General features: G+C 47.7%; 2 protein-coding genes across 4 annotated transcripts; one reads left to right on the top strand and one right to left on the bottom strand.

The window, feature by feature from the left end:
• Positions 1 to 258: 258 nt before the first annotated feature.
• On the bottom strand, positions 259 to 29,730 carry SCPEP1 (serine carboxypeptidase 1). 2 transcript variants are annotated; one of them, XM_051825481.2, is made up of 14 exons: positions 29,551 to 29,713; positions 26,313 to 26,461; positions 22,286 to 22,375; positions 20,637 to 20,792; positions 19,988 to 20,089; positions 19,476 to 19,550; positions 18,521 to 18,593; positions 11,994 to 12,031; positions 10,996 to 11,124; positions 10,286 to 10,379; positions 8,842 to 8,955; positions 6,680 to 6,817; positions 5,515 to 5,678; positions 259 to 1,025 (listed from the first exon to the last, which is right to left on the bottom strand). In XM_051825481.2, the coding sequence occupies exons 1-14, from the start codon at positions 29,642 to 29,644 to the stop codon at positions 963 to 965; spliced, it is 1,479 nt and encodes a 492-aa protein (XP_051681441.2). In that variant the 5' UTR covers positions 29,645 to 29,713; the 3' UTR covers positions 259 to 962. The 2 variants fall into 2 exon arrangements, with proteins under 2 accessions (XP_051681441.2, XP_008269479.2); XM_008271257.4 differs by lacking the exon at positions 19,988 to 20,089 and having other exon boundaries at positions 29,551 to 29,730.
• Positions 29,731 to 36,276: 6,546 nt separating this feature from the next.
• Positions 36,277 to 55,080, top strand: COIL (coilin). Of its 2 annotated transcripts, XM_002719099.5 has the most exons (7): positions 36,277 to 36,591; positions 46,146 to 47,256; positions 47,376 to 47,462; positions 48,013 to 48,060; positions 50,424 to 50,493; positions 53,159 to 53,247; positions 54,093 to 55,080. In XM_002719099.5, exons 1-7 carry the CDS (start codon positions 36,347 to 36,349, stop codon positions 54,180 to 54,182), a joined length of 1,740 nt encoding a protein of 579 aa, XP_002719145.2. In that variant the 5' UTR covers positions 36,277 to 36,346; the 3' UTR covers positions 54,183 to 55,080. The 2 variants fall into 2 exon arrangements, with proteins under 2 accessions (XP_002719145.2, XP_017204611.2); XM_017349122.3 differs by lacking the exon at positions 48,013 to 48,060.
• Positions 55,081 to 57,776: the final 2,696 nt, after the last annotated feature.

Raw genomic sequence — 57,776 nt, 5'->3', positions numbered from 1 at the left:
CTTGGGAGGTCTGCATCTCACATTAGACCACCTGAGTTTGACTCCCACCTCTGCCTCCAATTCCAGCTCCTGGATAGTGTGCATGCTGGGAGGCGACAGGTGACTGGGTCCCTGCCACCCCTGAGGGAGACCCAGATGGAGTTCTGGACTCTCAGCTCTGGCCTTGAGGAGTGAAGTGGTGGAGGGAAGACCTTTCTCTCCTTCTCTTTGCCTTTCAAATAAAAAATGAAAATACATAAATAAATAATTGTAAAATCCTTTGCCTAAACAATTATACATTTATGAGTTTACTGTCGGGGAATAACAGGAATGTGCAGACACACGTAACCATCAGAATGAATCAGAGCACTGTTTACGGTTGGGATGAACCAGAAATTACTTGTGGGAAACAGCTGGGGCTGCAGTAAACAAACATGCACAACCATGAAACCGAGCACTCAGCAGCCACTCAGCTGTCTCAGAACACTTACTGCCACGAAAGGCGCCTGGGCACAGTGATGTGTGAACAAAGCAGACAGCACAATAGCATACAGGATATGACGATTCAATCTTTGTAAAAAATATATACGTCTACATAGCAAAAAAGGACCTGCCATGGTTTCTACCATATTGGTAACAGTGCTTGTCCCTGCACACGAGTGTTTATTTTGTTCTTTGTTTACCTTAATTTCCCACTGTTTGTACAAATCACATCATTTGCTTTTGTAATAAGGAAAAGTTAATCTGTTATAATCCTTCATTTTGATAAAAACAAGCCCATTTTGCAAGAACTTCAGTTTTCTTAAGCAGAACTGATTTCCAGCTTGTCCTGGGGCAACACTTTATCCTCTGCTGAGGCTGGGGGAAACTTCCCAAGCACAGCCTAGGTCAAGCTGAAGGAACATGGCTGACTCCCACTGCTCCAGGGTCGCGGGCTCAGCTCCTGAACTGAGATCAACCCAGCTCATCTCCAGCCGTCAGTCCTATTCTTGCTGAGTCACCAACTTCATCATCTTCAGAGCCATGTCCCCTTGGTCAGAGGGAACCTGGAAGCAAGCACATCTGTTAGTCTCCTGTGACATCCCTGGGACTGCAGTCAGGAGTGACATCCTGAAACCTTGTTCCTACGGGGCGGTGTTGTGGCGCAGCAAGTTAAATGACTGTGATAACGCGGCATCCCGTATCAGAGTGGCAGGTCGAGCCATGGCTTCCCTGCTTCCAACCCAGATCCCTGCTAATGCACCTGGGAAGGCAGTGGGTGATGGCCCCAGTACTTGGGCCCTTGCTACCCTTTTGGGAGGTCTCTTGAGCCATCATCCACTGTCCCCCAGGATGTACATTAGGCAGGAAGCTGGATTGGAAATAGAGAAGCCAAGACTCAAACCAGGCACTCGCTTACAGGATGTGGACATCTCAAGTTGTGTCTTAACCACTGTACCAAATGCCTGCCCTGAAATAAATTCTTTAGAAACTCTTCCTGAACATCATCAAGAGGGAAAGCCACAGGCCTCAGTTTCTCCTTGACAAAAAGAGGGTAAGGTAGATGGTGTCCCAAGTCTGCAACCTCCCAGTTCCACGTTCTGAGGTGCACTGGGATCCTGGACTCTGAGGCCAAGCCAGAGTCCCCAGGAGGCACAAGTGCAGCAGTGGGCCACTCGAAGATGACATCTAATCAACTAAAGGGGAAGTGGCTATTTTAAGGCTTCCCCCCAACTGATCTGTTGTTCTGTATTTAACAAGAGGCAATGGGCCGGAACTGCGGCGCCTGGGTGAGCAGAGGAGCGTGGGGTTAGTTTGGCCTGTGCTCTCCCATCAGCCTGGTGCTTTGCTTCCAACCAGCTCCTTCCTGGTCAGTACTGAAGGTTCAGATATGCAGAACTATAAAGCACATATCTCTAACCCCATGGCCTGCTGCTTGCTCGTTCTCCTGGCAGACTTTCTTCAAAGGGTGTACGTCTTTCTTCCACACCCTAAAGGAGGCTGTCATCTGCTTCTTTTCACTGCTCATTCATTTTATTTTATATATATATAATATATATATTTACATTAACAGGCTATAATTGTACATTATTTCTGAAATACAGTATAATATTTCAAGACTGTGTTGTGGCGCAGTGGGTTAAGCTGCCACATGCGATGCTAGCATCCCCTGTGGGCACCGGTCTGAGTCCTGGCTGTTCTTCCAATCCAGCCTCGGGCTAATGCACCTGGAAAGGCAGTGGAAAATGGCCCAAGTTGGAGACCCGAATGGAGTTCCAGGCTCCTGGCTTTGGCCTGGACATTGTGGCCATTTAGGAAGTAAACCAGCAGATGGAAGATCTCTATCATGCTGCCTTTCCAATAAACAAATAAATCTTTTTTAAAAATTCAGTGACTTATTTTCATTTTATCTGAAAGGCAGAGAAACAGAGATCTGTCTGCTGGTTCACTGCCCAAAAGTCGATAAATAGACAGGGCTGGACCAGGATGAAGCCAGGGACCAGGAACTCAATACAGGTCTTTTACGTGGGTGGCAGGGACCCAAGAACTTGCACTATTGCCTGCTATCTCCCAGAGTGTGCTTTAGTAGAATGCTGGAATGGAGAACAGAGCTGGACTTTGAACCCAGGTGCTCCGGACTCAGGACACAGATTCCCCAAGGGGCATCTTACTCACTGTGACAAACACCTGCCCCTCACTCATTATCTTTAACCTCTCCATTCCCACCTCCTGAGCCTCCCATTTCACCAAAAACCCTTGGCACTATCACTAAAGATACCATGTAGGGGCTGCTGTCACTTAGGATACCTGCATCCCACATCTGGTCTCCCACGTGGGTGCAGGGGCCCAAGGACTTGGGTCATCTTCTACTGCTTTTCCAGGCCACAGCAGAGAACTGGATTGGAAGTGGAGCAGCCAGGACTCGAACTGGTGCCCATATGGGATACTGGCACTGCAGGCAGCGGCTTTACTCACTACACCACAGTGCTGGCCCCAGCCCATCTTTCTCCATGTCCTCTGCCTCTGGAATGTTATTTCTCAGACAAATGTAATAATTTCACTCCTTTGCTTACAGCTGCTCCATGGCACCTCCTGTCTAAACCCTCAATCCTCCTCCCCCCTCCCATGGCCTCAATGGCTGCAGGCTCCTGTGACCCCTGAACTCACTGCTCCCCTTGCTCCCACACCTGTCCTCTTTACCTAACTCACTCCTGCTCATCACACAGGGCCTTGTCTTCTGTACCTACAAGCTTGGGCTGCCTTACTTCCCTGGGCCAGCTCCCACCTGGGCATTGCTTCCTTCAAGGAACTAAGAGTCAGTCTGTCTAGACCAGGGATGGGGAACCTTTTCTCCACCAATGGCCACTTGGATGTTTATAACTTCATTTGTCAACTACACAGAATTATCAATTTAAAAATTAGTTTGCTATAGAGTTATTGAATTTCAAGTCCTGCCAGTGGTTGCCTGGAGAGGGTCAAGCCAAAGATTCCATGGGTCTTACACTGCCCACAGGCTGATGTTCCCTGCCCCCGCTCCGGACAGTGGGCCTTTGAGGAGAGGGACTGTGCACTGTTCCCCTTCACGCTCCCAGTGCCCAGCACCACACAGCGTGGAGCACTTAGGGACACTCGGACATTTGCTCAAAGGGTAATTAGGCTTGCGGCATCTTCACTTCTGGGGAATCTTAAGAAGAGCTGAAGGATCAGAGAGGTTAATCACGAGTTATCCATGGTCTAGGAAACACTGTGAGGCCAAGCCTCTGCTCTCCTCTCTTATCAGTGTTTCCGAGGCTGACACTGCTGATATTCTGCGCTGCACAGTTCTTCGCCGTGCACTCTAGGATGTTCACCAGGATCCCTGGCCTCTACCCGTACATGCCAGTGGCACCACCTCTCCTTCCTCAAGCTGTGACAAGCAAGTATGCAAGTATCTGCAGACATTCAAGTCCCCTGGGACAAAATCAACTTTGGCTGAGAAGCACTGTGTCCCTAAGAAGTGGCTTGGAGCAGGCCCTGTGGTGCCCCCATAACCTCTATTTGCATCTCCTCTGCCAAACAAGTAAACACAGTTGTGCTCACTGTGCAAACACAGCTGTAAGCCCTGTTCCCCAGCCACATGTCAGAGCCTAGTTTCTGCTCCTCAGTCCCTTCTAGATGGACATTATGTCCTTGGGCATACAGGGCTCGGGAGCGGAGGCCAGAAGGTAGGAACCTCACAGCATACAGGAGACAGAAATCCTGGGACCCTGCTAGATGGGCATCTGATGTAGCAAACACCACTCTCATATTGAAGGGCCTAAGTCCTAGCTCTGCTCCTGCTTCCAGCTTCCTGCTAACGCACATTCTGGTAGGCAACAGCTGATAGCTCAAGTAGCTGAGTCCCATGCACCCATGTGGGAGATCTGAATCGAGTCCCTGGCTCTCAATCTGGGCCCCTGGCCAGGAACCATTACAGGCATTGAGAGAGTAAACCAGAGGACGGGAGCTCTGTCTGTCTCTCTTGCTCTCTGTGTCTCCACCTCCTAAGTAAATACAAATGAACTTTAAAAAAGAAGAGAGAATATGTACACAAGTGGCCAGTCCAGGTGTAACAGTGAAGGGAGCATCTGGGCCTTTCTGCCAGCTCCCATGTTACCTTCTCCTTTGCAGGTGTGAGTGTGGGGTGGGGAAGGGAGCAAGACTGAGGTCCCCTTCATCTCCCTTAGCCCAAGGAAAGCTACTCATCAGCCTGTAACCATGCAGAGGGAGGTGGCCTCCTGGCCCATCTCTGCACCCAAAGAAATCCTGAAGCCCCCAGTGCCTGGAGACACCCCTTGCCTTGTGCCCTGCTCTGTGACTCGGCTTTTCAGAGCATCCAACTTTGATTTCCACTGCCTGAAAATGATCAAGGACAGAAAATTTCTCCCCTTTCCTTGCCCCAAGACAAACTGTTCCTTCAGGACAGATGGTTAAAAGGAAAGTAACTGATTAATTCACATAAGCTAAAGTGTAAAGGATAGATAGCCCAGTTTAACTGTCTCTGGAGGGTTTGCTTTTTAAAATGAGGGTTTTTATTCAATCCCAAAGGAATCAGGCACTATCTAGATGAAGTATTCCTTATCCAAAATGTTCAGGACCAGAAATGTTTCAGATTTTCCCAGATTGGGGGATATCTGCATTACACATAATGAAAGTCTTGGCAACGGGACCCACATCTAACCAAGGTGCTCACCTATGTCATACACATAGCCTAAAAGGAGTTTTCTACAATGCCTTTTGTGTGCCTGCATTCTGACTGAAACCTGTCACATAAGGTCAGGTGTGGAATTCCCACTGTGGCATCACGTCTGTGGTCAAGAAATTTCAGGCTTTAGAGCATCTGGCATTTTGAATTTTCAGATTCCGGATTCTCACCCTGTAAGCAGAATTTTGTTAAAGAACTCAGAACACTCCCACGCCTGAAGGATTTTTAATGAGACCATGCCGGACAGTGGGCACACACATAATAAACTGCCCACTGCTTGCCTCTTGGGATGATTTTAAGCTTGGGACAAAACCTGACACTTTCTTTCTCACCATGTGGCCAGCTCTTAGAATCCAGTAGAAAGCCAGGTTCTTGTAGGACTTGACAAAAGCAGATGTTTCAGAGGATTTGGGGTCGCTGTACAGGGCCTTCCACCTCAGCTGATTGAATTTGGGCAGTTCTGGCCACTCCAGCTTCCGCACCCAGGCCTCCTGACCTGTTTGTCAAGAGACAAAGAAAAGGACCCCATATTAACAGCTGGTGAATTACGAAGGGAAAAAAATCTAGGTCCTATAGTTTGGTGTTTGCCAGACAATGAGGTGCATACAATGCACAGGGAACTGGATAAAATGCAGAGTCTGACTCAGTGGTTGTGGTGGGGCCTGCGCAGCTGCATTTCCAACAGGTCCCTGGTGAGGCTGAGGCTGGCGTTCAGAAATCTAACAGCTGTGGAGCTATTTTTGCCTGACCTTCCTACCACTATCTGCTCATGAGGAAGGGACCCAGGGACCTCTGGAGCTGACAGGGCTGGCAGGAAGAGCAAGACATCTCAGCAATGAGCCAGGACATGAATGACACCTGGGCAGGCTGTGGAAAAAATGCAGATGCTTTCGACCATCCTTAGTGCCCTGGATCACAAGTCCCAAGAACAGCCAATACTGCCAGCATCAAGACCACGCGCCTTGATGTGCCTGACGGCTCTGAGAACCTGTGCCCAAGCCTCTGCCGGCCCCACTGGAATCAAAAGCAAGCACGTGGCAGGCCGGCAACAGGCAGCAGGCAGTCAGGAATCCACAGAGACCATTTCCCCTAGGCCCCTGGGGCTAGAGGGGTGAGGTTTAGTTTGCAGTCTGCAGTGTTTTGCCACATTTACTGCAACACTGCACAGCAACACGGTCTCCCTCAATCAAGGTGCACTCGCTCAATAGCCAGGAAAGTGTCTCTGTTTTTTCAGTGGGGCAGGTGTGGTCTTCCCTTTAATCATACCTCTGGACCTCAAAACCTGGAAGAGCCCAGGCTTCTCTGAGGGGTCACAGCTGCATGCAGCTTCCTCCCCGACTTCTTTGAAGAATAAAGGTCAAGGCTGAATGGATGTAACAGGAAATGACCTTCTTCCTGACACATCTCACAGCCTCGAGACTGATATGTCTGAGGCCAGTTCCCTTCCAGCTCACCCCATGAAACTGCCTGCACATGTGCCACCAGGTCACTTCCTACCCATGGTGTCCACGATGAGGTCGAGCTGGCCATTATACACGGTCACATTGACCCCGGCTTCCAGCAGCTCATCCACAATGCTGATGACCGGCTTCATGAAGTCCCCCTCCATGTTCATGAAGACGTTGGAAGATTGGGCTGCACGAGAGGAAGGAGATGAAGCTGCAGCTTGAGATATGCCAGAACATGAAGTATCCCAGGCTCCAACACCTAACAGTAACCCTGGTGCAGGACCTAAGACAGCCTCGATGCACAGGGGCTTCCCCAGCCAGGGCAGAAACCTGTGCCGTGAGCAAGCTGGGTGGAAGGGAGGCACAAATGGTGCACGTGGCCCATTCAATGGTGCACTTGTGAGGACGGCAGATGCCATTTCTAACAAGGACCTGAAACCTGGAGAAGGCTATTGTCCAAGGAAACGGGGAGGCAGAGGCCCAGAAAACACTCTCCAGGCCGGTCTACTCAGGGAATAAAATGTATTTTGGGCCAGCATTAGTTTCTTCTTGGGCTGAGCAACACCAGGGCCAACTTTCAAGTTCTGGTCAAGGAGAATCACCTTATAATAAAACAAATGAGACCCAAACCAATCCAAAGTTGCCCCTTGGGAAAGCCGAAACAGCAGCCAGTCCCAGGCAAAAGAGGAAGCCATCAGCACAGCCATCATGCTGGATTCCTGACCACCACCACCACCATCCTCCTCATCCTCATTAGCATCATCATCCTGAATGACAGTAACAACTGCAGCCACACTCTTGACTTGATTGCCAATCTCTGTGCTAAGTCTGCATTTTATATGCAATGTCCCATTTGCTCTTCATCACGACCCTGGGATATTCCAAGTCTTAATTTGTACAACAGTTAAATAAAGCCTAGAGAGGCTAAGGAACAAACACAGCCAGGGTGCAAACCAAGACTTAGGTGACTCCACACATGTATGCTTTGTTATAAACTCAGGAGCCCAAGGGTACTGGTCAAGGACAGTTTGTTCTTTCTTGATTGTACAAAGATAGATCTGGAGCCAAATGAGTTTCATCAATCAGCAGTTACCTCCAAAAATGTAATCACCATGCCCATCCATCCACACTGGGCAGGGAGGGTCCCTGGACCAAAGAAGGTAGGATTGGAAAAGATCATCCTAACTACCAGGCAGGAGAGAGGTGAGCTGAAAAGGTAGATCTCCCCCTGGCCTCCTGTGCGTCCACACGTGGCTCAGTGCATGGCAGCCCCCAAGCAAACCTGCCCTTTGAAGCTCCTGACACCATATTCCTTTGATTCAATCTAATTAACTTTTCTTCATTTCTAAAAAACTCCAAGAAGTGAGGGGAAATGAGGAGGCCAGGTGTAAGATCAGCCCTCTGGTGACTGCAAGTGCAGACAGGATGGCCCATCTCCCCTAAGAAGGAAAGACCAGAACCAAGTCTTCACTACTCAGCAGCTGCCAAGGGGTCACCCTAGAAAGGGCCCCACCCAACTCCACAGCTCTTGGTTACCTTGGACACAAACAAAACAAAACCCTCCTTTGGAGGTTTTCCCTCCAGAAGCTTGGAATTTCTGCTTGCATAATGTCTCTCTATAGGATGAATTAGGAACTTATCCAGCGTTTCCACCTGGCCTTGGCCTCTAGTAACTCCAGTATTTCCTCACCTTGGCCCTCAGAGCACAATGTAGCAGATGCCCCACCACACCCAGCCTCAGGGTTTCTGGAGAGGCCAGCACGAGAGAACTGCTCAAAACCTGTCCGGGTACACAGGCCAGTCTGGTATCCTGCAAGGGAGTTGGCTGGAAATCTCACCTGCAGCCAGCTGTGGCCTTGGGCATGGCTTTCGTAATGTAACTTTTATTATGGAAAATGTCAAACTGATAGAAAGGTAATGAGAAGAGTATGGGAATCCCTATGTGCCAAAGCGGGCTCCAACAATTACTGACTCATAACCAGTCGTGTGTCATTTCTTTCCCCACTCACTACCCTAGCAACCTTGAACCAATTTGGGCCCATTGCTGTCTCGGTATCTGCTTACTCATCCTTGCAATGTGGCTAGGGATACTATTTTACCCACATACCATCCCCACCATGAAAACCCATCCTACAAATTCAGGCCTCTGAATTTGCATCTCTCTTCTTCCTCCAACTCTGCAAGAGGAACTTATTTGGGTCACACAAATACCTCCCCAGGAGAAATCCTCAGGAATAATTTTGAGTTTCTTTCTGATGGGACCATTCATGAGCTGACTCAAGGAATCTCCATGTAGGTGTCTCACGTGACGCTGACACAGACGAACTGGAAAGAAAACAAAAGAAAAACTGGACGTGGTGAGCTGAAGGACTGAAAGTGGGACTAATGAGGCATCTTAAAAAGATTTATTTTTTCATTTATTTGAAAGACAGAAAGAGAGAGAGAATCTTCCATTTGCTGGCTCACTCCCCAAATGGCTACTAGGACTAGAGCTAGGTGGCAGGGGCCCAAGTACTTGGGCTATCTTCTGCTGCTTTCCCAGGAGTGTTAGCAGGGAGCTGGACTGGAAACAGAACATCCGGGACTCCATCTAGCACTAGAATATGGGATGCCAGTGTCACAGCAGTGGCTTAATCTACTGTGCCACAACACCAGCCCCAGCGGAGCATCTTTTCCACGCAGCTGGGGGTGCTATGGAGTAAACAGAGGATTCTGGTTGAAAAAGCGAAAGCATCACCTTGATTCACCCCAGGTGGAAGAAGAAAGTCAGGCCTGTGTTGGAAATGGAGAGGCTGGTTAGTGGATGGCTGCATTCTATGTACTTGGGGGCCACTAGATGATCTAGAATGTCCAAAGAAAATCAGCTGTGGGGTGGGCAAGGGGCACAGCTGTTAAGAAGCCATGGGACACCTGCATCCCACACTCGAGTGCCTGGGTTCAAGTCCTGGCTCCACTCCTCCTCCAGGAAGCAGCAGGTGATGGCCTAAGTAGTTAGGTTCCTGCCACCCAGAGGGGAGACCTGGATGGAGTTCCAGGCTCAGACCCGGCTACTGTGGGCATTTGAGGAGTGAACCATGGATGGAAGATCTCTGTGTCTCCCTTTCAAATAAAAATCAATCAATCAATCAATCAGCTTTAAAAAGAAAAAGAAAATCAGCTGGAAAGTGGAATGTGGGGCAACCATCACACGCCTTTCCCGGAGGGAGGAGCCAGGCACCGTGCATTCCGAGTAAAGCCGCAACACCACTACAGTCAGCTTTGATGACAAAGACTCTGCAATTCAGTGCGCAAGTGTTGGTTTCTGAACTTCAAAATCATCATGCCGACAGGAACCAAGTACAGAAGACTACTGTAATAGCTTCATTTACATAAAATGTGCAGAAAGGGCAAACCTAGTGACAGAGAAAGCAGTTCGGGTTTGCCAGGGGGAGAGCTGACAGCAAACGTGGGGTCTTTTTTGGAGTGATGGAAAGTCCTAAAAGTTGATTGTGGTGATGATTACACGACTCTGTGGATACACTCAAAACCGCTGAATCAACGCAATGAAAATGGCTGCATTTTGTGACTTATTAATTAGATCCCAATGAAGCTTTGAACAGTGGGTTTCTTCTCACATAGAGGCAGGTACAGGATAACGACGACGAGGCTCACTCACCCAAGTGGCTCCGCATGAATTCCAGGCTGGATTCCATGGAAGACATGGGAGTGTCTTTGGTTAAGATGTTGTAGAAGTTCACCCCGTCCGTGTTCTGAAATACAGGAGTGCACGTTCCTGCTGCTTTATCATTCCATCACCAGTGCTGTGATACTGGCAAGCACCTGGCTGTCTTATCCAAGGACAGCTTCCACTTTGTAAATTTGCTTGGACCACAAGGAAATGCAGCTCTGAAAGCCCAAGAGCCGTCTGCATCAGTCCCTTCTACTCTAAGTGGTGCACGCCCATGGGAGCAGAGCTCACCAAGGGCCAGGTGCTAACTATCATGGGGCACAGAGCTGAGGACGATCCCACACACCCAAGTCCATGGCCAGTGCACCCTTCCCTTCTGGATCACTGAAATAAGAATGTTGTATGGAAAGGATCTTAAGAAGGCAACTGATGTCTCCAAATTTGACACTCGCCTCTGCTAGACACAGCCTTTCTTATGGAATCCAGACATTCAGTCAAGAACAAGCTAGTCTTACGGGCCTGGGCGCCGTTCTGACCCTGTAAAGGGCCACGACATTACTGCTCTCACCCACAAGATTCATCCTGCAAGATGCAGTCATTTCCAGACTCATGGGAAGACTCAGGATAGACCCCAATTCTGACTACACCAGCCACTGGCCCTGAACCCACGGAAAAGGACCCGGTGTGTCCCCGTTTACCTTCTCAATGACCATTTCTGCTTTCTCCCACAGCTGAGTGGCTTCCTTGTAGAGCCCCTTGTTGACGGCATCCAGGACTTGCTCAGCAACATGAGATACCTCCGCCAGACCTTGGTCGTCCAGGAGAGACTAGATGCAAACCAACACAGAAAGGCCCACTTGACTTGGGAAGGTAAGACTGGTAGGAGAAAGAGCAGGAGGAAGGAGAAAGGGGAACTCACCCAGGAGCAGAGATTTAGCTTTGTGATTAAGACTGCCTTGTTCCACGTCAGAGTGCCTGGGTTCAATACCTGGCTGGCTCCTGACTCCAGCTTTGTGAATAAATTCACATGAATGCAGCCCCTGGGAGGCAGCAATGAAGGATCAGGTGGTTGAGTTCCTGCCACCCATGTGGGAGACTGGAACTGCATAGCTGACTTCTGTCCTGGCCCAGCCCCAGCTGCTGTGGGCATTTGGGGAGTAAAACCGTGGATGAGAGTTCTCTCTCTGAGTTTCTGTCTCTCTGTTTCTCTCACACGGACACACAAAATGCATCATTATAAGTCTCACATGAGGGTACTTCATAGAGTTTATGGGAAAAAAATGAGATTAAAAGATGTTTATTTTGGTGCAAAAATTTTTTTAAATCCATGCATGGATTTCATAACATGCATTTTATGACCTCTTTGAAGATTCTTTGTATGTATTGATAAAAGAAATACAGTGAAATGTTAACTGGGTCAAGATGGTGGGTATGTGGGTGCTCACAGCCACCTTTCAACTTTACTGCATATTTGAAAATATTTATAATAATAAGGGAAAAATTAAAAATGGTGTAAGTGCATTGATTTGCTTAAAATTTGTCCCCAAAGCCAGCTGTTTCTTAGGGTCTCCAACGTGACGTGGACTAAGAGCCTCTGCAAACTCAATGAATTTCCTTCTTGCTGGGGACAGAGCCAGAGGAGGCGGGCTGGGTCATTTGTGATGGACAGTGCAGAGGAGAGGACCCATCTACTTACCATGCTGTACAGGTAAGGTCCCCAGGAGAGCACCGAATCTAAAAAAACCACATGTGTACCAATTATGTGTCATGGCTTTAACTTTCCAAAGAAAAACCCAACCGGCTTCCCTCCAAAGCAGAAAGAGAACCAAGCCAGAAACTACGTGGCCGTGGGTTTGAGCCTCCATAACTCACCACTGCCCACACAGGAGGACTAATGGCACATCAACCTGGCCTGATTCTGGCCCAGCAAGTGATGCAATGGTATCCGCCAGGCAGGGGCTGGGTGTGTCTGGGGAGGCCCTGATCTTCAGACTTCTAGGCTTTTTGAAAGCTTTAGGTATGTCCCCACCCTCATGTTTCCACTCCGCATCCTGTTTGCACCTCCAACTTGGCGACATCAGCTTCTGCCAGGAGACCAATGAGTTTGTGAGCCAAGTGTTGGTGGCTGTACTGCCAAATGATTCAGTTCTATTCCACAAACATTGAGAATTTATTAAGGGTTTGAGAAGAGGTAGGCGTTTGGCATAGCCAGTTAAGATGCTGTTGGGATGCCTACATGCCACACGGAAATGCCTAGTTCAAGTCCTAGCTCCGCTTCCAACTTCTTGCTAACGTGCACCCTAAGAGGCAGCACGTGATGGCTCAAGAACTTGGATCTCTGGCACCTATCTGGAAGACCAGCACGGAGTTCCCAGCTCCTGGCTTTGGCCTGGCCCAGCTCTGGATACTGCAGGTGTTTGGGAAGTTTACTATCTTTCAAATAAAAAAGTGAAAATAACACATAAAACAAAAGCTTGAGAAGATGAGATAGAGTAGGATAATGCCTACTGTCAAAGAGGACAGTGGGACTGGTGTGGACATGTTCACAACTACTGCATCACGAGAAGAGAGGCACCAGTGAGAGACGGCCGATAGAAAGCATCAGGGGCTCACTTTCTAGAGCACGTTGCACTGTCATGCCTCTGTGTGAAAGGCCTCAATGGCTTCCCGAGACCTAGTATCTCAAAGTAGGCTTCCAGTAACCACAGTTCTGCAGCATTTTAATTTAGGTTCTCAGACAACAGAAATGATTCCCTGAGAAAACAGCTTTGGAGTTACACAAAACGCAGCACATTCCTTTACTATGGGGCTTCCCGGAGCCTTTACTGTGCCTGGGAATCGGGAAGAGGTGGAGCCAGTGCTGAGCACTTCCAGAACTTGGGAGACCAGGGAGCCCTATGCACAGCACCTCACTGGATTGGTGTTCCTGAGGTGTGCAGGCACGCCAGCCTTCGTGACCTACCTCCTGGTCAGCTCTCCAGCTTACCCTCATGCCTGGGCCTTAGTTTCTTGAACTACTGAACTGTTCATAGTTTGTCAGTGCTTCCCATGCTCTGCTTGCTCTACACCAGGGATTGGCCATCATTTTCTATACAGTAAGTAACTTTGGCTTTGTGGGCCTGCCAGTCTGTTACAACTATTCAGCTCTTAGCTTGCCACCTCCAAACAGCCACAGATAATATGTAAATGATGGGTGTGGCTAGGTTTCAATAAAGAACTTTAATTACCAAAGCAGGTGGCAGGACATTCTTGACCTGTGGGTGGCAACGTGCCAGCCTCTGATGTAGACCAGCACTGTCCAACAGACCTTTCTGGAACAGTGGAAATGCTCCAGTTGGTATGGCCCAAGCAGCTAGCAGCCACTACTGAGTCTCTTGAAGTCTCTACTCAGCACATGCAGCATGGATGGCGCCCTTGAGAAACTGAAATTCTACCGTTTTAAAATTTTAATTACTATAAATTTACCTAGACACATGTGGCTCGGGGCTACCATATTAAAATAGTCACATGTGGCTGGTGACAGTGCAGGTCACAACCTTCTTGAAGATAAGGAGTGTATCTGTACCTACGCCTAAAATCTAGCACAGTGCTTATCATTTAGCAAGCAGTGAACAGCTGCTCATGGACATCAACAGTTCTACGCCCTCATAAGGGAACACCTCTGGGACGAGGCATGATGCTTCCACTAGATCTGGAAGGCTGGGTTGAGATCTGGACAGGCAGACGCACAAAAGGAAATGGGCTGTGACAAGGAAAAAAGCATAGGTTCCGGCCTGGGTGACAGCACTCGCAAAGCCATAGGGATACACTCCTTGATTTGATAGTAGTTAAGTACATGGATTCAAGCACCTGCTGCTTCAGTTTGAATCCCAGCTCTACAACTTCAGCTGTGTGACTCTAGGAAAGTTACTGAACCTCTCTGAGTCTCAGGTTCATCATCTACAGAATCAGAGTAATAGCAGCATCCATCCCATAATTATTGTAAGGAGTAAATGAAATTAGCACATGCAAAGTGCTCAGCGCTATTATGAAATGATGGCGAGACCCTGAGTGCAACTGTTAGGTGCTGACGTTGTCATTCTGGATCATAAACAGCTCTTATCTGTGCCTTAACAAGGATGCTCGGTTGTGAAATGACAAACTTCTGTGTTACAAGACCTGATGATAACCCTGTCTTGCCATCAACAGCGGCAACAGAGTAACATCGGACAAGAATCCTGCAGGACTTCCAGCCCCTGGTCAAGGCTTCTGCAGCTTCGTGACGTCCTATAAGGCCCACCCAGGGAGGAGAAACACACAGCGGCCCTCCTCTCTGTGCTGACTCAGCTTTATGCCGTGTCAGCCCTACGCTGGGGCTGCCACATCCAAGGCAAGAAATAAACACCCCAAGTAGCAACAGAACATCCTCATCCAGGGGCAAGCACCCTGGTGCAGCAGGTTCAGCTGCTGTTGGGATGCCCACATACCAAACTGAAATACTTGGTTCTAACTCCCAGCTACCCTGCTTCTGATCCGGTTTCCTGCTAATGTGCCAGAAGGCAAATGATGGCTTAAGCAGTTGAGTCCCTGCCACTCATGTGGGAGACCAGGACAGAGTTCCTGGCTCCTGGCTTTGGCCTGGCACAGCCCCAACTGTTGCAGGCATTTGCAGAGTGAACCAGAGGATAGAAGTGAGCGCTCTCTTTCTCTCTCTTTCAAATACGTTTTATAAATTTTTTTTTTTTTGACAGGTAGAGTGGACAGTGAAAGAGAGAGACAGAGAGAAAGGTCTTCCTTTGCCCTTGGTTCACCCTCCAATGGCCGCCGCGGCCGGCACACGGCGCTGAACCGATGGCAGGAGCCAGGTACTTCTCCTGGTCTCTCATGGGGTGCAGGGCCCAAGCACTTGGGCCATCCTCCACTGCACTCCCTGGCCACAGCAGAGAGCTGGCCTGGAAGAGGGGCAACCGGGACAGAATCCGGTGCCCCGACTGGGACTAGAACCCGGTGTGCCAGTGCCACAGGCGGAGGATTAGCCTAGTGAGCCGCGGCGCCGGCCATAAAATCTTAAAAAGAGAAAGAGAATATGATGAACCAGTAAGGACACAGCTCTGTAACAAGCCAAATTCCCATCTTTCGGGAGGAAAATATTACATATTATAAACTGTCATTTAAAAACACTGATGGCAGGGTGGGGAGGAAGGGAGTCAACATTGTAGGCAGCAGGTAAAGCTGCCACCTGCAATGCTGGTATCCCATATGGACACAGGTTTGAGTCTTGGCTGCTCCACTTCCAATCCAGCTCCCTGCTAATCTGCCTGGAAAAGCAGTAGGAAAAAGGCTCAAGTGCTTGGACCCCTGCACTCATGTTGCAGGCCCAGACAGATTTCCTGGTTCCTAGCTTTTGTCTGGCCCAGCCCAGGCTGTTGCAGCCATTTGGAGAGTGAACCAGCAGATGGAAAATCTCTCTATCTCTCCCTCTCTCTCTGTAACTCCGCCTTTCAAATAAATAAAATAAATCTTTTTAAAAAGTAAATTTAGGTGCCAGCACTGTGGCATAGCGGGTAAAGCCACTGCCTGCAGTGCTGGCATCCCATATGGATGCCAGTTCGAGTTCCAGCTGCTCCACTTCTGATCCAGCTCTCTACCAAGACCTGGGAAGGCAGTAGAAGATGGCCCAAGTCCTTGGGCCCTTGCACCCATGTGGGAGACCCGGAAGAAGCTCCTGCCTCCTGGCTTCAGATCAGCACAGCTCCCGCCATTGCAGCCAATTGGGGAGTGAACCAGTGGATGGAAGACCTCTCTTTCTCTCTGCTTCTCCTTCTCTCTCTCTGTATAACTCTGACTTTCAAATAAATAAATAAGGCCGGCGCCGCGGCTCACTAGGCTAATCCTCCGCCTAGCGGCGCTGGCACACCGGGTTCTAGTCCCGGTCGGGGCGCCGGATTCTGTCCCGGTTGCCCCTCTTCCAGGCCAGCCCTCTGCTGTGGCTAGGGAGTGCAGTGGAGGATGGCCCAGGTGCTTGGGCCCTGCACCCCATGGGAGACCAGGAAAAGCACCTGGCTCCTGGCTCCTGCCATCGGATCAGCGCGGTGCGCCGGCCGCAGCGCGCCGGCCGCGGCGGCCATTGGAGGGTGAACCAACGGCAAAAGGAAGACCTTTCTCTCTGTCTCTCTCTCTCACTGTCCACTCTGCCTGTCAAAAAAAAAAAAAAAAAAATAATAATAATAATAACAAATAAATAAATAAATATTAAAAAAAAAAAAGGCAAAAAACTGATACAGGGCTGACACAGTGGTACAGTGGGTTAAGCTGCCACCTGCAATGCCACATCTGATATGGGCATTGGTTAGAGTCCCAGCTGCTCTACTTCAGCTCTAGTTCCCTGCTAATACGCCTGGGAAAGCAGAAGATGGCCTGAGTCCCTGGGCCCTTCCACCCAATGAGAGACCTGGAAGAAGCTCCTCACTCCTAGCTTCAACTTGGTCCAGCCTTGTTCACTGCAGCCATTTGAGGAGTGAACCAGCGGATGGAAGCGCGCGCTCTCTCTCTGTCTTCTTCTCTATCTAACTCTTTCAAGTAAGTAAATAAATCTTAAAAAAAAAAAAAAAAAAGACACAGATGGGTAGGCATCGTGGTATGGCAGTTTAGACTGCCACTTGGGATGCCTGCTTCCCATACTGGAGTGCTGGTTCAAGCACCAGCTACTCTGCTTCCAATCCAGCTTCCTGCTATTGTTTCCTGGGAGGTAACAGAAGGTAGCTCAAGTGTTTGAGTCTCTGCCATCCATGTGGGAGACATGGATGAAATTCTGGGTTCCTGGCTTCAGTCTGACCTAGCCCTGGCTGTTGTGAGCATTTAGAGTAAACCAATGGATGAAAGATATTTCTCTATCTCCCCGCACCCCCTCTGCTTTTAAGTAGATGAAAATAAATATATATTTCTAAAAAGTGAGTTATCATCGCAGATCACAAATCATAGTGTATCTTTGTAAGATTTGATGCATGCATAAACTCATGTACCACCACCCCAATAAAGTGAGCCATGTGGCCCTGCTAGCCTGGAGAAGTTCCCTTTTCGGCTTATTCCCCTCCCTCCACAGGCAATCTCTCTTCTGCTTTCTAAATCTGTCATTGGGTTTTGTCTGTGAAAAGTCAGCTTTTGTTGGATTAGAATAGCAGTTCTTGGGGCCAGCATTGTGGCATAGTAGGTAAAGCCACCACCTTCGAGTCCCAGCTGCTCCACTTCCAATTCAGCTCTCTGCTAACGTGCCTTGGAAAGCAGAAGGGGATGGCCCAAGCACGTGGCCCCTGCACCCACATGGAATACCTGGATGAAGCTCCTGGTTCCTGGTTTTGGCCTGGCCCAGCCCTGACTGTTGTAGCCATTTAGGGAGTGAACCAGCAGATGGAAGACCTCTCTCTCTGTCTCTCCCCACCCACCCTGTAACTCTGCTTTTCAAAGAAAAAAAAATTAGTAGTTCTTGACCAGACAGCTGGCCAAATCTGGAGACATTTTCAGTTGTCACACCAGGCTGGCACTAATGGCAGCTCATAAGTAGAGGCCAGGAATGCTGCTGATAAATATCCTATGAGGCACAAAGAATTAGACAACCCACAACGTCAGCAGTGCCGAGGTTGAGAAACCCTGTGTTAGAGTTAACCCCAAGATGATTACTTCAGCCACGCAAGGACACACCCTGGCTTGCAATATAAACACTGCAGCCTGTGCTGCCAGCAAGGATGCTCAATTACGAAACTGCAAACTCAATGAGTTTGCAAGACCTGATGACAACCTTGTGTCAGCAACCATCAACGTGCAGGAAATTTCACCCCAGATGCTCACGCCGGCAGAGGGTGGTGGAGGGGACAAGCTGAGAAGACAGGCTGGCCCTCGTGCTGAGTCACACAGACCTGAGTTTGATTCCTTGTGGGCCACTCATGCTGTATGTCGGAAGGCAAACATGTCATCACTATCATCGGTCTTTAGAATGTCTCCAACTCTAAATGGTGACTCTTTGATAAGAATCAAGTCAGAGAACTCAGTTCAGTCCTGAGCAGCCCATGGTACATGCTCTGGGAATGAGTTCTCACTGCTTCGGGAGCCAACACTTTCTGTGTTGACCTCTCCAAGGATCCAGAAAATTCTGTTGCCTGTTGGTTGATCTGGAACACTCAGCCCAAAGCCCTAGGAAAGGATGGTTGAGAGAAGGTATAAAGAGATGCCCCCAAATTCTGTACTTACCAACAGGGGAGATCCAGGAGTCACCCAAGGCAACCCCAGAGAAATTGCACTTGATGGTCCCTTGCTGCACAGCCTGAAGAGAAGACAAAAAGAATATATCTTCAGCAAGGAAAGCCCAGGGCCTCCATCTCTTCCTCCACAGCGAGAGACAAGCCTGCTACAGTGCCCTTCCGGGGCACAGAACACTGCCGACTGCCCTCTCCCAGGTTCCCCGGGCACCAGAAGACCCCAGAGAACAAGGCTGCCTCTCGCTGGTGCCATCTGCAAAGTGAGCAGAAGTCTGCAAACCATTTCTTGAGCATTCCTTCCATGCCCCAATGATTTGAAATGCTATCTTATAATTTATATAGGATCAATCTCTCTCTCTCTCTCTTTATATATATATGTATGACCCATACACAACCATATATGTAAAATCTGCTTCTGGATTCTTTACCCTGTTGCATTTCATCCATTTGTCTATTGCCGTGTTAGTACCACATTGTTTTACTCACTGCAGCTTTATAGCTTGTTCAATAGGGTAACGTCCACTTTCTTTTTAAAACTTTTCATGATTATTACAGACTTAATTTTCATGTGTATGTATAAGGCCTTATTCATTAGCAAGTGAACATAAAAAAAAAAAATTAGGGGCTGCCGTTGTGGCATGGTGGGTTACACTCCTGCCTGCAATGCCAGCATCCCATGTGGGTGCTGGTTCGAGTCCTGGCTGCTCCCTGCTCATGGCCTGGGAAAACAGTGGAAGATGCTTGGGCCTCTACACCCACGTGAGAGACCAGGTAGACACTCCTGGCTCTGGCTGTTGTGGCCCTCTAGGGAGTGAACTCATGGATGGAAAATCTCTCATTCTGTCTCTCCCTCTGTCACTGTAACTCTGCCTTGCAAATAAATAAATAAATCTTTTTTAAAAATTAGTTTTCTGTCCAACATCATAAAAAGTCATATTCTTTCTTACCTTATAAAGTTCTAGACCAATACCAGCAGCCATTTTTCCTCCATAGGATTCTGAGAAAATGTAGAATGGAATTGTCTAGCAAGAAAAGGAATTTATAAAGAATTAAATATTCTGATTACCTCTTGATTTGCACAACTTGATTTCAAATTTCTGTTGTAATGGCCAGACTAAAGAAATCTGCTTTGTCTTTTGACTCGATAGGTGATTATTATGTATGTTTATAATACAGGCTCTAGGGTCATTTTTTCAAGCCAAAAGCCATCTTTAGAAATGATAAAAACAAGTCATGACCCAATCTTGGAAGTAAAACAGTTTTCTTTAAAATCAGCTGTGCAGTGGCTGGTGTCATGGCACAGTGGGTTAAGCCACTACTTGGGATGCCCACATCCCATTTCCAGAGCTGATATGAGTCCTGGCTATTCCATTTCTGATCCAGATCCCTGCTAGTGAGGCTAGAAAGGCAGCAGAAGATGGCACAAGTAGACTTAGGCCCCTGCACTCGTATGAGAGACCTGGATGGAGCTCCTGGTTCCTGGCTTTGGCGTGGCCCAGCACGGGCCATGGAGGGCATCTGGGGAGTGAAGAGTGGATAGACAATCTCTCTGTGTCTCTGTCTGTCACTCTGTCTGTCAAATTAATAAATAAGCCTTAAAAAACAAAAACAAAAACAACAACAGCTGGGGGCTGGTGCTGTGGCATAGTGAGTAAGGCCACCTACCACCTGAATAACAGCATCCCACATGGGCACCAGTTCAAGTCCCAGCTGCTCCACTTCCAATCCAGCTCCCTGCTAATGGCCTAGGAAAGCAGGAGAGGATGGCTCAAGTGGTTTGGTCCCTGTACCCACGTGGGAGACCCAGAAGAAGCTCCTGGTTCCTGGCATCAACCTGGCCCAGCCTTGGCTTTTGTGGCCATTTGGAGAGTAAAGCAGTGGATGGAAGATTTTTCTCTCTCTCTCTTTCTCTCTGTATCTCCCTCTCTCTCTCTCTGTAACTCTGCCTTTCAGATAAATAAAATAAACCTTCAGATAAATAAAATAAACCTTAAAAAAAAAAAAAAAAACAACTGGGCACCAAACTCTTGGAAAAATTCACGGTTACTCTGAGAGATGCAATGCTGCTACTGCCAGGCCTTTTCTTACTTGTGTGAGTCTTGGCGTACCTGGAATTCTTTGTGGCAATCAAAGAAGGTCTTCAGCAGGACCATCATGTCTGCAGCCACCATGGCGAGGTCTTTGGCATAGGAGGCACTCTTGTTCACGTAACTGAACCCTGTGCCCACGGGATTATCCACGAAGAGGAGACTGGCAGCCTGGAGCTAGGAGGCACAGAGGAAAAGCAGATGCTGCAGTGAGCGCTGACAACTCCTACAAGTACAGCGAAGCCCTCCCGGGGGATGAGACCAGTGAGCTGATGATACCCCGCTGCTCAAGGGGGTTGTGAAAAGCTACAGGACAGAAACAGAGACTGCAGCCTGAGAAGGAGAGACAAGAGGGAAAGATGAAGACACACACGGTGATCAAGGACTCTGGGCTGTGGCTTTTCACACTACACGCACATCCCAGAGAGACACAACACACGAGAGGAGGCAGAACCCCGCAGTGTCAGCCAGCAGTAACACCAAGCCCTGACAGCGAGCTCAAGGTCTGAATACCAAGCAGCACTTTTCTTCCTGGTGAATCTGGATTCCACACTGCCCTGGGCTCCCTGTGCACAGCAAGAACAGACTTTATTCCACTACCTTTTCAGAGCAGGCTGAGATTTGTACAATTTCACGTCTGGAAGGATCCTTCGTGATGACAGAGTCCAGCCACACCCTCTACTGATCACGAACTATGAAATCCCAGGAGGGGCAAAGACGGGTCCAGGATCACAAACTTGTGGCTTGGTAATGGCAGTACCAGGACCAGCACCCAGGTCTCCTCACTCAGGCCCTCTGCCCCAGCCTTACTACTGCCTTAGCCTGGGGAGGCCTGGAGACGAGCCAGCAGGGCGCCATGCTACTGCTCTCGGAAGTGGCATGGACACAAACATTCCAGGCCAAGAGAATGGTGAGATGCACTTAGCAAAGACCAGGTGGGTTAGCAGGTGACGAGAGAGGGAGGCTGCAGGAGGGGCCCTGAGGATGGTGGGGAGCAGCAGCTGCAGGTGCAGCTGGGAGAGGAGCCAAGCAGCACAGGGCAAAGGAGGGCCACGGTGTTGGGGAGGCCCACCGCTGACCCAAGCCCCCACCTGCTGGCTATGGATACGCCTGTGGCATCTGGCAGCCTGGGAGCAGGGGCTGAGCCAGTGGACGATGGTGGGAGTCGCCCAAGGGTGGGGCTGTCAAGGCTGTAAAGGGAGAAGGTTGGGGGAGCAGTCAGAGCACTTGGCAGAGGGCTTAGGGGAGGAAGTGATGCAAAGAGTGAGGGGGAGGGGGAGAGACAGAGAACTAGAGGCATCACAGAAAGGGTGGGGCCCAGGGACATGAGGTCTAGGGGTTGGAAGTTGTGACCACAAGGCGGGACTCTGGCTGTGGCTCTGCAGAGGGCCAACATGAGGGTGCGTAGTGGGAGGGTCCTGGGTGTCTACAGGGACACATTTCTAAAGGCAGGTGAAGAGAGAGTCCCCAGTGCGGAGGCCAGAGAGACTGGAGTGAGACAGGCTGTCCTGAGAAATGGGAAGACCTACGGACAGGAGCTCCAGGCCCCGGAAAAGGTGTGGCAGGGTGAACTGCTAAACACATCACCCCACCCAGAGGTGGGGAAGGCAGGTGGGGCCCAGCCCCAGAGAGGCCACATGCACTGCAGGTAAGGGCTGTCCTCACTGTACCCAGGTGGTTTTCCGGGGTTTGAGGTCGGCGTCAAGAGGCCCGATCTCCTGAAAGTTTCCAAATCCAGTGCTGGAACCACCCGGACCGCCCTGTTGAAAAATACAAGCACAGAGACCACGTTAGCCAAACCTTAGTCATTACGCTGATGCCGGCATTCACTATAAACGGGGTGGGATTTAGTGACGGCTGGGTGAACCTGCACAGAAGAGGCAATTGCTCAGTGAACCTCGGGCTTCTGCACAGACCAAGCCCCGTATCAGTGGCAGTCGGAGTCCCAGCTGCTCTGCGTCTGATCTAGCTCTCTGCTAATGTAGCTGGGAAGGCACCCGATGATGGTCCAAGTGTTTGGGCCCCTGCCACCTAGGTGGGGAACCCAGAAGGAGTTCCTGGCTCCTGGCTTTGACCTGGCCCAGCCCTGGCTGTTGCAGCCATTTGAGGAGTAAACCAGCACATGGAGATCTCAAGCTCCGTTTCTCTCGCTGATGCTCTGCCTTTCAAACAAATAAATGAATCTTGAAAGAGGGAGGGAGGGAGGGAGAGAGGAAGAAAAGAAAGAAAGGGAGAGAAAGAAAGGAACAGGGCTGAGCTAAGGGCCCTGGGGAAAACTTGCTGCCTTCTGGTTTGGGGAGTGGGAGCCATGACCTGTCTGGGGGACCCCTGACCTTCAGCACTGGAGCAACCTTCACAAACGTCTCACCCAACCCCTCTCACTTCACACAGTGTGGTGAGGCCCGAGAAGGGATGTGGCTTGGCCCTGGGCTACTGGGCAATTAGCAGCTCTCACAGGACTGGGCCTGAATCTCCTGACTCCACCTCCACCCACTCCTCTGAGGGTGGGGGACTGTCACCTCAGATTGTTAGGGTGCCCGGACTAAGGGGCAATTTGGTCAAGCTGATTCTCTGGATACAACATACCCAACATAGAAGTGCCAGGGGGGCCCTACACTGTGAGAGGCCCAGAGTAGAGGGCAGGACAGACAAGAGACACAGTGGGGCAGCCCAGATGGACTTCCTGACGGAGACAGGAGGGGGCCTCTTGGTAGCTGGGCAGGGGAAAGGAGACTGCTTTCCTGGACAAATCTAGGAGGCTATGAGGAGAGCAGGATCAGCTGCAGGGAGCCTAGAACAAAAGGACACAGCACCTCAGTGCACAGCAGCATGGGTAGGAAAGGGCGATAGGAAAGAAGAAAGGCAACAGCTCAGTCAAAGCAGAAGCCAGGGCAAGAGTGGAAGGAAATCTAAAGAAAAAGACAAGGTGGAGTCAGGGCTAAGGGGGGATGAGACAACTGCAAGAGGCCTCGACTCAGAGAACCTGCAGCAGCCTCAGATCAAAACTGGACAGCGTATAGCCCACTACTGTGCATGCTTCCAACTCAAGATTTCCTAACATGGGGCAACACCAGATGGAGCTACGCATGGTACAGCAACTTAGATCAACGGCAACAGTAACATGTAGCTGGAATGTCAGTGAACTATGCCTACAGGGTGGAACATAATGCTGCCATGTAGACTCACAGACTCAAAAGCTATGAGACAATGTTGCAAAATGCTTCTAATGTGATAAGCAATCAATTAAAACCGAGTACTCAGATGTATCCTTGAATGGCAGCTGGGTCACTTTTTCCCTAGCAGACTTACAGGATGGGGCCGGAGCAAAGTGTCAGGGCTTGTAGCTGGGAATCCTGGGAGGCTTGGTGTTGGTGGAGAAATCCCACTTCCTGTTCTGCTTTTGAGACCACAGTGGCAGCAGATGACCCCTCCCCCTACTCCCCCGACCCAGGCTCCCCACTACCACCACCATGGCAAGAGGAAGCTGGCTGAAAGATGTGTGGTTGTTCTTGATGAACAGATCCCATTACAAACGGTTTCTGACTCAAACTTTGGGAGGGGGTGGTACCCTAAGCTGGGGCTATCCTGTGACTCTGAAATACAGTAAATGTAGCAGTGAACTACAAAAATGCTTACGTGACTTGAAGTGTCCTTAAAATAGCCTGCTACTCCACTCAGATGATGCGACCTAGATTCTCAGATTCCCCCCAAAGAAGTCAGTGCTTGAGTCCTCAGTAGGCTGTGAAGACAGACCTCCTTTTCATCTAAATTAATTGCTCCTATCTCAATCATAACATTCTTTCCTCCTTTTTCCTTGTGGCTCTAGGGAACCGGAGGAGAGCGACCGAGTGTCTGCTGATAACCTTCAAAGAACCTCAGACGCAAAAGGTCATGTTAACTGCATGTGGCTGGGGGGTGGGGGTGGGGGCACTGGGTAGAGGCTGCAGAGCAAGTGGGAATGGGTAGGGCTCGCCTCCCCCACCTCCAGGCTCTCCCGCTCTCTCTGGGAAGGGGCCATCACTGGTCAGATTTGGGGACAGTGAATTCAAGGCAGAGTTGCCGGATATCTTGATATTTGGAAGGAGTCAGGAAATGGCCTGCCTTGAAAATGCTGACAACCAATTCCATGAAAACCACCATCTCACTCCACGTCAATCCAAAGTACAGTTACAACTTCCAAAATTCAGGTTCTTCAAACTATTTCCCAGAGTGCTCCGAAAGCGTCCCCAGGGCAGCCAGGGACCAAGGGGGAGGCCCAGTGGGAGGGACTGGGCATCCTGCCGCCACCTCAGCTGGGGCACTTTTGCTTTTCTCTGCTTTGGCTCCCGATGTGGACTTTAGTCTGAGTGTGAAGACAGTTGTTCTGATTAATAAATAACGAGGTTGAAACCCAAGGCCCAGAGAAGGAAGCGTGGCCCTGGCAAGCAGCACCTCCCCCTCCAGCTGCCTAGGGTGGACAGGGCTCCCTGAGTCCTTTTCTTACCTTTGTTCCTGGGCTAAGCCTCCCCTCTAGCCCTCAGGAAGTCACCTACGATAAGCGGAGGAGAGAAAGGCCCTGCCTGAGAATGCTCATCTTCACTCTGTCTCACCCGGAAGCCTGGGCCTGGGAGGCTGCCTGTGGACACTGGCATTCGGGCGGGAAGTCTCATTCCCACCCCAGGCAGGTGAGGAGCAGGGCTGCCCTATTTACTGGTGAGTGACCTGGAAGCCAGGCTGGGCCCGAGGCTGAAGCAACCCCTCCCTGGAGACGGGTCTTCCGGCGGATGTGAGCCACCTCCGGACACACACTGCAGCAATGCCAGGAAGGGGCCTATGCCCATCTCTAAGTGCCCTTCAACCAGCACCCTGCCTGCAGTCCCACAATCAGAATGCAAGGCTAAAATGCAAACACACATAGGGAGAAGGGTAGAGCTTCACATGTACACTAAGATAACAAGGCTGGGAGCTGGCGGTCCTTTCACAAGATGAGCTTTCTGGGGTCAAGAAGCGAGGTGCAGGGCAGGTGCTGCGGTGCAGCGGGTTAAGCTGCTGCATGGGATGCCCACATCCAATATCAGAGTGGCAGTTCGAGTCCTGGTTGCTCTGTTTCCGATCCAGCTTCCTGTTAGTGTGTCTTAGATGGCAGATGATGACCATCTGGGTCCCAGCCATCTCCGTGGGTGATCTAGATGGAGTTCTGGGCTTCTGACTTCTTCTACCTGGCCCAGCTCTGGCCGTTGCAGGCATGTGGGGAATGAAACAGCAGATAGAAGATCTCTCTCTCTCCCTATCTGCTTTTCAAGTAGATGAAAAAACAAACATCTATAAAAATAAAATAAAAAGTCGAGGGCCCAGCAAAGGATTACAGGCAACGAGGAAGGGAGGGTTACTGTGCATCAACCTTGGCTTCAGAACCTTTCAGAACAGCTTTATCAGTAAGAATACACCAATACAGCAGTGGGGTCATTCCATAAGGGTTCCTGCAACTATCTGGACTTCACAGAAAAAAGACTGTGGCAAAAGGCTAGAGCCCCTCACCCTCTGGGTTGGCCTCCTAAGCTATCCCCACTGCATCAATGAGATGCTGACCCCCCACCGCCACCCCCTGGGCCTGGCTGCTGGACCAGATCAGCCCTTCCCTGCTGAGATGTCAGCCCTGAAGAATGAATAGAGGGAGACCTGGCCTCAACCCGAGGCTGCACAGGGAAGCCACATTACCTGAAGCCACATGACCAGGGGCAGTTCTGAGAAGTTCTTGCAGGGGTGGGTAGCATAATAGAGCCACCAGAACATGTGGGCATCCTGGCGGACAGTCACATAGCCCCACACTTCCTTGCCCTCCTCCGTGGGCTTATCAGTGACAGCTCCTACAACGGAAACTCAGTTTCACTTTCCCGAAGAAAGGTTCAAGGGCAAGTCCAAGCCTGGTAGACCTGGCCATGCCAGGTTAGATGTGACTGGTTTTATATTTCAGACAACTTACCCACCCAAATCTATTATGTGGGATACAGAAATAAAGAAACCTAAGCTACAAGAAAAGAAACCAAAAAGTAGCACATGGGAGACAGCTGATTTTTCACGTTTTCCTCTCCATCTTTCTGTAATCACTGAACACTTAATAGAATTTTATAAAACTGAGAGCGCTTGACATTTTGAGAAAAAAATAAACACCTCAAAATGTAATATACTAGTGTTTAATATTATGTTGAATATGTGGTTAAAAACTTATCACCCATTAGTGAAGCTGAGACTATTCAATACATGGTTCTAGCACAAGAACCTTGGTTCCATCACACTATAAGCTAAAATGAATTCCAAGTGGATCGACTATTTAAAATTTAAATATTAGAAATAATACAAAAATATACAACTAGCTCTTTAAATCCACACAGTCCACACCCGTGGATTCAACTAACCTTGGATCAAGAATATATGAAGGAGTAGGCGTGGCACATGGGTTAAGCTGCCACTTGGGGTGCCTGCATCCCATACTGCAGTGCCAGTTAGAAGCCTGGCGCCCTGTTAGTGCACCTGGGAAGCAGCAGATGATGGCTCAAGTACTTGAGTTCCTGCCACCCATGTGGGAGACCCAGATGGAGTTCCTGGTTCCTGGCTTTGGCCTGGCCCAGCCCGGGCTTTTGCCAGCATTTGGGAAGTGAACCAGTGGATGGAAGATCTTCTGTTTCTCGCTTTGACATTCTGCCTTTCAAATAAGTAAATACATAAATCTTCAAAAAATTTGGAACTAAAAATAAAATAAAAATACAAATATAGTACAGCAACTATTTACATCACATTTACATGTTTGGGATCATAAGTTGCCTAGAGATGATTTAAAGTATATAGGAGGAAAAAAAAGTACACAGGAGGATATATGTAGGTCATGTACAAATATTACCCCATTTTATGCAAGGGACATGAGTATCTTTGGATTTTGGTACTGAGGAAGGTTCTGGAACAAGCTCCCCCTCAGAGGCACCAAGGAATAGCCATGGATGAATATTTTTCTGACTTCTGGGTGAGGAAAAGTTTTAAGCAAATCTCAGAAATTGTAAAGAAAAATATCAACAGAGGTGAGAACAGAAACTTGTCAAATTTCTATGTAGCAGAATTCCTGTACATCAAACATAAAATTGAAAGGAAAAAAGCAATGAAAGAGCTGTAGCAAATCTAAAAAAGGGTAATTTTCCTTATTCATTCAGAACAATTTTTTTCCAGTGGAGATTTTTATGTGTGTGTGTGTGTACGTGTAATGTATATATATGTTTATCTGCATATACGTATGTATATGATAGATATCTATGTCTGTATACACATACATATATAAATAGATATATATCTATACTCCTTGCACCTCCCAACTTCAGTTTTCCTTACCTTAACTTCTACAGCCTTTGCAAAAATAGGTACTGCAGCCGGTGCCGCGGCTCACTAGGCTAATCCTCCACCTTGCAGCGCCGGCACACCGGGTTCTAGTCCCAGTCGGGGTGCCGGATTCTGTCCCGGTTGCTCCTCTTCCAGGCCAGCTCTCTGCTGTGGTCAGGGAGTGCAGTGGAGGATGGCCCAAGTCCTTGGGCCCTGCACCCCATGGGAGACCAGGAGAAGCACCTGGCTCCTGGCTCCTGCCATCGGATCAGCGCGGTGCGCCGGCCGCAGCGCGCCAGCGGCGGCGGCCATTGGAGAGTGAACCAACGGCAAAGGAAGACCTTTCTCTCTGTCTCTCTCTCTCACTGTCCACTCTGCCTGTCAAAAAACAAAACAAAACAAAACAAAACAAAAAAAGGTACTGCAAAAGAGTAGGGTAAATCAGCTCAAGTAACAAAGTCCAAGTTACAGTGTCTTTTCTTTTCCTCACAAATCACTCTGTGGGGCTACAAGTGTAAAGGCTAAGCACGTTCAAAGATGAGGGGAAGAAAGAGTCCTTTAGCACCTGGATTGTCTGCCTTCTGCTTCCTCCCTTCTCAAATCTCAAGCCTCTCTGGCAAGTAAAAAAAAAAAAAAAAAAAAAATTGATCTCAAGAGGAAAGAGATGTGACTGGACAAGGAGACAGTTCCGTCCTGGAAATAAGAACGAAGCGTGAGAAGACCAGAAAACCGGAGGTGTGGCAGCAAAGTTCTCTAAGCAAGGTCCATGAAATCACAAGTGCCCCTGGAAGCCAGAGAAGGTGTTCACCTAAACCCCGGATGGGGGTGGAGTGGGTGGAGGCAGCTCCCTGTCATTCCAGCTGGAGCACCCAGAGAAGGGCCTCACCTCCACGCGATGCCCCATTCCTGGCAGGATTTTAAAGACCCCCTCTGTCTGCATGTTTCTCTGAGGATGCCTACCGCTGAAACACAAGACCCTGAGACAGCCCTCATTGCACAAGAGGGAAAACAAAACTGGTGAGTGACTTGCCTAAGACCACAAGGCCCTCGGGAAGTCTCAGTTCTTGTTTCAGACCAGGGAAACATTTTGCTGGATGAAGAGTGAAAGTCAATTTGCAAGTCATCCTGTTAAAAACGTTTTTTTTGTTTTGTCTTCCCAGTTCTGTGCCAGCAGCACGGGGAGAAAGGCCTTGTCTCAACACAATGGGCCCTTCCTGGTAGGATTTTTAAAGGTCTTTCGGAATATAAATAAAAAGGCGCTCTAGCCTCACTAAGCAGTCATGGCCAAGTGTGGCAGAAAAGGGACGTGGGCTTAGCGCTGTGGAAATGCCACTTAACAGCACTTTCCCAAATCAGACATTTTCACACAACTGCTGCTTTCGAGGCCCAGGGGAGAAGGAGGCACTAGAATACCTAGAGCAGAAAAGGGTAGAAAAAGCCCTTGGAATGAAAAATACGAAAAAAAAAAAGCGAGATTTAAAAGCACTATAAAAATGCAAGGTAGGAACCCACTAGCAAACTTCCAGCTCTGGAGAGAGGCGAGAGGAGAGACGAGGCCCGTGTCGCTGATGCACCTTCTGTCAGAACCTACCTAGCGCGCTCTGGCCCAGTAGAGGCAGCGGCAGAAGCAGCAGCAACAGCAGCAGCCACCGAGGCCCGGGACGGCTCGGCGGCGCCAGCTCCATGATGAATATCGCGCGGCAGCATCAGCAACAGGCTGTACCCGGGGTCCCACCACGTGACGGCTGCGGGCGGAGCCGGGGGGCGGACCGGGGGCGGGGTCTGGGCGGGCGAGGCGGGGCCGAGGCTCGCCGCCGCGGGCGCCCTCTGCCGGGCAGGCCGGGGCAGTTCCGCAGGCCTGGCCTTGGCATCTTCCTTGTAGGGCCCTTATAGGGCCGCGGGTGCGGGTGCGGGGCTGACGAGTTGAAGGCTGTGCGACGGCTCTGAGAGACTACAGAGAAATAACCCTGCTGCCCCGCCCTTCTCTGGTAATGTTGTGGCTATATTTTGTGTCTTTTGATAGGTGTTTTTGTTACATAAGCCCATGCATTGGTCAAAACTCAACAAAGGTACCCTTAAGATATGTGTATTGGGACTGGTGTGGCCCAGCGGATTAAGGTGCCACCTGCAACACTGGTATCCCATGTGAATGCCAGTTTGTGTCACAGCTACACTTCTTCCGATTCATCTCCCTGTTAATGTGCCTGGGAAAGCAGAGGAAGATGGCCCAAAGCCTGCACCCATGTGGGAGACCTGGGTGGAGTTCCAGGCTCTTGGCCTCACCTCACCCGGCCCTGGCCATTGAGGCCATTTGGGAATCAAACAGCAAATGGAAGATCTTTCTCTTGATCTTTCCCTCTCTTTCCGTCTCTCTTTCAAATCAATATGTCTTGAATTTGTTCTCTTTCTTTGCACTTTGCTATGCTGGAATTTCAAACAAACTTTCCTCAAATCCTTCCTCCCCCTCCTCCTGGCAAGCTGCCATTGAACCTGCAGCTGTCAGCACCCTGGGCAGGAAGACTTCCCTAGGGCTGCAGACTCAGCTAAGGCGGGGCTCACAGCATCCTTGACCTCTCCTTCATCACGCGCATCACCACTGTTTTTAAATGATCATGTGTGTGGCTATTTATCTCATTTGATCTTCCTTGCTAGACTGTCAGCTCCGTGAGGTTGAGGGTCAGGCCGTCAGTGACGGTTGGCCAAACAGACTGTGATCACAAGGCAACGTTGAGAGTGTCACACGTGAGCCAGGAGGCTCCTTGGAAAATGATCTTCCATAACGTCACCAAGTTTGGGAGAGATTCTTCTTCTATGGTGTGCAGAGCCCAAGAAGCCCTGGCATATTTGGGGACCAGTAAGTTATGGGGGAAGTTGTTGGGGAATAAAGCGTCAGAGGACTCGGGTAAGTCTGGACCAGGATGCAGGGTCCTGAGTACAACAGGCTGTCATACCACCAATTCAGCATTTAGCAAAGGTAATGTGGATTCAGGCAGTCACACAGCCCGAACTGTATGTCTGTCAATTTTGTTGTGCAGGTGCCCAAACAAGGTGCCCTTCCTCTTCTTCAGGGCTAATTGCCACAGGGATGATCACAACCCCAACAGGCTAATAGCCATGATGTGAAATCACAAAGCCCCCAGGCCGAGGTGGAGGCAGGATGTAACTGCTGGACAGAGCTGAGTGGGGGTGGGAATACTTGGGCAAGGAAATGCATTAGACAGCATTCTTGGTAGTCACGGAAACCCAGGAAGGCCAGTGGGGCTTTGTGTGCTCACCTCTTCCTTCTCAGTTTTGCAGAAGCCTCGTTTCATGAACCATTGAAAAATGATATGCTTTTTGGTTGTTGCTTTATTCTTTTTAAAAAATATATTTTCATTTTATTTGAGAGGTAGAGATACACACATACAGAGAGATAGAGACAAAGAAACAGAGAGACAGAGATCTTCCATCTGCTGGTTCACTCCCCAAATACCCAAAACAGCCAAGATAGGCCAGGTTGAAGCCAGGCGCCCAGAACTTATTTTGGGTCTCCCACATGCATAGCAGGGATGCAAGTATTTGAGCTATCATCTTCTGCCTCCCAGGATGCACACTGGCAGGAAGCTGGATGGGAAGTGGAGTACCCAGGATTTGAACCAGATATTCTGAAATGGGATGCAGGTGTCCCAAGCCTCAAGTTAATCCACTGCACCCACAATGGCCACCCTGGTTGCTTTGTCTTAAGTGATAAATGTGAGCTGTTAATAAAAGGATTCATCATGAATAACATACACACACACACACACACACACACACACACAATGTGTGATGCTGATCCACGACAAGTACAAGAAATTTGGAGCCCTATTTTTGGCTTCAGTTTTTAAATTTAAATTCCTGTAGGCACAGTAACAGGCATGTACCAAGCGGTGTGGGTGCATCAGAACACAGTTTAATTCTTACATTTCCAAACTCAAATTTAAGTAAATGAAGAACCAGAGTCTGAGAGTACCTGTGTACACACTGGCAGGATGAGACCTTGGGCCAGGGTCTCTCACCGCCATGATGCAATAATGAGCCCGCCCACCTCTTCAGGTGCCAACACACCCGGTTAGGGACCATGAACCTTTCTCCACACCAGGCAGTGATGAGGGTCCCCCCACCCCCCAGCCAGAGCAGTGTCAGAGGAAGCCAGCTGAAACAGAATGAACAGGATCTGCTCTCGGAACATTCGCCACACTTTGGCTTTTGTGCTTTTCTCTCATGTCCTGGACACTTTTCATATCCATATATTTTGAACCATCTCAGGAAGATGGTTGAATAGATCATGATTCCCCCCCGCAGCGGGATTTTATATAGCTATTAAATAGACATACACTAGTTTATCCTATTTCATCCTAGTCCTGGGCATTTACTTTGCTTCCAGGAAGTCGCTATTCTAAACCAACACCCCATGGAAGGTTTTGCCCAGAGGTGTCAGGCTCTCTGTAGGAGTGGAATTGCTGGATCAAAGAGTACATGCAGGGCTGGGTGCTGTCGCGCAGTGAGTTGAGATCTCTACATCTGGTATCAGAGTGCTTGGGATCGAGTCTTGCCTCCACTTCTCATCCAGCTTCCTGCAAATGTGCCTGGGAGGCAGCAGAGGCCCAAGTACTTGGGTTCCTGCCATCTGTTGTGCGACTGGAATGGTGTTCCTGGGTCATGGCTTTGGCCTAACCCTGCTTTGGCTGCTGCAGACATTTAGAGAGTGAACTAGCAGTTAGAAGACCTCTCTCTCTCTCCCCGTCACTCTGCCTTTCAAAAAAAGAGCACACATGTACTTACAATTTTTCTTTTTTGTTTTGTGTATTTACAATTTAAACAAGTGATGTCAGATAACCTTTTAGAAGTATCCAAGATTAAAAAATAGATCCTTTCTATAATTAAATATAGCAAAATACAGATAAATGCAAAGAATAAAAAATATTGCAAAATTATAAAGTACAAAGGAGCATAAATATTGCAAAAATACAGTTAAGTATTGTGTACCTACCATCCAGCTTTATTAAAATTTTTTTAAAGATTTATTTATTTATTTGAAAGTCAGAGTTACACAGAGAGAGGAGAGGCAGAGAGAGAGAGAGAGAAATGTCTTCCATCTGCTGGTTCACTCCCCAGTTGGCCGCAATGGCTGGAGCTGTGCCGATCCGAAGCCAGGAGCCAGGAGCTTCTTCCGGGTCTCCCACGTGGGTGCTGGGGCCCAAGGACTTGTGCCATCTTCTACTGCTTTCCCAGGGCACAGCAGAGAGCTGGATGGGAAGTGGAGCAGCCGGGTGCCGAACCAGCGCCCATATGGGATGCAGGCACTGCAGGCCAGGGCATTAAACCACTGAGCCACAGCACAGGCCCCCCAGCTTTATTAAAAGCAATGTTAATAAATGTAAGAATAAATGATATAATAATCACTTGAGTGTTAATCAAAATTTAAAAAAATATTTAGTAGACATTTGGCATAGCAGTTGAGTTACTGTTTGGGGTGCCTGTATCCCACATCAGAATCCCAGCTCTGCTTCCTATCCAGCTTCGTGCTAATGTACCACTTAGGTGGCAGCAGATGAAGGCTCAAGTAGTTGGGTCCCTGCCACTGATGCAGGGGACTCAGATTGAGTTCTAGGTTCCAGGCTTCAGCCTGGCCCAGCCCTGGCTATTGTGGGCATTTGGGGAGTGAACCAGCAGGTGGCAGATCTCTGTTGTCTCTGTCTTTCAAATAAATTAAACAAATTTCAAAATTAAAAAATGTTTAAGGAAATGGAAAAATTTTAAAAATGTTTGAGGGGGCTTTCATTGTGGCATAGCGGGTAAAGCCACTGCCTGGGACACCAGCATCCCAAATGAGCGCTGCTTCATGTCCAGGTTGCTCCTCTGCTGATCCAGCTCCCTAATGGCCTGGGAAAAGCAGCAGAAGATGGCCCAAGTGCTTGAGCCCCTGCACCCACATGGGAGACCCAGATGAAGCTCCTGACTCCCGCCTTTGGCCTGACCTATCCCTGGCTGTTGTGGCCATCTTGGGGGCCAAACAAGTGAATGGAAGATCTCCCCCTCCCCAACTCTGTCTCTGTCTCTCTCGCTCTCTATAAGATAAATCTTAAAAAAAAAAGTTTGAGATGGAAATGCTGACTAATGAGATTTGATCATCACTTCTTGAATACATGTATTGGATTATCACACTGTACCTCACAAGTATAAACAATTAAAATAATAATTAAGGGTATGGCACCGAGCACAGCAGATTAAGCCACCATCTGCAGTGCCAGCATCCCATATGAGTGCCGGTTCAAATCCTGGCTGCTCTACTTCCAATCCAGCTCCCTGCTAGCGTGCCATGGAAAGCACTGGAAGATTGCCCAATTACTTGAGAGATCTGGCCCAGCCCTGGCTATTGGGGCTATTTGGGGAGTGAACCAGCAGATAGAAGATTTCTGTCTCTCCTCTCTCTGTAACTCTGCCTTCAAATAAATAAATAAAAAAAAAAACAAAAAAGAATTAAAAATTAGAAAAAAAAATAACTTAGTGATGTCTTCCCAGATATGAGACAGTGAATGATTGCAGCTGTTAGTAAACATTCCTTCTGAAGGTCAGGTGACTTTTTTTTAAAAGATTTATTTATTTGACAGGCAGTGTTACAGACAGTGTGTGAGAGAGAGACAGAGAAAAAGGTCTTCATTCTGTTGGTTCACTCCCCAAGTGACCGCAACAGCAGGAGCTGTGCTGATCCAAAGCCAGGAGCCAGGAGCTTCCTCCCGGTCTCCCATGCGGGTGCAGGGGCCCAAGCACTTGGGCCATCCTCCACTGATTTCCCAGGCCACAGCAGAGAGCTGGATGGGAAGTGGAGCAGCCGGGACTAGAACCGGTGCCCACATGTGATGCCAGTGCCGCAGGCGGAGGATTAACCTAGTGTGCCACGGTGCCGGCCCCTCCCCCTTTTTTAAAAGATTTTTATTTATTTAAGGTGATTCTTAACTCTTTGCTTTTTTTTTAACTTTTATTTAATGAATATAGATTTCCAAAGTACAGCTTATGGACTACATTGGCTCCCCCCCCCCCATGACTTCCCTCCCACCCGCAACCCTCCCCTTTCCCGCTCTCTCTCCCCTTCCATTCATATCAAGATTCATTTTCAATTTCAATCTTATAATACAGAAGATCAGTTTAGTATACATTAAGTAAAGATTTCAACAGTTTGCACCCACATAGAAACACAAAGTGAAATATACTGTTAACTCTTTGCTTTTTGACAATATTGAACAAAAAACTGATTTTTTGGTTGCTGGTGTACTGAAAACATTTTTTAAAAATAAATATGTGATTTCATTACGTAAACTGTAAGGAACTGACATTGTCAGAACCTCAGTCTTTCCATTCTGATTTTATTTACATGAGCAAGTTTCCTGAGGATGTTACATCTATAAAAACAGACCCACAATTAATATGGAGCCCTGTTTAGTGATATTCATCCTTACATACTTGGACTAACGGAAAATCCCTCACAGCTTTGCCTTTGATACTTTCATTGTTCTTTTCCTACATAATAGTGATGCATAATTACATGTAATGTTTGAAGCTATTTAGATCAATTATGTATCAGTAATAATAGCATAATTTAATACAAAAGACATAGAGCTTTAGGAAAAAAACTTGAAAAACTGTTTTTTTTTCAGTGCATCTTCTGAGTGTCCGAAACCTGCACCTACTCACCTACTACTTTGGGGAAGTTACTTATCCTCTCTGAACCTTGGTTTGTTATGTATTCTGAATGACGATAATAGTTCATACCTTTGACATGACAATTAAAGGGTTAACATGTATATATTTTGTAGGAAAAATGGATATTAAAGGAATAATGTAAAATTTTGCACTTACCTACCTACAGGTAAATAAAAGGACTTATTTTTGCATTTTAAAATATGGATGGTGGTGGACATCAAACAGCTAGAGTACTTTTTTCACTGGATACATTTAGAAGAGAGATGTCAATGTCGACGACACGCTAGAAATGACATCTTTCTCAACTCCTTGGGATGAAAGATTGGGTCAACTAGTATTGGGAGTTGCCACCTTTTTTTTTTTTTTGCCATCTTTTTTTAAAGAATCTTTGACGTACTTTAGACCGCCACTGGTGCCAAGTGCTTGTTCATCCAGCGACTTGCCTAGATTCGGGCCCTCCATTTATCTGATAAGAAAGGAATAAAAGCATTTATTTCTTTTGTACTCTTCCCTAGCCCTGTCCTGAACAAAACTCTTTATCAACCGCGCTCCTGCAGTAGCCACTTGCTGCCGAAAGGTGGCACTCGGCAGCGGCTCCAGGGGGCGGGGGCCGCCTGAGCACGGGAGCTTTGTGGTGTCTCTCGGCTTCCGTTGAGGACGGCAAGATGGCAGCTTCCGACACGGTTAGGTTACGGCTTCAATTTGATTATCCACCGCCAGCCACTCCACACTGTACAGCCTTCTGGCTTCTGGTCGACTTGAACCGATGCCGAGTCGTCACGGATCTCATCAGTCTCATCCGCCAGCGCTTCGGCTTCAGTTCGGGGGCCCTCCTGGGCCTCTACTTGGAGGGGGGGCTCCTGCCCCCAGCCGAGAGCGCGCGCCTGGTGCGGGACAACGACTGCCTCAGGTGCGCGTGGGCGGCGGGCCGGGGACGCGCCTGCGCTGCCCGGGCGCCTCCGGCCGCGGGGCCGCACGGGTCGGCGGCGGGGGGCGGGGGCGTGGGCTTGGCGGGGCGCGGGCCCCGAGGGCCGGAGCGGTGTGGTCGAGGAGGGGCTCAGGAGCCTGCGTTTTGACGAGCGCCCTGCAAGCCTGGGATGCTCCCCAGCGCAGGTGGACGGGACGCGGGACAACCCTGCTGTGCGCCTGCCGGCCGGCCGGGAGTTCGCGCAGCCTTGCTGTCCAAGCCCTCGCTCAGCCTGGCGCCGTGGTCGTGCGCACGGTGCCAGGGACCGGCCTTCCCTCGGCCGCGGGCAGGGGCAGGGGCAGGGTTCGGGGCAGGACGCCAGGCAGACCGGAGCTGGCGTGTTTTCTTCAACCGTGTGCCTTGTCCGGCGTTAGCTCTGTGATAGCCCCGGGGGCATTCGGTGTCTCGCCCAGGCGTTTTGGGGTCCACTCACATAGATAGGTGTTTGGGTCCTTTTGGGTTCAAGTAGGTGGATTTGAGAAAGGCAGAGTCATTCCAGGTGTGCTTTTGGAAATGTAGAGAAGATGGCGCTGAGATGACTGTCCCAGAGCAGTAGGAGCTGCTGGCGAGGTGTGGAGATGCGGTCATTCCAGCTCAGATGCGTGTCTTGGACTGATTGTTTCAGGGCTTATTATTTTTTTTCCTCTTTAAACTTATTTATTTTATTTACTTGAAAGACAGATCTCCCATCTACTGGTTCACTCCCCAGACAGCCACAATAGCCAGGGCTTGGCCAAGCCAATGCCGGGACCCAGAAATGCAATCCAGGTCTCCCATGTGTGTGGCAGGAGTCCAACAACTTGAGCCATCACCTGCTGCTTCCCAGGGTAAACACTGTAAGAAGCTGGAACGAGAATGGGGCTGGGACTGGAACCCAGGTAGTCTGATGTGGGATGTGGGCATCCCAACCAGCATCTTAACTGCTGTGCCAAACACCCACTCCTGTTTCTCTTTTCTTATGAAAATTATTTATTTGAGAGCCAGAGAGGGAGCGAGCAAGCTCACCATCCACTATTTCTTTTTCTTTTTTTTTTCTTTTTCTTTTTGACAGGCAGAGTGGACAGTGAGAGAGAGAGACAGGGAGAAAGGTCTTCCTTTGCCGTTGGTTCACCCTCCAATGGCTGCCGCGGCCGGTGCGTGCGGCCGGCGCACCGCGCTGATCTGATGGCAGGAGCCAGGTGCTTCTCCTGGTCTCCCATGGGGTGCAGGGCCCAAGCACTTGGGCCATCCTCCACTGCCCTCCCGGGCCACAGCAGAGAGCTGGCCTGGAAGAGGGGCAACCAGGACAGAATCCGGCGCCCCGACCGGGACTAGAACCCAGTGGTGCCAGCGCCAAGATGGAGGATTAGCCTAGTGAGCCGCGGCGCCGGCCTCCCATCCACTGTTTCATTCCCTAAATGTCCACAACAGCCAGGCCTAGGGCAGGGCAGAAGCTGTGGGTTGGAGTACGATTTAGGTCACCTACATGAGTGGCAGGGGCCCATTCAGTCACCTGAGCTATCACACTGCCTCCCACAATCTGCAGGAATTAGCAGGAGGCTGAAATAAGGAGGGGGCTGGGACTAGAGCCCAGGCACTGCAGGGTGGGATGTGGGCTCTCAAGCACTAGACGGGATACACACTCCCTCTTCCCCTGTAAGCTTCAGCTTATGGTGAATTAACTCCAGAGTGGTGAACCCGCCCACTTCTTTTGGCTTGCCCCTTCCCCAGAATATCGTTGACTATTCCTTTTCCTACCTAGAGCACGTCGTAGTCACAGGATTTCTTCCGAACACTAGGGAATTCAGTTTGGAACATGACCGCCTCTTTGGCTCTCTCTCAGATCAAGAATGCTGTGATTTAATGATGTTCCACTGTTTCAAATGACAGCTTGAAAAAGCCTAAAATTCAGAGTTCTTTATCCTATTTATTGTCTGTGAAATGGGTCTTTATTCCCTCTGCAATTTAGGGAGTATTTAAATATTACAGTTGTAAGGACTGTCCCCTCCTAGAGGGTGTACTTTCTAAACTCTCCTCTGCCCAATGATTAATAACTTGCTGCCAGCTACCCATGGCTGTACTGCAGTTGATGAGTCATCTGGGAAATAATATTCTTTATAATGAAGTTAGCAGTGTCAGAAACCTCATGAAAACTGTTACACGTAAATTTCCCCTGAGTGTGTCAGCTCATGGCAAGACATGCCTTTTGCAGCTGGCTTCAGTGGTAAATGGGTAAAGCTTGGGAAAATCCTGAAAAATATTGGATTGTTTCTTGCCTCCAATCATCCAGCCTTCCCTTGACCGATTGACCTTTTGTTCATAGCTACCAAAGAAAACGTAGTCTCTGCTGTGGTTGGATGTGGTTGTGTGTACCCCCAAATCAGCATATTGAAAGCGTAGTCCCAAGTGTGGCAGTATTGGAAGGTTGAGATCTTTAAAACATGGGACCTGTGGTAGCTGGTAGGTCACCGACGGTACTGCCCTCAAAAGGATGAAGAGAATTCTCTTGGGACCCTAAGTTAATTCTCCTGAGAGTGAGCGTCATAAAAGAGTGAGTGTGACCCCGACCGCTCTGGTTTCCTTTCTCTCCGTGTGATCTTTTCCACTTGTGCAGTCTCCTGCTGTGGTGCCTGCTGCCAGAGTCCAGCTAACGCTGGTGCTCACCAGGCCCTCGTGAGGTGCAGCAAATGCTAAATGCTAGTGCTGTGTCCTTCCTTGAACATTCAAAACTGTGAGCTAAATAAATTTTCTTTTTTGAGAGTGAGAGCTCCCATTTCCTGCCTGCAGCAGCCAGGATGGGGCCAGGCTGAAGCTGGGAGTTGGGAACTCAATCCATGTATGTCTCCCCCATGGGTGGAAGGAACCCAATGATTTGAGCCATCATTGCAGCATCCTGGGGTGTGCATTAGCAGGAATGCTGGACTCAGGAGCCAGAGTGGTTTTTTTGTTTTGCTTTGTTTTTTAAGATTTATTTATTTGAAAGGCAGAGTTACAAAGAAGCAGAGGCAGATAGAGATCTTCCATCTGCTGGTTCACTCCCCAAATGGCCACAACAGCCAGAGCTGGACCAATCCGAAGCCAGGAGCTTTTTCTGGGGCTCCTATGGGGGTGCAAGGACCTAAGGACTTGGGCCATCTTCTACTGCTTTTCCAGGCCATAGCAGAGAGCTGGATCAGAAGTGGAGCAGCCGGGATTTGAACTGGCACCCATATGGGATGCCTGCACTGCAGGCGGCGACTCAACCTGCTGTGCCACACCGCCGGCCCCCAGAGCCAGGTATTAAACCAAGGTATTCCAATATGGGATACAGGTATCTTAATTGGTATCTTAACTACCAAGCTAATTACCTTCTCTGCTTTTGTTTTTAAAATATCTGACTTCAGGTAATATGTTTAGTAACTGAAAACAGACCAATACTATGTCTGTTCTCAAAGTTACCTTAATGTTGGAGTAGACCAAAGTTAGTGTCATGCTTCTAAATATTATTTTCTCATGTGACATAGGCAGTTAGCCTAAGAGTTAGACTAGATTTCACTGCTAACTGCAGAAAAGGTTGGGAAAGGAGAGAGACTGTGGACAGAAGTGCTCAGGGTACGTTAAGGATGGGGAGGAGATGCTGGACGGCCAGGACGCGGTCGTACGGGCAGACACTAGCCTGGCTTGGTGAAAGATGCGTCTGACCCGCAGAAGGCTCCTGTTGGGAGTGCAGGGGCTGCTGAGAGAAGTTCAGTGAGGAATGGTAAAGCCAGGTGGGCGAGGCCCAAGAGGCAGTGCCATACTTATGTGCCATTGCTGCCAGCTCAAAGCCCATTCTCTCAAGCTGGAGGGTTTGACTTCACCTGCTCCCAGACTGAGGGCAGCTCCTGCAGGAGTTCTCTGAGTCTCCTGGGAGGCGGAAGTGCTGCCATTGACTTGGATGCCCCCATGTTATTTTACAGGGGTGCTAAAACAGAATTGCCACAGACTGTGGCTTACACCACAGGGATTTGCTTCTCAGAGTTTCAGAGACTGGAAGTCGAGGTGTGGGCGGGCGTGGTTTCTTCTGAGGCTTTCTCACTGGTTTGCAAGTGAGTCCTCTCACAGTCTTGGCGTCCCGTAAGGACCCTGGTACTGGCTATGTTGGACTAGCACCCACTGCAGTGAGTTCATCTTGACTTGATCACCTCTTTAAAGGCCCTGTTTCCACACAGGCACATTCTGGGGTGCTGGGAGTTAGGACCTCACCACAGGAATTTTAGCAGGACGTGGGTTAGCTCATAACCCACTCTGAAGAGGGCTCCGCAGAGGCCTGGTAGCAGCAGCTGATTTGGAGAGACAAGGTGGAGTCAAGATTTCTCGGTTGCAGAATCATCCTGGAAGGCAGCTGAGGGCATTCTCTTCTCTCTCTGAACTCTGTGACATTTAGTACGTGATGAGGTATCAGGGATGGGTTCTCATTTCATATTGCTGTAGTTAGAGATTCCTTGGACATCCACTCAGGACATGTCAGGGAGGTAGTGGGAGTTAGGAGGACAGTCTCACCCGGGCTGAGGAGACAGTTTGGTTTCCTGGAGCCTCGAGTAGCTGCCATTAAGGTTCCCAGCTTTGTGCAGCTCTGAGTCACTGACGCTGGATGTTGTCTACAGCATGCTGATGGCTTCTGGGATATAAAATACCGAGAGCTGCTCTCATGTCAAGGACCTTGCTTGTCTAATGCCCATGGATAAATAGAGATCAATGAAGTTGGCCAGGAGCTGGTACTGTGGCTTAGTAAGTTAAGTCTCCGCCTGTGGTGCCGGCATCCCATATGGGTACCAGTTCATGTCCTGCCTGCTCCTCTTCTGATCTGGCTCTCTGCTATGGCTTGGGAAAGCAGTGGAAGATGACCCAAGTCCATTGGCCCCTGCACCCACTGGAAGAAGCTCCTGGCTCCTGGCTCCGCATCAGCCTGGCTCCAGCCATTGAAGCCATTTGGGGAATAAACCAGCAGATGAAGACCTCTCTCTCTGTCTGACCTTCTCTATGTGACTCTGTCTTTCAAATAAATCTTTTTATTTTTTTTAAAGTTGGCCATTGACTGCCTTCATTTCTGGAACATTTGTAGCTATTTCTTCCCATACTTTATTAAAGCAAAAATTTTTTGTTGTTAAGGAAATTGTACTTCAAAATAGTCTAAGGTAGAAAGTCCTCTATTTTCCCATACCCCACAGTCTCAGAGTATGCTCAGTTAAGTTTGGGTGTGTCTTTCCAGATCCTTTTCATACTTGTGCAGACACAGATGCGTATTAAACACAAGTGTCGCCAATGCGCCTGGTCCTGCGCCTTCCTCTTTCACCCAACACGTCATGAGTGTCTTTCATTTTAGTAGCAGACAGTGCCCAGCTGAGTGTGACTTGCCTTGGTACAGTGTACCATACAGCCATTCTTTTTTTTTTTTTTTTTTGGACAGGCAGAGTGGACAGTGAGAGAAAGGTCTTCCTTTTGCCGGTGGTTCACCCTCCAATGGCCGCCGCGGCCGGCGCGCTGCAGCCGGCGCACCGCGCTGATCTGAAGGCAGGAGCCAGGTACTTATCCTGGTCTTCCATGGGGTGCAGGGCCCAAGCACTTGAGCCATCCTCCACTGCCCTCCCGGGCCACAGCAGAGAGCTGGCCTGGAAGAGGGGCAACCAGGACAGAATCCGGCGCCCCGACCGGGACTAGAACCTGGTGTGCCGGCGCCGCAAGGCGGGGGATTAGCCTAGTAAGCCGCGGCGCCGGCCAATACAGCCATTCTTTCACCTTCAGCACAGTATTCAGTAGACTGAAGTGAGCTGGCAGTACTTCATTACAAGCTAGGCTTTGGGTGAGGTGATTTTGCCCAACAGTTCCGCTCATGTAAGTGTTCTGAGCACATTTTTAAGGTATGCAAGGCTAAGCTGTGCTGTTTGGTAGGATAGGTTTATTAAATACATTTTCAATGCAATGATATTTTCTACGGAGTCTATCATGGTATAACTCCATTGTAAGTTGAGAAGCATCTGTATACATAGTAGGTGATCTGCATCTTTGTTTTTAAATGCCGTAGAGTGTTTCTTTATATGACCATGCCAGTATTTAGACAGCTCCTTATTAATGGATGTTTTAGGTTGGTTCCTCACTGTGGGGAGTATTCTCATGTATCTTTCTGTGCTTGAGCACTGATTCAGCAGGATACATCCCAAGAGGAGGTACTCCTTCATCAAAGAGAAGACGCGTCTTCAGTTTGATAGGTACCAGCACACCGACCCCCAGAAAAGTTGTACAGGTCTATTTCTGCCAGTAATATGAGTTACTTTTGCTTGTTATCATGTGAGAGGTGGGGGAGCAGAGTGATTGAGAGCTCAGGGCCTCCCATCTAAACCTTGGGTTTGACTTGGCTCTCCAGCTAATTCATTGTGTGCCCCTGTTGAAGAAATTTTACCTCTCTGAAGGTGATAATGCAGGCAGTGGCCAGACCAGAGGAAGGCTGCAGGAAACAGGTGAGACTCACAGTGGGTAAAGGGTCCCCCTTGACCTTCGCGGTTGATGGGACAGGTTTATTAGAAACCTACTAGCGTCTCCTTCAGAGGACAGCAACATCTGATGGTTGTTAAATACAAATTAGACCTGGTGTTCCAATAGCACTTGCTCTGAGCTAGGTGTGCTCTAAATATACAGTAGCTCAACTGAGAACTGTGATTACCATTATCTTCCTTTGTATACCTAGGAAAGGCTGAGGTAATGGTTTTAAAATAATTGAATTACACTGAGAAGAGGGATTTGAACCCATGTAATCACTGTGGCCTTGAAAGGCAGTGAGTGGAAGTGTTAGGCAGGGTAGGTGGGTATGTCTGTGTTTTTTAAAAAGATTTATTTATTTATTTGAAAGGCAGAGCAACAGAGAGAAAGAGAGGAAGGGAGTTAGAGGGACATAAAGGAGAGGCAGAGGAAGGGAGAGATTTGGGAGGGAGGGAATTGGACAGAAAGAGAGAGAGAGATCTTCCATCCACTGGTTTATTCCCCCAAATGGCTACAATGGCTGGGGCTGGTGCAGGCCAAAGCCAGGAGCCTGGAACTCCTTCTGAGTCTCCCATGTGAGTGGCAGAGGCTCCAAGCACTTAGGCAATCCTGCGCTGCTTTCCCAGGCACTTTAGCAGGAACTGGATGGGAAGTGGAGCAGTCAGGACTCAACTTCAGTTTGGGTTGCCAGCATCACAAGCTGCAGCTTAACCTGCTGCTTCACATCAGCCCCGCATGTCCGTTTCTGTTTATCGAAATCCTTAAAGTAGCATTGCAGATTTACAGGGAATACTTGCATCTGGCTAATACCACATAATTTGCCCAGATGGAGGATCTGTTTTAAAAGTTTTTTGGTTATCATATCTCTTATCGCTAATAAAATAAGCAATTCACTTCTGTTTGTGAAAGGACAGCTCTGTTTGTTGTTGGGGATCCAGATAGAGGAATGAAAAACGTTGCAGGGCTGGCGTTGTGCCATTGTGGGTAAAGCCGCTGCCTGCAGTGCTGGCATTCCATATGGGGGCCAATTCTAGTCCTGGCTGCTCCACTTCTGATCCAGCTCTATGCTATGCCCTGGGAAAGCAGTAGAAGATGGCCCAAGTCCTTGGGCCCCTGCACCCACGTGGGAGACCCGGAAGAAGCTCCCAGCTGCTGGCTTTGGGTCAGCACAGCTGCAGCCATTGCGGCCATTTGGGGAGTGAACCAGCAGATGGAAGACCTCTCTCTCTCTCTCTCTGCCTCTCCTCCCTCTGTAACTCTTTCAAATAAATGAATAAATCTTTAAAAAAAAAAAAAAAAGAATTGAACCTTGAATTACAACGTTGCTACAAGTAAAAACAAATTAAATTTTTTAAAAAAGGAGAAAACTGATAGTCTGACCTTTTCTAAAACTACTACTACTGCTTCTTTTTTTAAAGATTTATTTATTTATTTAAACATCAGAGAGAGATCATCATTCACTTGTTTGCTTCCTAGATGGCTGCAATGGCCAAACATCTGGGCATCCCTAGCCCAGTCAAGTTGACACATAAAATTAACCACAACAAGTCATCGAATATTATGGGTCACTGTAACTATCCCTCAGAACATGAATTGTTTAGTATCTTACTAAACTTTTTTTAACGATTTATTTTATTTATTTGAAAAAGTTACAGAGAGAGGTCGAGACAGAAAGGTCTTCATCTGCTGGTTTACTCCCCAGAGGGCCACAATGGCTAGGGCTGCACTTATCTGAAGCCAGGAACTTCTTCTAGGTCTCCCATGCGGGTGCAGGGGCCCAAGGACTTGGGTCATCTTCCACTGCTATCCCAGGCCATAGCAGAGAGCTGGATCCGAAGAGAAGCAGCCAGGACTAGAACTGGTGCCCATATGGGATGCCGGTGCTTTAGGCCAGGACTTTAACCCACTGCGCCACAGCGCTGGCCCTTCCTAAATTTTTAAAAAATATTTATTTATTTGAAAGAGTTACAGACAGGTAGAGAGTGAGGTCTTCCATCTGCTGGTTCACTCCCTAGATGGCCACAACTGCTGGAGCTGGGCCGATCAGAGGCCAGGAGCCAGTAGTTTCTTGTGAATCTCCCACGAGGGTTCGGGGCCCAAGGACTTGGGCCATCTCTACTGCCTTCCCAGGCCACAGCAGAGAGCTGCTTTGCTGGATGGGAAATGGAGCAGCTGGGACTCAAACCTGAGTTCATATAGGATGCTGGCACTGCAGGCAGTGGCAGCTTTTACCCACTCACTATGCCACAATGCTGGCCCCCTGCCTAAAGTTTTTTATTTTTAAAGATTTATTTATTTATTTTAAAGTCAGAGTTACAGAGAGAGAGAGAGAGAGAGGTCTTCCATCTGCTGGTTCACTCCCCAGTTGGCTGCAACGGCCGGGGCTGCATCGATCTGAAGCCAGGAGCCAGGAGCTTCTTCCAGGTCTCTCACGTGGGTGCAGAGAGCTGGATTGGTAGTGGAGCAGTTGGGACTCGAACTAGTGCCCATATGGGATGCCAGCACTGGAGGTGACAGCTTTATCCACTATGCCACAACACTGGCCCCTCAACATAAAAAGGCAACTCAACATTCCAAAAACAAAAATGGATAATCATCTTTTAGGGTTGGTAACATACATGTAGTGGAAAGTTGAGTGTTGAAATTAGATTGAGAATTAAATTGCTTTTCTGCTACTTGTCAGCTGTGGATTCTGGGCAGGTTGCTTGTCTGAGATGTAATCGTGTGACAGACTCTGTGACGTGACAGACTCTCCTCTGTAGTGGTGTTTAGATGAGAGGTGATCCATAGAAGATGTTTGGGATGCAGTCAGTAGTCAAACAAGACCAACCATTTGAAAGTTGACCATAAGTGATGCTGTCTAGGCCATTTTGTCAAAAGGCGTCCTTTGTGTGTTAAGTGATGCAACATTTTTTCATGGACTGGTGGTACTAAGTTTGTAGCATCATCTTGGTGTATAACTAAGTCCTTGGGATGTATTTATGCAGTGCTCACTCTAGCTTTCTCTTTTGTTCTTTTGACAGAGTTAAATTAGAAGAGAGAGGAGTTGCTGAGAATTCTGTAGTAGTCAGGAATGGTGATAGTACTCATTTTTTACCTAGAAAAGCAAAGAAGCGGGCATTTAAGTTGGAGGAGAACGAAGAAAGTGACATAGATTGCAAGTATTCAAAGAAGCATTGGAAAAGGCAAGAAAACAGTAGTAATAATGAGAAGGCCTTGGTTCCGCACACAAAAGCAGTCACAGAGCAGGCTGTGGGGAAAAAAAACAAGAGAAAGAACAAAGCAGCATGTGGCACGATGGATGACAATGATGAAGAAACCCAAAGGAAATCACCAAAGAAAAAAGAGAAATGTGAATATAAAAAGCAGACCAAGAATTCCAAGTCTCCCAAAGTGCCCGTGGTAAAAGAGTGGACCGCCCAGAACTGTAGTACTCCAAAAAGTCCTGCTAAGAACAGCCTGGCGAAAGCCAGAAGGAAAGCTGGTGTAGGCACTGTTTCAAAAGACAGCCCCAGTTCCTCCTCGGAGTCGGAGTCTTGTCACGAATCCACCAGTGATGGGCTCAGCAATGTCACTTCGGAGGCCAGAAATTCCTCAGAGAAAATTCCCACTGAGTTAGCAAAGGAAGGATCCTCTACAAAAAATACGACTGCAAACAAACTGCCTGCAAAAGGTGGCTTTAGCCTTACTCCGAGCCAGGGCAAGACCACCAGAACATCCTCGTCTAGTTCAGACTCGAGTTCAGAGTCGGATGACCAGTGCCTGCTGTCTAAGAGCACTCCCGAGAGTGCCTCGGGGCTCTTCAAGACGGCTGGCCTCTTCCCAGGGAGAGGCTGCCCAGGTCCAGGGCTGTCCTCACAGGTGCCACCTGCTGCCAGCTGGAAGTATTCTGACTTAAGCGGTGGCAGACAGGCTCCCGGTCCTCCCTCTGTTGCGACTCTCCCCTCCAGTCTAGGAAGAGGATGGGGTCGAGGAGAGGACCTTCTTTCTTGGAAGGGAGCCAGAGGTCGGGGCGCGCGGGGGAGAGGGCGAGGGCGAGGGCAGGCTGTGTCTGGTGTTGTAAACAGAAATGCTGACTATCAGAAGCAGAAGCAATTAAATGAAATGATAACAAACGCATCTACTTTTATCCAGGTAGGTATGATTGGTTGTAGCTTACCTCCCCCACTTTCCCATGGAGTGTATCTGGAGTTCATGTCATGAGTTTACGTTTTTTTACAAATACCAGTCACTTGACTAATGCTGTTTTTCAGAATCCAGTAGAGACACACAAGAAGGATTATAGTCTGTTACCACTCTTAGCAGCTGCCCCTCAGGTTGGAGAAAAGATTGCATTTAAGGTATGCTTTATTTTATTTATTTATTTAAAGATTTTATGTATTTAAGAGACACAGAGAGCTCCCATCTACTCGTTCACTCCCCAAATGCCCCCATTGTCTGGGCCAGGCCAAAGCTGGGAGCCTGGAACTCAACCCAATGTGGGTGGCGGGAAACTCAGTCCCTAAGCTGTCACTGTGCCTCTCAGGGTCTGCATTGGCAGGAAGTTGGAATCAGGAACCAGAGTCAGGCATCAAATCCAGGCATTCCAGTAAGGGGATGCGACTGTCTTAAATGGTGTCTTAGCTGTTAGATGAAAAGCCCCCCCCCCAAGGTATATTTTAAAACAGCAGTGATTGTAACCAAAATGGTTAACTCCATTTCCAAACAAACTTCACTCGTCTAGTCACATTAAATAATATTTATAAGAGCCCTTCTCACTGGTTGATGATAGAGTTCCCCTGGCTTGTGTGGGCACCTTTACATTTCACGATTTTCTCGGGTAGGAGGGAGGAGCTGTGGGAATGTGAAAGTGTACAAGAGCTTGGTATTTGTGACTTTTTTCTTCTGTAGCTTTTGGAACTAACATCCAATTACTCTCCTGATGTCTCTGACTACAAGGTAAAGTTGTTTATTTAAAAATAATTAAGTTTTCAGTATATTAATAAAATGAAAATTGTAGATAATGCTACTTAAATGAATAGTATAGAATTTTTTGAGTGAACAGTGTCATAAAGTAATGTAGAAAATGTAAACATCAACCTATAAACTTCTGAACAGCTGAATTCTGTCCATGCTGTTTTCCTGGCACTTGAGAAGAATATAGAATAAAAATTGATGAGCTTGATTTTTTTTCCTAATCAATTTCAACACATACTTATTTGAAAATCCACTCCCTCATGAGCCTAAATTTTGAAAGACCATATTATGAAAATAATAAATAGCTCTCACCTGGAAAAGATTATTTTTATTATAAGCATCTATTTCATGTATTTGTAAATGTCTTCTGATTATTATGGTCTAATATGATATCTTTGCATCATCACTTAACCATGTAGTTCACAGTCATCCTTGGAATTTACTCTCTTTATATCTGTATGAGACTCTGTCATACAAGTTTTTCATTGTTCAGTAAAAGCTTGTCACAGTGAGATTATGTTTCCTTCCCTTTTTTTCAACCAACAAAATTTTGATATAATCTTACTAAAATAAATACATACTCCTAATATGTACAATTTTTATGTCAGTTAAAAAGTCTTTTTTGGTATATGTCAGTTAAAAAGTTAAAATGTATACTTTCTTTTTTGGTATAATATGTAGAATTATAAGCATTAAAAATTTTATTTATTTATTTAGATTTATTTTTATTTATTTGAAAGGTAGAATTACATAGAGAAAGAGAGAGATAGAGAGAAATCTTCTATATACTGGTTCACTCCCCAAATGGTCACACCAACAGGAGCCAGGAGCTTCATCCAGGTCTTCCACATAGATGCAGGGGCCCAAGCACTTGGGTCATCTGCTACTGCTTTCCCAGGTGCATTAACAGGGAGCTGGATCAGAAGTGGAGCAGCCGGGTCTTGAACCAGTACCCACATGGGATGCTAGTGTTGCAGGTGGCAGCTTAATGCGTTATGCCACAATGCCAGCCTGTCAGTCTATATTTTTAATGTAATAATTAGTAATGCTGGAAGGAAAGTTGTTCTGGACTATCTTGGACAGCCCAGGGTGTTGTGTTACCCCACCATAGATAACTGATTTTCTGTGATATTTGACGAAATGGCAATGAATATTGAATTGATAAATTTAATAACCTCTGCCAATTATAGTTCTAGATCATATGATTTATTGTGTATTAAATTGGTACTAGTCACCATAGTTATTTCCTTGGCAGGCTGTCTGCTTACTTTAGTTCCCAATATTTTTTGGAGAGTTTTGAAATCACATTCAAAACCATTTTAAGAATTACAGTTGGTCCCACTCTTTTGCTTTGACCTCAGATGCTGAAATCGAGCTTGATCATCTGCTTTATTCGTTAAGCTCATCTCCAGAAGTCAGATCTATCCTCAAAGATATAGTCTCCCAGACTCCTGGCCACCATTTGGTTGGTTTTAAACACCACTGTTGGCTGTGCCCAGAAAAGCTGGGTAGAAGCAGGAGGAACTGACTGGTGGGCCTCACTGGGTGCCTCCAAAGGCTGCCGGTCTGTCTCACCACCACCCACATGCACAGGGCAGTGCACCCTCTTGATGCATTTGAAAACCAGCTCCCAAAGCTGGGGACCTGGAGGAAGGGACCTCTAATGCTGTCAGTGACAAAGGGACTTTCTGCTTGCAGCTTACTACCACTTGTAAAAGAGGCCCAGTTGGGACATGTGTGGCCTTCCCTGATGTTGTCACGAGCAAACCTCATCTGAGTTAATCATGCTGGCCCATGCTTTTCCTCTTTCTTCTATTCAGTCACTTTGATGACCTAGTCTAATCTTTACTTTTGTGTTCTTTAGGTCAGTGTCTGCCATTTGTGATTTAAATGTATCTATTTTGCTTCTGAGGGTAATTTTGTGTGTTCAAAGTGTTTATCAGAGAGAGGGGTTAAGAGAGGGAGAGAGATCTTCGATCTGCTGGCTCACTCCCCAAACGGCTGGGCCAGGCTGAAGCCAGAAGCCAAGAGCTCCATCCTGGTCTCCCACATGGCAGCCAGGGCCCTAACACTTGGGCCATCTTCCTCTGCTTTCCCAGGCACATTAGCAGGGAGCTGGATTCGAAATGAAGCAGACAGGACTGGAACTGGTGCTCCGATGTGGGATGTCGGCTTCATGAGCAGCAGCTTAATTTCCCCTGCACATTGATTTATTTAAATTTTTTATTGAGTTAAAATTCATGTAACAAAGAATTTACCAGTTTACAGTCTGTAATTCAGTGGTTTTAAGTATACATACCATGTTATATGTGTTGATATTTGACTCGGACTTTTATTTTTGAAAGGAAGGAAAAATACTAAGCCACAATCCAGAGACCCAGCAAGTAGATATAGAAATTCTTTCATCCTTACCTGGTGAGTCTTTTAGAAATGAATTTAAACATTTAGCCTGTACATACCTGTGGTGGTTTCTAAATAGCCAATAAAGAAACATCTATGGCTGCCACTTAGCCGGCCTCGCTGACTGGCGATATCTGTGCCCCTCTGTGCTATACTCCTCTTAGCCAGATCACTGGCAGTCTAAGAGGAGTTGGGCAAATTCTAACTGCTTTAATATGTACTTTCATCAAAAGTTATATGAACTGATGAAAACAGAAAAGAATTATTTCCAGGAATTAGGAACACCACTTTAAAAATGCTGTTAAATTATGTGTGGGTGGATCAGCTATAAAAGATTGGGAGACATTCTGTAAAAATTTAGGAAGATTCTGTACTTAAATTGCCTTGCAAAGTTTTGCATTCTTATGTTAATTAACAAAACAATGGAAATTGCAGACAATACATTATGGGCATTGTTTACCTAATGAACTCAAAAGAACTACTTAGTGTTATTTCAGAAGTTTGACAGGTGAACATACTTTTATGTATTAAGTCAAAGTAAATTTTTTAAAAAATGTTTCCCTGTTTTATCACTGATTAACCCATTAATGGTTCTGAAAGCCTGGAACAGAGAGCTGAGCTGTGCCAGAGGGTCCCTGGCTAGAGAGCAGGGGAGATTGTTTTCTTGGTTATTTTTTGCAGACCCTACTGCAGTTAATTGTTTTTTTTTTTTGTTTCTTTTTAAATAAGATAGGGAGTAGGAGATTCAAAATTCCAGTAGATAGAAATGTCACAAGTGTTTTTAGGTCAATTCCTATGTGATATTAAATAAATGATTAGATATAACTGTTTTAAGTTTTATTTATTTGAAAAGCAGAGTGACAGAGTGAAAGAGAAAGGGGGAGACAGAGAGAAAAAGAGATCTTCCACCTGCTGCTCTACTCCCCACATGGCCCCAAGGGCTGGGGATGGGCCAGGCCAAAGCTAGGAGCTTGGAATTCCATCTGGGTCTCTCACGTGGGTGGCAGGAGCCCAGATCCTGGGGCCATCCTCTGCTGCTTCCTCTGCATTATCAAGGAGCTGGGTCAGAAGTGCAGCAGCAGGGACTTGAACTAGGGCTCTGATGAGGTGTGCCAGTGTTGTAAGCAGTGGTTTAACCCTCTGTACCTCGGGTGTAACTTACAAGGAGAGCTTTCCAGCTTTCCTCTGGTGAAGTTTCATTGGTAGAAGCCCCTTTTCTCAGTGGACAGAGAAACTTGTCCATCTCAGTTTCCACAGACCCAGCCTGGTCATTTCTTGTCAGGTTGTTGCAGGTGATGACATCCAGTCAGAACTTTTCTTCTCCAGGGCATCAAGAAATTGGCCTGTAGAAGTACAAGGAGCCCTCTATTTGCATGATACTATTATATATGATTTTCAGTTACCATGCTTTAACCAGATAACACCAGTCCCCCAGTGCCATTGGGAATGTTAAGTGTGAGTAAGTCCCTAGAGTACTGCTGCTCTTCAGTCCTCAGATGGCTGTGTCAGTCATATACAGGCATCGTGACCTGTGACCAGTCTTGTCACTTCGAGAAGGGTTGCTGTGCAGCCGACATTTGGTTTACATACGCAGCAGAGCATGGAGTTGTGCTGTCTCCTTGTCTTACAGTGGCAAACCCACACAACATTGTACAAAAATGGGTAATTCTGAAAGGGGATTGCCCAACAAAGATAAAAGCGTGGTCAACAGCAAAATGGGACAGCAAGTGATAGAGCTGAAGGTGCCATCAAACTGAATTTTAGTGGCATTACAGAAGAAATAGCTAATGGCGGGAATGTGACACTGCCATTTATGTGAACTTGCTGACATAAACGAAGAAAGTAATTGTGAGGAAAAGGATGCAGATGGTCCCAGAAGTGCCCCCACCCAGCAAAACAACCGCACAGAGATGGCACAGAGGGAAAATGGAATGCGCTTTCATAGCTACTTTATGACATTAAAAGTTCAAGGGATAGAAGTGTTCAGGGCTGATCTAAGCTTAGGAAGGAGTGTGGCAGTTCTGCAAGGTGTAGAGGAGATGCCTGCTCTGCGTCCTGTCATACAAGAAGGCAAACACTGTGCAAGCCACGCTTGACATGTTTCTTACAAAGACATGAAAGTACTTCCACTTTTCGGTTTCTAATATTAAAGTATACCTCATAAATCCCAGTTCCACTTTCCTATACAGTAAAGGTTGTTAATGTTTTGATGAAAATTTTTAAAGCTCATGAGACCAGCATAGTTTGTACCATTGAGATCATTTTGCATGGTTTTTGCTTGCATGGTCATTGTTCTGATCTCTTACTACTGTGCAAAGCAGGGACTACATATATGATTTGTGAAGGCAGAACAACATTTCATGTGACCCCTCCCCTTATTATAACATATAAATGATATTTGAGAATTATCTTGTTTCACATTCTGTTCTGAGACTACGGGTGACAGTTCGTCAAGCTTGTTGCTTTTAGATGAAGGAGAGATCATCTCTGACCAAGAAACTCTGCTGTCACTGGCACAGGCTTTTCTAAGGGGTTCCCGTTACTGAAGAGCACCCCTTCCTGTACGTGCCCAGCTGTCACAACTGTCCACAGCTGTTCTCCCAGCGATAGAAGTCCCTGCAGAACACCTGGACTGTTGAGAGGTGGCTTACTGTCTTTCCTCCTTCCCTTCTGGTTTCAGCCTTGAAAGAACCTGGGAAATTTGATTTGGTTTATCACAACGAAAATGGCACCGAGGTAGTGGAGTATGCCGTGACGCAGGAAAGGAAGGTGGGCATGCCTCTCTCAGCTGATTACTGGGGTCCTGGGACATGACGTAGCTTCCTAAGCCGCCTGTGTTAAAGCCATAAAGGATCCGAGCCCTAGGGGAGCGTGCCCCTCCCGCAGAGTGGCAGTTACAGGTCTAAGTGCAAATCAAGGCACCATCTTGGACCTCAGAGAGCCTGTGTAACAAGTGGCACAAACAGGGTTTTGATGGGATCAGCAGGTTTGATGCAGTCTCCTGTGCATGTTTGTTTACAGTATGTGCAGCCCCACTTTTTTTTGTTGAATCCATTCCTGGAAACAGCATTAGAAAATTCAACCTTGTAGGCTTTCTTATTCCATTATTAAACAGAGCCTTGAAATAGAAGCACAAGCCTGTAGTAACCTTTTGTGACACTAGATGGCTCTCATTATTCATATATCCATATGGCCAAGCATCAGCGCTTGTTTTCTCCTGTTGTAAAATAGTTCCTGTCTGTAGGCAGTGAAGAATAAGCACTGTAGAGCTGCACAAAAGGGCACCAGGGGTCTTGTGATCCAGCTGGGCTACATCCAGCTCCCAGGTCTGTGGGCCTCACGCGCACTGGGCAGATGCCTGACCGCCCTGGAACCAGCCCTCTCCCCCTGCCAGCAGCATCCCTCAACACTTGCCCTAGATCAAAGAAGATGAATTATGTTTAATGTAAAATTTAGTGCAGCCTGCCTAAGTCAGTTCTTGTAGCCTAATTGAACTTAGCTTACTTGGGACTCAGATGATTCTAGTTCTTCCCATTCAGTACAAATGAAAATTTATTTGACTGAATTTTTTTACTTACTGAAAACTATATGACCTATTTTATGTTTTTCCTCAGATCACCGTTTTTTGGAGAGAGTTGATTGATCCAAGGCTGATTATTGAACCTGCAAGTAACACCTTGCGTTCAGAACTTGTCAGAGTATGACCTCTCCACTTGTTAGTCTATAAATGTCTTGTTCGTGAAAGTGGCCATAACCTGAAATTTAAAAAAAAAAAAAAAAAAAATGAGGATTTGAAAGTTCTATGGATTTTTTTTTTTTGTTATCTTCACTGCATATGAAAAAAAAATCTACCTCATCATACAAGTAACATGGGTGTTGGTATTATAGGCCTTCCTTTTTTGTCCCCCAGGTTAATTTTGGTTAACAAAGTTCCAGACACAACATTCCCTGCAGGCATTGTTGTAATCCAGTGTGGATGGTTTCTCCTCTTTCTCTATTTTTTTGACCATCAACTAGCAGTCCTCAGTAGGAGTTGGTAATACCAAGTACAACAACGTGCTGCGTATCTTGTCTCAATAAGTTTTGTTAAGTAACATTCTAAAGTATTGAAGCGTGTTACTTGACCTAATTTTTTAACATTTGAGTTGTTCCATTAAATGTGGAACATCTTATAAATTCCAAGTATTTTATACTTGAAATGGTTGAGAATTCACAAGTAGTTAGTTGGGTTTGTTATAGACAATGAGTGAAGGAATCCTTTTACGTTTTTCCCAAATTTAAATGAAGGATTCTCGGGGCCCTGTGTAGAGCTGTGAAAATCAGAGCCCGTGTGTGTGCCTAGAGGAGAACGGCGTTCCACCTGGAGAGAGGACTCACTGTGAGCCACAGAGCAGGCAGTGGCCCCGTGCTGCAAGACGCCAAGTGCCTGGCTCAGGTGCCGCAGTGAGGATCAGAAACGGAAACTTCCTTTGCTGTTACTATTCAATACAAAGCTAGAAAGGCTGAATATATGCTGTAAAAATTGCTTTCTTTCTTTTAACAAAAGATCATATCCCTCCTTCAGCTTTGCAAATTTTTAAATAAAATCATATTGAACTGAAAGTCCGTGCTGGGTCCTCGTGTTGAGTTGAGCGTTGCAGCTTGCGCTCCTGTTCTACAGTAAGTAGTGCTGTAGATTGTGATTTTCTCTAACAAGCTCTGCTTTGACCAAGAGTCTGGCATTGCAGGGTTTGGCCAGTGGTGTTCTTCAGATCTGGGAGCCATGGGTCCAGTGAAGATGATGTCATGGTTTAATTTGCTTGGCATGCATATGTATGAGAATTGGGTTTGTTTGTTTATAATGGAAGGGTACCCCAGAAAGAGTGAGATTCATGTGAATGGTGGGGTCTGGCACTGGGGTTCCATGGAGCACAGGATTTGGAAGGGTTTGGAAGACGAATTCAGGGCACTGGTAGACATGACTAGAGCAAAGGAAGTGCTGGCCTGAGGACAGGTTTTCCTCAGGTGAAGGTCAGCGTGTGTGTTACCTTTTCCTTCTGTCGCAATGTTTTTCAAACTATGAAGAGTCCACTAGGAGGGTCAGAAAATCCATTTAGGGGCAATGACCAGCTTTTTTAAAAAATAAAATACAGTAGTTCAGAAAAATAAAAAGTGCATCACACCCAAAACACTGACGTTTGCTGTATAGTACTCACACTTCATTCAGAGAATCACCTATCACCTGTGTCCTGGATCACCATCAGAGATGCAAATGCATCTCCCACTGCTTGAGATCAAGGGCTCAGGGTTGTATTCTCTTTGGACTGGGAGTCTAAACAATACCGTATACCAGCACTGAGAGGAGAGGGGAGAGGAAAATGCAGGTGTTGCATGAGAGGAACACGCAGGGATGAGCGTTTGGCCTTGCAGTTAAGATGCCTGCACCATGCATCAAACCCAGGCATGCCTGGGTCTGGTTCCCAGCTCTGGCTCCTGACTCTAGCCCCCTGCTATGCAGACCCCAGGAAGCAGTGGTGTGGCTCAGGTAGTTGACTCCCTGCCACTCACAGAGGAGACCTGGACTGCCTTCTTGGCTTCCGGCTTCAATCTGATCAGACCCAGCCATTGCGGGCATTTGGGGAGTAAACTAGCAAATGGGAACGCTGGCTGGCTGGCTGGCTGTCTCACTGCCTCTCAAAGAAAAATAAATAAGAAGTATGTGCCAGGGACCTTGTTACACTGCTCCTGAGCTGGTGGTCCAGAAGCTCACTTCTAGATGAGGAAAATGGGAAATACTCAAATACCAGCTCCTGTTACTATAGGGTTGTTCTGTGGGTTTAGAGAAGTAGTTCTTCCAACCCTTCTCAACCCAGTGCTGAATGCCGACTTGCCAAAGATCACCCAGCTGGCAGAGGGAGAGCCTGTTGTAGCCTCAGAGCAGCTTTCTGTCCCCAGGATGTTTTGGAGTTTGTCCTGGCCTTGAGAGTAGGCAGGAACAGGGCACCTGCCTCACATTCCCTCCTGTCCGCTGCCGTTATCCTTGGGAACCTGAACCTTCTGGTGTAGCCCCCTCCTGCCCCCACGACTCACCCTGGTCCATCTTCAGTGTCTCCTCACCACTGTAAACTGCACCAACTGCCAATAGAAAGACTGACGCTGACTTGCTCAGGCCGTGTTCCACCATGCCTTTCCCCCTCTGGTGAAACCCTCCAGCTCTCTTCAGCACATCCCTGACGTCACTGTTCTCTTTGCTGTCCTCTCATCTTGGACACTGTGGTGGTAACTGAATTACAGTGACCTCCCTTGTCTGGGGAGGATACTTCCAAGACCCCCAGTGGATGCCTGAAACTGGGTATTGCCAAACCCTGTGTTTTCTCCTGTTCATGGAGAACTTGCACCTTCTCACTTAAAGGAAGCCCTCTAATGGCTTTCTTGGCATTTCCAAACCTCCAGCATCCCTACTCCTGCATTTGGGGGCCATTAGTCAGTGAATAAGGGATACTTGAACACAAGCACTGCAATATCATGACAGTCAGGCTGATAACCAACACTGCCGCAATCTGAGTGACTGACATGGACTGCATGAATGCCCTGGACCAAGGGGTGATTTGTATCCTGGGCAGAAAGGGGGGAACTGCTGAGATTCTGTGCTACACACAGGCACCCGATTTACAACTTATGAATCGCTTATTATTGGAATGGCCCATTTAATATTCTTGAAGTGCAGTTAACAACAGGTAACGGAAGCTGGGGCTAGGGAGGGACTGCTGTGCTATGAATAATTGCATGCCAACAAATAGAGTAAATAGACTCATTCCTAGAAACTCAAGCTACCAAAACTAGCTTAAAAAGATAGAAAATCTGAACAGGCCTATAACAAGTAAAGACATTGAGTTAGTCATCAAAATCTGCCCCAGAAGAGCCTGGGACCACGTGACTTCACTGGTGAACTCTACCAAACGTTAAACCTTCACAGACTGGCAGGACATGAAAGAGCAGGGAGAGCTCCTAGCTCGTTCTTTGAGGCCAGTATTACCCAAAGATGTCACAAGGAAAGTGCTCCCTAGTGTCCCTTATGAATACAGACACAAAAATTCTCTACAAAACAGTAGTGAACTGAGTCTCACAACCTATAATCTGTGACCAAGGGAGATGTATATGGAAATCAATCAGTGTACTTTACCACTTCAGTAGGGAACAAAACCTAAATAGAAACAGAAAAAGCACTGGCAAACTCCCTGTAATGATAAATACATCCTGGTACTTGAGCCTAATAAAGGACATCTCTGAAAACCTCCCAGCTACATCAAGCAATGACT

The sequence above is a fragment of the Oryctolagus cuniculus genome, chromosome 17 (genome assembly GCF_964237555.1).
Source record: "Oryctolagus cuniculus chromosome 17, mOryCun1.1, whole genome shotgun sequence".
In the NCBI taxonomy this organism is placed as follows: domain Eukaryota; kingdom Metazoa; phylum Chordata; class Mammalia; order Lagomorpha; family Leporidae; genus Oryctolagus; species Oryctolagus cuniculus.
This window is presented reverse-complemented; position numbering and strand designations above follow the sequence as displayed.

Coding starts and splice junctions, on each gene's coding strand:
- SCPEP1 (XM_051825481.2), bottom strand. CDS start 29,644: ATGGAGCTGGCGCCGCCGAGCCGTCCCGGGCCTCGGTGGCTGCTGCTG. Junction 20,793..22,285: donor AACCCCGGAAAACCACCTGG/GTACAGTGAGGA, acceptor TGTGCCTCCTAG/CTCCAGGCTGCCAGTCTCCT. Junction 12,032..18,520: donor CTCCTGGATCTCCCCTGTTG/GTAAGTACAGAA, acceptor TGGTTTTTTTAG/ATTCGGTGCTCTCCTGGGGA.
- COIL (XM_002719099.5), top strand. CDS start 36,347: ATGGCAGCTTCCGACACGGTTAGGTTACGGCTTCAATTTGATTATCCA. Junction 47,257..47,375: donor ACGCATCTACTTTTATCCAG/GTAGGTATGATT, acceptor GCTGTTTTTCAG/AATCCAGTAGAGACACACAA. Junction 50,494..53,158: donor AATTCTTTCATCCTTACCTG/GTGAGTCTTTTA, acceptor TTCTGGTTTCAG/CCTTGAAAGAACCTGGGAAA.